This window comes from Ylistrum balloti, unplaced genomic scaffold (assembly GCF_031769215.1).
Source record: "Ylistrum balloti isolate Yb309-2 unplaced genomic scaffold, AGI_CSIRO_Ybal_v1 Utg370580, whole genome shotgun sequence".
Lineage (NCBI taxonomy): Eukaryota > Metazoa > Mollusca > Bivalvia > Pectinida > Pectinidae > Ylistrum > Ylistrum balloti.
Window position 1 is genome coordinate 387355 of NW_026782361.1, and position 72089 is coordinate 459443.

Sequence of the window (72089 nt, forward strand, 5' to 3'; positions counted from 1 at the left end):
CTAAGGACCTAAAATTTGAAGCCTGGAAGGCGACTAAGGAAAATCCAAAGTGATCAAAACAAAAGTCAAAATCTAGACGGGGAGGTGCAGCAGCCCCGTAATTAAACAAATGCTGCGAAAGTATAACAACAGGTTTAACAGTGTATCTTAATTTCAATAATGGGATCCTCAGTGTCTTTGTTTCAATAATGGGATACTGGAATAAAAAAAATGGTTGAGACTGTAACACTTGATATCTATGTTCATTTGAGCATCACAAACATTAAATGAATCCTACAGGGAAATTTGCTAAAAGTTGAGGTCTCTGTCACCACTTTTTATATCCTCCTTGAAAACCTTCCGATATAGGTCTCCTTGAAAACCTTCCGATATAAGTCTCCTTGAAAACCTTCCGATATAAGTCTCCTTGAAAACCTTCCGATATAAGTCTCCTTTAAAACCTTCCGATATCAGTCTCCTTTAAAACCTTCCGATATAAGTCTCCCTGAAAACCTTTCGATATAAGTCTCCCTGAAAACCTTCCGATATACGTCTCCCTAGAACCTTCCGATATAAGTCTCCTTGAAAACCTTCCGATATAAGTCTCCCTAGAACCTTCCGATATAAGTCTCCCTGAAAACCTTCCGATATAAGTCTCCTTGAAAACCTTCCGATATCAGTCTCCTTTAAAACCTTCCGATATAAGTCTCCCTGAAAACCTTCCGATATAAGTCTCCTTGAAAACAGATATACGTGTGCTTTAAAACCAACACAGAAATAGGAAAACTTGAAAACCTGACAACACAAGTCTCTTTTAAAACCTTCAACAATAAATGAAAACCAAATACAGATACTGTAACACAAATAACACTTGAAAACCTTAAGAAATGCCCGAAAACCGTAGAAAAATGATATCGCTCCTCAGTCGGTGAAAACCTAAGCGGAAGTGAGGTTTTGGGTCATGCGCGGTGAAAACCTTTCAAGCATATAAGGGTCCTCTCACGGGATATTTATTTTCTTTGTTATGTAAATAAGTCTCCCTGAAAACCTTTGTCTATATGGTGGTGAAAACCTTGAAATAAACTTGAAAACCACACGATATAAGTCTTCCATTGAGAAACTTGATCATAACTTCATTAATAATCGTAGCTTCCTCACCAATAATTCAAAGAGTCATAATGGTTTCAGTGAAAAGCTTACAGATAGTTTTTTTGAAAACCTTCCGAATGGGTTTCAAATATCCTTACAGACATTTTCATTAATGAAACATTTAGTATAAATAGAAAATGAAATTTTAGATCCACTTGTCATCCTAGGAAAACAGTTGTACCAATCTCAAAAGCTATCAGATCGGATACTTTTGTATAAGGCCTTTTAGAAAGTTTTAAATAGACACGTAAAAGCATGTCAGTGCAAAAATGTATCCTTGTATTAACTGGTGGCTACCTCCCTTGGGAGACACGCACAGTGAAAACCTCCACAGCAATTAACGCCAAGGTATGAAAACCTTCCGATATCTCACCTCCATGAGATAAACAAAACCTTAGAGAGCGTCTAATAACACACCTGAGATTTTCACTTTAGTATACGTAGGTCATGTCAATAACCGACAAAACTATGCAGTCATACTTTCTGAAAACCTTCCTGTATCTGCGCCTTTGAAAACCGGCCATCAATTTGCCAGTGGAGAAAACCTTCAAAGGAGGATATTTTCTTTTAAACCTTCGATATAAAACAAAACAAAAAATGTCCGATATAAGTCTCCGGTTAAAACCTTCTATATAGATGTAGCTTGAAAACCTTCCGAGCATAAGATGTAATGAAAATTTGAAAATCCGATATACGTCTCCATTATTGACACAACAATGGAATTCATTTAAACAGGGGTCCTATGGAAAAACCTCATATAACACCGCCTTTAAAACACCGGTAGGGTCATCGTGATGCACGTGATGTAAGTACTCATTGATATGAAGGATAAACACAATAGCACAATATCCAAATTCCTGTATGTTTGAAACCCGAAAAGTGACGAAACAAAAAATTCTCGAGGTTGATAAATTCACCCATGTTTAAAAACAAAATCAAGACGACCACGTGAGGGACACTGTTTTAATAGGCTTGACAGGAATCATTGTATAGGAGTTCTTATTTGACAGAAATCATTGAACAGGTGTCATAGTCTATTAAACGGTCATAACACCAGACTAGACGAAGATATTGTCAGCAAGGAATTCATCTTTACAATTTCGTTATCCGTATATATCTTCTTAACTTTAGGCATACATTTCAGCATAACCATATATTTGTAACGCTTTTCACCTTTCCGTGATATGAACACTTATAATTAGCCAATGAAGGAGTTCCTTCAGTTTCAGAAATGGCAAAGTCGTCCACACAATGGACAAGTCAAGTTCAACTATAGAAGAGGGTTTGTTGAAGTTTGATCATAAACTCTTTGAAGTTCTTTAAAATGCACGCGTGATTTGTTCCACTTCTCGTGCGGACGATACCACAAGGTTACGTTATTGCTTAGCATATGAACAGCATTGTAAGATTGCCAGTGCTAGAACTAAAGAATAACCCGGATGTCTGGAGGTCAGGGTCTGGTAAAGATTACTTAGATAGTTACAATGAAAATATCGAAACATTGGCAGGACAGTTTACATCTCATTTGAAGATTGTACAAAAGTCACACAAGTGAACCACACCTGTTGATAATTTAGAGTGAGATACAGTCGAGTCAAACAATGAATTAAACTGCACCATTCAGCTGTTTCATCCTTCAAGGACTCGTCAGTGATGCTAAGGACCTAAAATTTGAAGCCTGGAAGGCGACTAAGGAAAATCCAAAGTGATCAAAACAAAAGTCAAAATCTAGACGGGGAGGTGCAGCAGCCCCGTAATTAAACAAATGCTGCGAAAGTATAACAACAGGTTTAACAGTGTATCTTTATTTCAATAATGGGATCCTCAGTGTCTTTGTTTCAATAATGGGATACTGGAATGAAAAAAATGGTTGAGACTGTAACACTTGATATCTATGTTCATTTGAGCATCGCAAACATTAAATGAATCCTACAGGGAAATTTGCTAAAAGTTTAGGTCTCGGAAAAATAAGACAATCATTAGCAATGTACCAGAAATGTTAACCCTTCTTATTCTTCTGTCACCACTTTTTATATTCTCTTTTAAAACCTTCCGATATCAGTCTCCTTAAAAACCTTCTGATATAAGTCTCCTTAAAAACCTTCCGATATAAGTCTCCTTTAAAACCTTCCGATATAAGTCTCCTTGAAAACCTTCCGATATAAGTCTCCCTGAAAACCTTCCGATATAAGTCTCCTTTAAAACCTTCCGATATAAGTCTCCTTGAAAACCTTCCGATATAAGTCTTCCTATATTCACAGTCAGAGTTATAATTTGAATAAATATTATGGTATTATATGGTTAAAAAGCGGATCTGATGAAGTTTTAAAATAGAAAAAAGTCAATAAAACATTATAAACAGTTACACTCTTGTGAGATTCTAGTGAACTGAGAATTTCATTGATATCAAATAAAATAAAACGAAATTGATTTAAATATCATCTGGAACATGGGAACGGATGTTCATTGTTACTTCCTGGAGATATATAAATGACTCAATGAATAACTCACACACTTTAAAAACTTTGTTTCTGTTATTTTATTTCAATATTAACAATAAACTATAAAATAAGAAATCCAATAACTGTTAAACATGTATTAATATTAAATTTAGATCAATTATTAGAAATACATGTTGGATATAAAGAACTAATTAAAAGGTTTAACATATGTTTATTGACAATATACAGTCAAGCCTCGTTATCAAAGTATTCGATTTAAGCGAGGTCGAATTTTTGGTGTGACAGGGACCGACGAAATACTTCAAATTGAAAGAGGTCTTCGAGATATACGAGCTCGAAATAACGAGATTCGACTGTATTAGTAATGACACTTTTTTCATATAGAGCAAGATAAACGTTGCAAATAAAACTGCAAGAAGAATTAAGTTCAAATAAATCATACAAATGGGTTATAATATTTATATATATATACATATATATATATATAGCATAGCGAATAGGTATGTTGCGTTATTATGGCACTTAAGTTTATAGTATAAGCAGCTGAGAGATCGGGTAATATTTTCAGCATATTTTCAATGTACTTTCCAAAATCTATCTCGATATCAAAAATAGCAAGTTCATTTTAGACTTTAGTAGCGACTGGTCACATTTACGTTACCCCCCATACAGCTTAACAAAATTGGTAAAACATATTTATTTATGTTGTTTTAATAAAAAAGAAGTTTACTGACTCCCTGTTACAAGAAGTCATAATGTGAATATCTGAACAAACTTACAAATAGATAGGATATAAGCTACGTGCACCGTAGTAAAGCTGTGTAGTAATCAAAAGTTTGAAAAGTGATCCTATGTTTTGTCTTATTTGCGCAGGTTAATATAGAATATGTGCATTTGAGTGACGATTTTCTAAATGTCATTATTCTCTGATTATTTTTACTTTCAAATTATTAATCGAAGTTAGTCAGCGATGTATTTTTTTTTTTTTTTATAAATTATACCAATTAAAGAAATTATTAAATTCACATTATATACTGTAATATTGTATATTTTCGTTGGATTCAAATTTTCAGGTTTTATGACAGTATTCATTTTCATCTGCAAATCATCAGATTTCACTTACTCAGGATAATCATAAGTACAGAAATCCATGTTAATTTTTATCAGTTTATCATTTCTTGGCGATTTATGTTCACGGGGTAAGAGTAACCACAAATTTGACTCGGACACGAGAATTGATGATTCTGCAGTATATTTTGTACTGCAGTTTTAACATTATTGTTTAATGACAGTAAAATCATTAATTCACAAATTGATATTCTGCAAAATAATTAACAATAAAGGATAAAATGCCGAATTTTTTTTTTATTTCTTATGTTAAACCTTGAAAGTAAAACAATTTTATAAAATATGATTTGATATGAAAATCATCTATTAATTATTCATTACATACCAGCTCACTACACTTCAATGGTTTCTTATTAGTGACAAACACAAAAAATTAAACCTCGACGTAATATGTCTGTCAGGATTTTTTTAAACAAAAGGATTAACATGTATAGAATAGAAGTTCTTATAACACAACCAGTGGAAGATTAGAGAAGTTTCGATGATTACACGGTCACCTTCATCAGACAAATGATCAGTGTGGAGCGTACTAGCACTGACGTACGTAGTGAACGAGTTGGTACGGAATCGACCAACTTTTTCGTCTGCACTATAATCCTAGGTACACTGAGGTCGAAAATATTGTGACGAGATGGCAAACAGATTATAGACCAAAAACATATACAGATGGTAAAAATTTAATTTAGTCATTCGGCTACGCCTTGTTTAGTTGACACCTATATTGCAGCACAAAATTTATTATGTGATGAAGTCTTAAAAATGAATGAACGATTTCATACATTACCTGTATAAGGTATGCGGTGTACATAAAGCTGTTCTGATTACACAAATACCTTTTAAAGCGCATTAGCAGATATGCAATAAACATGGAGTATGTCATACTTATGAAATGAACAATGTTACCTAAATAAATCACTTTTGTAGCATATTGTGATTAAGTACATGAAAATATTTAGGAGTTAATCAGCTGATCATCTATGTTCCTTCTACGTTCAATTTTCTAATGTCTTTAAAACGTTCGTTTTCTACAGAGGATTTTTTTTACCATATGAAATATTTTCCTCCTTTTCTCCAATAAAAGTACTTCCAGATACCGATACAAATACATTTGGGGCTCTGTTTCAGAATCTTTAAACACATTAGTAAAATAAGTATTTTGTTATTTTTGCATATCACCTTAAACCTGTTATAGATAATCAGGATTTTAATTTTGACAAAAACTCTAACAAGGAGAACGTTATTTGTTAAAAATGTTTTCATAAGTCGTTTACAAGGAATACATATTTTTATGATTGTCAATGTTTCGTGCATGACGACGCTTTTCAATAGTATTTACATTTTCTCTTTCACTTCTAGAATTTTCATATCACCATTGTCCATCTGTGATATCCTTTACAAAGCTTTAAAATTCTCTTCTGCACATGTGACAATCTCAATTTTCAGAGTTTCTCCCCGGTGTATCCGGTATTGTCTTGTCCTTTGTTGACAACGAAGACATTTCCACCCTTCGAGTCATACCTCATATCATCGAACACTGCATTGTTGAGAGGCGCGTACCTGGGGGGCAAGCGGTTCTTGTCAAGATCGGGGCCCCAAGTTGCTAGAGGTCGCATGGCTTTTCTTATCTAAAACATTTAAAGAATCCACAGACCAATTATGAGCTTTGCGTTAGGAAAATGGTAAGACATTGTTATTCAAACTGTCAGTACATATTTATCTCTGTCATTGAAAGTCGTTAAAGACAGTATGTTTGAATTTCAACTTATTTCGAAATGAAAATAGATAAAATTTTAAAAAGTACGTATTTCGTTGCTGATTTTGATCGCACGCTGTTCAAATGTTTAGGCTTTTAATACTTTCCTTCTTTTATTTTGTGCTGTTGAATTTTGGTCACTGTTATTTGACTTACCCCTCCAGCCCTAATGGACTGGACAACTGCGCCCACAAGCACAAGCACAAGGGGGGATACTACCATGAGCCAGCCCAGGGCCTCAGCAAAGCCTGGAAATTTGTAAGTTCCAAGATAGGCAGGTGCGTAATTGATAGCCATCATGATGACAATAAACTGGAAACAAAGAAAACAGAAAAAAATAAACAATCGTCAATAATCAATTCAGGCTTACATATTTCCTGTTTTTGATATCTACACTTTTATGTATATGTCGTGAAATAACAGCATAAAATACCAACATGTCAACATAATCATAATCAAAACTGAAGTTAAATATAATTATGTCAACATATAAACAAAAGGAAGATTTAAATGCAAACTCCCGAAAGGGGACAAGAAAAAATAGATTTTGTGTTCCGGAAGAGTAAGCGTCTTTTACTGCATCAACGACATCCACCATGTAAACCTTGGTCGATCCGAGTTAGAAATGCTAAGTCAAATGAGAACAAGGTATATAACATTGGAACCAAAAGTCACTCTAACGAGCACCATGTACACCCATTCTCATCATCCTGCATTATTGTAACCTTAACAGATTGCGGAGCAAGCATTTAAGTTATTCTATTGATCTATTTGTGTATCTATAGTGTCCATTACAACACTGAATGCATCAATTACCAGAATGGCGGCAGGTGTGATGAAACACCAGGTTCCGTAGAAGTAGGCCCAGACTACGATGTTCTGTTTGCCGATCATCATTTCCACATCAGCACGGAATTTGTTGATTCCTGTAATGATGAATGTTTACGTAATAATTTACTTATTTGTTATAATACTCTGTTGTGTTACATTTATTATTCATGAAGAATGAAACAGTCTACTTCAAATGGAGAAGTACATGGCCAAGATACACGGCTTTGATACTTATTAGTTTTTTCAGTGTTTATGCATGGCAAAGAGGCTCACTAAGAAAACAAATGATGCACTCAAAAATCTTTTAAACTCATGTTCGAAATCCTATCTTTCGACATAAGTGTGCGTGTGACATTTCACATCTTGCTATGCAAATTAGCAATGATATTGCAAGTAGCCCACATCATCACCTTGACTTTATATATTTGAATTGACACGACGTCATACTGTAGCATATGATATCGGGATAAAATTTGAAAAAAACCATTGGTGGTTCAATAAAATAATAATAAAAATGATAATGATAAAACACACACACAAACCAAGAAAATCACCTCCGAACAACACAAACATATTTCAAACTCAAAATCGGTGAAACGAATGCGAAATTCAGACGTGAAATATTTAAGAAACGGCCTTTGACAAAGCACAAACATAAGCCCAGATGTTAACTGAAGGACAGCGTCTCCTACTTATCGACGATAACCGCCATGTATACATTTCAGATACATATGTTTATTTAACCTATAAAATAACACATAACGGCGCCTTACCGTACACATAACAGACGGCCACGATCTCGAAGAAACTGATGATCATAAGGTTATAACTGCCAGAATACCAGTCCACCAGCGTGAGGATGTATATGCCACCCTGAAATAGTACATTGATGGTTGTGTAACCTTGCTTAACCTATACAACACATGGCTAACATTAAACAATGATATATTATCTGTAATTGGTTACCCAATGCTAATATTAACGATGAATATCCATATTAGGCAATAACACTTAAATTAACATCGCCACTTCTTTACCTCTGCTGCCAAGCCAAGCCGAGGCGTCACTGTTCAGTCACATTAAGTACAGTACACTCAAGATTTAACTATTTTTCTGGAGATGGTGATCACTACCCTTTACTGATGTTTCACATTTTAACAATGACATTAACCTGGAGGTCAGGTGGCGAAATGGTAACACACTAGTCTTTCACCTAGCCGCCCGGGGTTCGATTCCTGGAACGGACGTGACAAAGTAGGCGGTCACCTCTCTTACCACCTTTGTTTTCCCGCGTACTCCGCTTTCCTCCCACATTAACACCCCTTTTGCGTTCAGATTGATTAGAATTAATTGATATAACTTGATTCGCTATTGCTGTAAGAATAATAATGATGGTAAGAAAAATCCAACTATCCTGTATCCTGTATAACCATGTTATTCTGGACCTAGTTTGATATAAGAAACTAATATAAATTATCACACCCACGAAATGATGTACAGCAACACTGTAATGTCTATTTTTTGTTTTTATGATAAATAGATACAAATTACAGAAACCTCTATATGGAGAAATTTTATACAACAGGTTACACGTATGTGCATTCTGTGCAATTTAAATGTTATGGTATACCAGAAGATTGCAAGGCTAGGCCTTGGTACTATTTTTCGGTTGATCCAGTGATCCACCGTGACACTATAGATAAATCATGTCGACCAATAATAATGACAAATAAACATTATGTGTCCAACAAACAAGTCAGTCAATGGAAACAATGACGTCAACGTTAACGACATTTAAAAATAATTACCAACTCAACGTTATACATAGATATAAAATGTAGAACTACATATAGAACTACATATACATATAACGTAGAACTACATATACATATAACGTAGAACTACATATACATATAACGTAGAAATGCAAAGACATTTAATGTAGAACTACATAGACATATAACGTAGAACTACATATACATATAACGTAGAACTACATATACATATAACGTAGAAATGCAAAGACATTTAATGTAGAACTACATAGACATATAACGTAGAACTACATATACATATAACGTAGAACTACATATACATATAACGTAGAACTACATATACATATAACGTAGAACTGCAAAGACATTTAATGTAGAACTACATATACATATAACGTAGAACTACATATACATATAACGTAGAACTGCATATACATATAACGTAGAACTACATATACATATAACGTAGAACTACAAAGACATTTAATGTAGAACTACATATACATATAACGTAGAACTGCATATACATATAACGTAGAACTACATATACATATAACGTAGAACTACATATACATATAACGTAGAACTGCAAAGACATTTAATGTAGAACTACATAGACATATAATAAATATAAAATGTAAAACTACATAATATGAAACTACCTCAATATAAAATATAGAAATACATAAATATAAATTAGAGAACTACATACATATAAAATGTAGAACTAATTGATATAAGATGTAGTACAACAAGAATATAAAAGGTAGAACTAATTAATATAAGATGTAGTACAACAAGAATATAAAAGGTAGAACTAATTAATATAAGATGTAGTACAACAAGAATATAAAAGGTAGAACTAATTAATATAAGATGTAGTACAACAAGAATATAAAAGGTAGAACTAATTAATATAAGATGTAGTACAACAAGAATATAAAAGGTAGAACTAATTAATATAAAAGGTAGAACTAATTAATATAAGATGTAGTACAACAAGAATATAAAAGGTAGAACTACTGAAAAATAAATCCTTATGTCAGAGAAGGTTGATACTCGTCATTTATTTGATGCTAATTTGACTTTTAAATCGTCTTTATATTTACCTTTGTAGTTTGTGGAATTCCAAGGAGAAACCCAACCATACAGCAGAAGAAGGTGAAAAGGGCCTTCCTCTTCCGCAGTTGGTTTGGAAAAACATCCGAGAACCCACTAATGATGGTCTCCATCATAGCAAACTAGGAAGGAATCATAAACAGCATGGATTTATTGCCAGTTCTATACGAAGATATAGATAAATACAAGAGTATATGTTTCTGTGAAATGTGGATAGATTTAAGTGTTAAAAGTATGTTGCATGAAATTAGTAGGGATGTTGGAGTATGGTTTCTTCCTCAACGATGTCTGGTTTGTTATTATTGTCAAATACACTATAATCATTAAAACATTCAACAAGGCTTAATTTCGTCCTACCATCACATCGAAATGATAAAATTATGTATTTCAGGTTTAACGGAAAACTCAAGTCTTTGTCTTATTTACGCCTTACCGCCAAAAGTACGAAATGGTCGAATTTCTATTGGGAGGAATTTGGCCTGTATGCAGCTTATAAAATTTAAATACTTATAAAAAATTTAAAGAATACCTGATCAAATACAATATTACAAACAATCCGGAGAGAAACATACAAAATGAAATATTTCATGAAGAATGTCTTTCCATATTTTTATGACAATTATTGTATATATCTTTGCATGTATATTCTTTTTAATTCTTAAATTTTATAGTTTTCTTGTATTATAAATCCGAAATATTGCTTTATGAAACAAAACGGTCGAAAATAATGGTTATGATTTATGTACAATTTTTTTCGTCGCTGTAATTTGCAATTGAATTCGATGTATTTCAAAATTAATGCATTTAAGTTCAAATATGGACAAAAGATCAAATGTATAGATATTAAGCATTCAATAATTAATTTTCATAATGACTATGAAGTTACGTACCCGCATTGCTTATAACCAGATGATATCTACGTGACTTTCAGAAGCTTTTGTAGAATAAAATACCCAACAACATATGGACTTTGTATTAAAAACAAAATTATAGATAATGAATATAGTTATATTGTATCAATATATTGTTCTTTCTTGTAGTGTTTACAACACATACTTTTTGATATCTTTGATACTGATAACTCTTATATGTCCTTTTTATCCTACAACTGACACTGCCATTGTCGGAATACACATACCACATATGTTTTTGCTGTATTCGGTAGTGACGGAAAACAGCTGTATTTTAGCTCGTGTCGACAGAATTACTCTCTGAATTTACTTAAATATATTTACGTATAGAAATATAAATAGTTGTTGAAATAAACGATTTTACATGTTGTAATGAACAAGTTGATTTATGAAACTTTATCCAGTCGCTGTTATATCCGATGAAGTTTGGAACTATGTTCTGCGCGGAGTAATTATTTTGGCGTCCGTCATCAGGCAAAATTCAGCTTAGCGTCAATGTCAGGTAAACACAGATTGAATAACAAAAGTGTTTAAGTTTCAATAGTCTGATTTTCAATCAATATTGCAAAATAAATAGAACATATGGTCAGTGTCTTAAATCTGTATTTTGGCGAGGGTCAGAGGTCAGCTTTGTCTTTCTACACCCTCGCCAAAATGCAGCTGACACTGACACTGTCACTGACCATGTAGTCTCTATTTACTTGACCAGGTATCACTATTTATAAACATTATATCATTCATTCATGGATAAACCTTATCACATTGTATTCGTCCAAAAAACATAAATCACAACCGACCTGACTGTCACAGCCGAGTGTAAAGATCATGAAGAAAAAGAGGAAGGCGAATATCGGAGGAGAAGGCAGTTTGGCTATACCCTCGGGATATGCAATGAACGCTAGTCCAGGTCCTGTATGTATGGTAAAAGAATAACATGTTATATACTGAACCGCAAGGTCAGTAGTTATTATAGAGGCAGGTACTGAGTCACCAACAACAGAAATGAATTCTCACATATCTTTTTGTGACTTTTTATGGACTCTTTCCTTTGGAATTTATTGAGTCGATCAGAAAGCCAATCAGAAGCAATATTACAAGCAAACCGTTATTCAAACGCTGTGGAATGGTTATTTGATTAATGACTTTTAGGGGCGATTTTGATTGTAGGTTTTCTTCATTTGTAATGTATTTATCTCGATATCTCGAAGTCGGCAGGGCCGTGGAAAACTTCGAGTTATTAGATTATTCGATTTAAAGAACATAAAATGTTTAGTTTAAAGTTTGGACGGTGCCAACGAAATACGTCGAATTATATAAGGCCTTCATTTATAAGCGTTCGAGATAACATGGTTTTAATGTATCTGACATACCGCTGTCTGCCACCTTCTCCACTGGAACATTGGTCACGTGGGACATATAACCGAGGAGGGCAAAAATGGCAAAGCCACCAAATACACTAGTCGAGCAATTCACGAAGGAAATGATCAAAGCATCCCTGTAAATTCAGCAAAACTTATATATATATATACATATGTGTGTGTGTATTGATGCTCTGTAAAATCGGAATATACTTTATGATCTTGATTAGTTTATTTATTAATGTTTTGGGTTAACAGGTCGACTAATATGGTACATAGTCCATAGAAGGGAAGCTGATGGCAAAACCTAAATATATTCCAAGTAACATCCATATATAGATAATATTTAACCACGATTTATCATTTGATGCAATAAGCGGATAATTTACAAGTTAAAGCACAATTAGCGTTTAAGTCACTAACCTTAAACTGTGATTATGGAATTTGTTGTAACTGGCCATAGTCAGGATACCACCGAAAGCTGCACCTAACGAGTAGAATATCTGGGTAGCAGCATCTCCCCAAACCTAAAAGACAAGAACTATGTCGTCATGTTGACCAAATTGAATTTTGAACACCAGTTAACCAGTACGTCAAAATATTTCCGATAACAATTTGTTTTTGCAAATCTTAACTGGAAAATTAACGATTCATTTCTGATTTCGGGGATATCATTTGTATTGTTAGAACTGACCTTTGGATCTTTGAGTCTCTCCCATTCAGGCACAATGTAGAAGTCGATTCCCTTTTCATATCCCGGTAGAGTAAGACCCCTGATTAGGAGCACTATCAGAACAACGTATGGAAAAAGGGCCGTAAAGTACACCACCTGTTGGAGAAAAAAAAAGAAATATTGTGGAAACATATATAACAGGCATCGTGGCCATTGTATGTAGATATAATAATCTATGTTACTTATCTGAAGACTTCCTATTATCTACCTGACAGAAATCACTCCATCAATACATCAATAGAATATTGTATAAAATCACACAAGGAAATAGCGCCTTTTAATACAACATGAGAGAGAGAGAGAGAGGGACAGAGATACAGACAGAGAGAAACAGGGAGAGACGGACAGACAGAGATACAGACAGAGAGAAACAGAGAGAGACGGACAGACAGAGATACAGACAGAGAGAGACAGACAGAGAGACAGAGAGAGACGGACAGAGATACAGACAGAGAGAGACAGACAGAGAGAGACGGACAGAGATACAGACAGAGAGAGACAGAGAGAGACGGACAGACAGAGATACAGACGGAGAGAAACAGAGAGAGACGGACAGACAGAGATACAGACAGAGAGAGACAGAGAGAGACGGACAGAGATACAGACAGAGAGAGACAGAGAGAAACAGAGAGAAACAGAGAGAGACGGACAGACAGAGATACAGACAGAGAGAAACAGAGAGAGACGGACAGACAGAGATACAGACAGAGAGAGACAGACAGAGAGACAGAGAGAGAGACGGACAGAGATACAGAGAGAGAGGGACAGAGATACAGACAGAGAGAAACAGAGAGAGACGGACAGAGATACAGACAGAAAGAGACAGACAGAGAGACAGAGAGAGACGGACAGAGATACAGAGAGAGAGAGAGAGAGAGAGAGAGAGAGAGAGAGAGAGAGACAGACAGACAGAGAGACAGAGAGAGACGGACAGAGATACAGACAGAGAGAGAGAGACAGACAGACAGAGAAACAGAGAGAGACGGACAGACAGAGATACAGAGAGAGAGAGAGAGAGAGAGAGAGAGAGAGAGAGAGAGAGAGAGAGAGAGAGGGGGGGGGGGGGGGGAGGGGGGGAGGGGGAGCCAAACAATAGATTAAAGAAAGTGCATCATAAAGCTGTTACGCCATTCGAGGGCTCGTCAGTGATGCTTCGGCCTATATTTGGAAGCATCTGAGGCGAGTGAGGAAAATCCGAAGCAAACGAAAGAAAAGTCGAAATCTAGAGTGGGAACTACACGAGCCATATAGCTCAATGAATTCCATAATGATTTTAGAACACCTTGGAGTACATGTAAATATTATGAACGGCGCCACCATTCGAACGAATTATAATATACAAACCTTATGTGAAGACCTGATGTTATTTAATGGGATAAAACAATCTATTATAACGAGATATATTTGACTCCATGCAAACGCATCAAAGGAAATAAAACAAAGATTACATCATCAGAAAAGTTTTCTTGTCCATCCTTTAAGTTATTGGCCTGAAATAAATAAGGTTCCAGTGTCTAAATGTTTACTTGCAAACCTCTGTTCGATGACCAATGTTAGAAGTGACATTAAGAACTGGCACGTGTGTTTACATTATAGTGTTATCAAAGAGAATTAATCTTCACGTTCAAAAATACCATTTACCTTTCCTGAGGACTTGACACCCTTCATCAGACAGAAGAAGATAAATACCCAGCACAGAAGGAGACACAGAACATTCTTTAGACTGACGCCGCCAATGTCTTCCATGCCGTTTGATTCGTGAACTCGAAGTACATATCGACTGAAACAGAGTTGTATTTTTCTTTCAGAATTGTTATACATGGTTATAGGAAGTTTGTATTGCAATATGAACAGATAGGTTTGTAAACAAAGTTTTTATAAACAAATGATTTTTTAACAAAGTATTCGATCCTTGTAAATAGTCATGGAATTTAGTTGTTGTTTTCCTTGTTCTCATTTTAGAATGCGACATTGTTTCCAATGACCAATATTTACATGATGGAGAAAAAAAGTGGTGGATTTACACTCACTCTTAACTATTCAAGGTTACCGTAAAGTTGGTAATTTCCGCGGGTCGATATTTTTTGGGAATTTTCATTTGAAAGGAACGAATACCATTTTACCCGTTTGTTATTTTACACGATCTGGATGTAAAATGACGTTTAATGCATCCTTGCCTTATTATTCCGAAGATTAATTTTTCGCGAACACAATTATGTACCGCGAAATAGTGAAAATATCTTCGCGAAAATTATCGACTATACAGTATTTTCTTCTTCTTTCTTTTGTTCCTAGCCCGCTTTCATTGTTGACATGTTGAAATGATCGTTGTTTAAAATAATGCTACAAATTAATCGGCTTTATTGTTTTTGGCGTGTTCCTAGTAGCAATGTATACATAGTCACATTCAAGTTTAATATTTAGGCCTTTAGCATCACTGACAAGTCATACGAAACATCTGTATCATTCAGTTTTATTATTATTATTATTTTTGCTTTGACGTATATTTTATAAATTTCTATTAAAATGTGATAATCACTTTTGTGTCCTTTGTACAATCTTTTAGATTCAGATAGTGTATACAGAATATAATTGACAAAGATAATTTCATCTTTATCAAATGTTTAAACTACATTTGACTACTTTAATACAGATATATTCCTTATTGCGTTATTTGTTTGATATTTTGACCTATGACACAGCCCACACCGTAATCACCACATCTTGATTCAATTTCTTGTGTTAAACAGGTAGGGCTTTCGACCCTGTGACAGCCTTACTTCCAGTACTCGGCACTCGGTGTCTCGAATTTGATATTACAGTCAGATGTGTGGTCGGACAGTTGTGTTGAGTTGAGGTCGCTTGTGACGTTGTAAGTCTCCCCATACAGATTGCTGATCATCGTAAGTAAGTTGGTCACGCATGACTGATCTTTCAAACCTAGGTAAACAGCATCAAGTCACAGCAATTACGTTCCGCATGAGTGAATTACGTGACATAGATGTACACTTGTTTCACATGAAATCTATTTAAAAAAACACGGTTAAACATTTTACGACTAGAAATAATGAACTTTCTATTAGTGTCAAACTTCAAGTGATATATGGTTATATACTTAATAACATCTAACCACTGACTTTTTTCCGAGCTAATGTTAAAATTTCATAAAACGTCTCAATGAAAATACCAATAGAATCAATATGTCACCTTTTGAAATCCAGGTCAAATTTTTTGAAAGAATAATCACATCAATCTCTCATTGAGGTGATTGAAGCAATGCGCGCCATCTGTAGTTTGTGAAATCAAACTACGATTCTTTTTTAAAAAATTGTGTACATGTCAAGTTATATCTGTACTGTATCAGTCACATTTTTGGGAGTTTGAGGCAAACCTTCATTATATGATCAATATTTTGTGTAAATGATAAACGATTCCATTGAAATTTAAATATTTCGAATATTGGAAGAAAGTTAATAGATTTGTTACATTGCCTTCTACAGTAAATGGTTAGGAATAAATCACAAACTTATTGTTGGCACTTGCCTAACATAGCATTAATTTTGCTGGTCTCGTTCATGCCGTCCATATCAGGATAAGGCTCATCTCGGCATTTCTCGGTATTCCACGCCTTTCCACAGCGTTGCCATGGTAATTCGTCGTCAAGGTTAACAAAGGACACCAGCATATAGTATACGGAGTACATGATGATGACGTTGTAGTAAGTGCAGACCATGGCACTGATCATAATCATGGCCCAACCGATACCTGTAAACATGTATCATACAAGAAAAAAAACAGCAAAACACCAACCGACGGAATCTAAATTCAAACTAATATTGAAAAAGGGCAAAAATGTGACCAAATACAATGTTCATACGGACGCCTTTGAAAAAGTACAAGGAGAATAAGATCAGCTGTTCCGGAAGAGTAAGCGTCTTCTGTTTCATCGACAACACCCACTGGGTGACAAACTATGCTCGCAATTATCATTTCAATAAACAAGAACACATTTATGAATATAAGTGAAGAAAACATCATTTTCACGTTTAAACAGCAGGCTTGATAGGTCGATGAGAAATATCTACATCACATGGTCGATCAATAAGGACTATTTTATCAAGTCAGAGATGAAAATAAGATAAAAGAAGGTCTTACAACATATTAGAAAATCAAGAAAACGTGTCATACAATTTGGCTATAATAGGTTATTTATTTCATCTGAGATGTATATCTACCATAGAAGATTGGACTGAGGCTCCAGACGGTGACTGGACCCTGACTGGCGAACTGTCCCAGACTAAGCTCCAGGAAGTAGAGTGGGATGCCGGCGATCAGCAACATAATGGCGTATGGTATGATGAAAGCGCCTGGAAAAGGCCATTAGATACAATTGCTATAGTCGAACCTCGTTATCTCAAAGTCGACGGACTGTGGGGAAAATTCGACTTATCCGAATATTCGATTTTAGTTAAGTTGAATGTTTAGCGTCAAGTTTGGCAAGGACCAACGAAATAACTTGAATGTTTGAGTAAAGGAGGTTCAACGGAGTTTTGAATGTTATGTGCATGCTGTATAATGATCGAATTTTATTAAAACGTAAAAATAATTTCGGGGTCTGGATGTAAAAAGATATACACATGTCCATTATTTCGCGTGCTTAATTTTCGCGATCACTTTAATGTACCGCGAAATAGCGAAAATTTCATTCCCGCGAAAATGCGCGGCTGCACTGTATCTGATTATAAACTATAAATATTCACTACTTTCCCGACTTCTGTGGCTCAGTAAGACTCCTTTCACCATTCCTAATTTTTTTATTCGTTAAATACATACTTTTCAAAAGGTATGTAAATCTTAAGCCCACATAAACCATTGTAGACCGGCAATTACTTTCAGAGTTGATTAGCGTACAGTAATAAAATGATTTGCACGAGTAAAAATGAAATAAATCAAACTTTATGGAATATGGTATAGAAAAAGTCAAGAGAAATTATCTATTTCACTTTGATTATAGGAGATTGTACAACAAAGTCATTTGAATTCACTATGGTGTTTAAACATGAATGAAGCATTCTTCCCGTTTATGTGTGATTACATAATCTGAAAACTTTTAAAATTACTGGTAATCATTCCTCAGTTAGCTGGTAAGTATTATATCTAATAGCCTTCTGTTGAATGGAAAATGTAATTATGTTATTTACGTTCATTCCTCAGAGTGATTTATGAACAAAAAACCTGTCGGATAGGAGAGTTAGATAGTAAACGTTATGTGTACTCACCTGTAAGTTTCATTGTGAATGTGATTCCATTGTTTGTACTCACCCCCTCCGTTTCTGTAACACAGGTAAGGGAATCGCCATATGTTTCCAAGACCAACGGAAAAACCAATGCAAGACAGGATGAAGTCCAGCTTCCCTGTCCATTGCCCTCGATCGGGGGTCTATGAAAGAAAAAAGGGACGTGGAATTTTGTAAGATGCTACATTAATATTTTGTGGCTTGAATTGGTAGCTGCAGATAAGATGTAGTACAAGTCTGTAACAACAGTTTGATTTTTACAATCACTGATATATTCAAATCTCTTGTGTAACGTCATTAACTAACCCACACTAAGGCATACGGAACTTTTCAATGCATTGAATTTCAAAAATGTTACATACACCCCCTCTACCCCCCCCCTTCCCCCTACCCATGATATCTTCATGTCTTGAACTTTAAAAATGGGAGGGGTACGAATACATTTTTACCTGTAATTGTGCTCAATTTTTGTAAAATGTATTTTGTCAATTTTAATATACAAATGTATTATTTACTACGAATCAATAGCTTAATAATTGTGACAGTTTGCAGTGTAGTTTGTCGTCATGTAATAACAACAGTTTGCATTATAACTTTCACTCCGTTTGATATACAAAACACTTCCGGACAGGATTCATAGACTTGTAAAGAAAACGTCATCATGTGTTAGGATATTTCATTCGGTAAAAATTGACTGTCTACATATTTCATTGAAAGAAATATATATATATATATATATATATGTTAATGATGGTGTTTCTTGAAATGAGGCGGCACGTTAGGAATAAACGAGGTCGACCCTGGACAATTAAATCCACGCTTTTACCAGTGTCAGATTTCACTGTCTCACCCTTTGTTTGAGACAACCTACATCGGTCGTTGCATGGTCTGAAAACTATTTAAATGACGACAATGACATGACCCGGAAGTGATACTACTTTTAAGAAGTCACACACATACACCAGTTTGTCTGCTATCGATACCTTGTGTTATTCTCAAAGCCGAAAATCCAGTGTTATTATCAAGATAGAAGATATGGTGAACGTGTTCACAATTGGCGATTTGATAAATTTTGGGACTGATAGAAAGCAAGGAGTTACGTTTAAGCAGATTGAAACATATGTCATGTTTAAAGTACGCATGCGTACAACCACTAGTCGGTAAAATATTTGGCAGACAAAGAATTTGACTTAAGTCATTTCAATTATAATTAAAATTTGTTAATCGTCTTAAACGCTGGTGTCAACAGTATTCATACGCCATCCAAGTGTTTTTTGTTTACACACAATATACTTCGTTATGCACGTGGACATAGACAGATGGGTAAGATAAAAATAATCATTTACTCCCTGTAGGATGAGATAGGGGGCTCTAAACCCCCTCCAGGGGTTGGGGGTTCTCATCAAGTTGTCCAACGCTCGGCAAGCCTGGTGTTTGATGACTAAATAATCTTTCCGGAGGTTGAGATCCCTAAGTCATAACCCTAAGGGGATGAAAACTTCTATTAATCCGCAACATGTGCTTTTCGTTTATTGTTGTTTCTCGTCCTCTTAACAGTCAAGGCCATTTAAGTACGTGTCGGGTTTGGGTGGCGAAGGAAAGTCAGGAATACTTTGGAAAAAACCATCGACCTGCGGCCAGTATCTGGCGAATGTCCTAGCCTGACTTATGAGAAAATTTTAATCAAATAGCTGAAACATTAATTTATTCTTGGTTGCTACAACCCGTGTGCGAGAATATTAGACAATACCATATCTTATGTATGAAGCCTGAGAAATAGAAACAATTCCATTCACTCTTTTGCTTAATTAATGAAGCAATTCAGTTGGGTACCTTATCATTCTCCGCCAGTAATGGTAAAAATCATAATTTCCACCTTTTTGGCAAAGGATTGTATACTATTAACAAAAAAAGCAGGTAGGTCTCGAAGGTCGCAATGTTTTTATCTCTTAATCTAGATATACTCAAACTAGTAGGCATATACAATTTCAAACATGTTAATTTAAATACTTTTTTTGTGAATGAATAAATTTAGACTTTTTCTCTTTTGATCCCGAACTTCATCAATGCTTTTTTAAAACGACGCAACATCCTTGCTTAAGCACTTGATTGGAACTGAATGGATATTTTCAATTGTAAAACCCAAAAAGCTAGCATAACCACATACGTGATAACATCTTTGATGTTTACAAGTAGGCCACTTCAAATACCACTGTTTTAGAATTAGATACAGAAGCCAAATAATGAATGTAAGAGTACAGTACAGCTGTGTTTGTATGACTTGTCAGTGATGGTAGATGCAAGGACCTACATTTTGAATGTAGTCGGATGGCGCAGTGGTATGCATATAGACAATTAATTCATAGGAAACAAATGATATGTTTATGTGATAACGACTTTACCTAGTTTGGGAAAATTAAACAGGAGCTGTGCACGATCGCGTACTTTATGCGTGACAACAAACGTGGTTGAAAGAGGCCGACAGTAGCCGATATCCTTGACATAGATAAACCGGGGAGAAAGGCAACACCACTGAAAACATATTTACTTGAGCTGTTTTTGTGTTGTTGTGTAACTTAAATTTACTAATCATGTAGCAATTGTTTGATGTTATTTGAAAATGCCTAATCATCGAGGAAATGTTTCATATCTTGAACCTGTTATCGTCTGGAGAAACACCTTTGTATCCTATATACACGCTTTAGAGACATGTCTTATCATAAAACTTTGCAAAAATGCGTTATAAACAATCAGTTTCTTTGCATTAGGTTTTGTAGGTTGTCCTTCGAAATTAAATCATCCTTAAAAAAAACATAAATTGTGAACATCGGGTATCGTCGTAGTGAACATCGGGTATCGTCGTAGTGAACATCGGGTATCGTCGTATTTCGTTGGCGTGATATGTGAATAATGATCGTAATCTGTCAGGTTATTGAGAAAAACAAACATGAACAATTTATGTACTTTAGCGATTCATATGATGTACAGTCAACGTCACAGTGATCTCATTGAGAAATAATGTCTTTGTTTATTTGATATAAAAGCTGGACGTCTTCCACGATTGAAAGTTTGCCTGCTAGTTCCGTTCTTGCATACTTTGTTTTCATTTTAGAACGTAGCATTACTTACTAGGACTGACCAAAATTTAAATGGTGGTTGGATTCGATGAAGCAGAAGACGCTTACTCTTCCGAAACACTTAATCCCTTTCCCCTTGTTTGCAGGAGTCTCCATGTATATCCTTCTTTCGTTCATATTGAATTTAAGTTTGAATTATGATTATGTTGACAAGTCGTGATTTTCTTGTTGTTTCATATAAATATTTCTCCCGTTTTCAACTAAGAAACGATACCCATTTTGACAGAGAATAGAAACCCTATCTACACCAAACATGTTCCCGAACCCTTTTACCTATATATATGTGTGTCACCCTTATATATAATTTAGAAATAGGATTCTAACAAAAATCAATAAAAAAATTCAAAGGATTTTGACCTAAAAATGCATAACACGTACCACTACGTTCAGCAATAAAGGAAAACGGAAAAAAGGCGTATCATGTTTTATTTTAACGTGTCATAAAAATGTCTATTGTGTACATCTAACCAGGTCCCATGTCTCTCATTATACGCTTTTTATGTCACGGTGGGTTGTTTCTGAACGTGAGCTACAGTGAAGGGATAACCTCGATTCAAATGAACAAGAGCCATTGGATTGGAGTAAAAAGCATTAAGATAGCATAGACATTGAATAAAGAAACAGAAACCGAGAGAGAGAGAGAGAGAGAGAGAGAGAGAGAGAGAGAGAGAGAGAGAGAGAGAGAGAGAGAGAGAGAGAGAGAGAGAGAGAGAGAGAGAGAGAGAGAGAGAGAGAGAGACAGACAGACAGACAGAGACAGAAAGACAGACAGAGACATACAAACAGAGACAGACAGACAGACAGACAGACTTTGCTTTAATCCGACCCATTAAAACGTAAAGCACGTGTAGATATACAATTAGATAATTCTGATTTGATTACACGATAAGGCAGGAAAATGTCAGCACACGTGGGTAATTGAGTCAATCTATGGAAAGCAATTGCGGAAGCGTCTGCAGTAGAACAAAGTAGAGCATTGGTTACAAGGAAGACCGCTGTTTCTAGTCATGTAACTATGAAAGCAAGCTTCCTTCTTTACAACCGTGAATGACCTTCTAGTGTACAGACGTTTCGTTTTTCCCACTTAGTTCACTGTCATATTTGTTTCCCAACTGAGGGAACATTATCATATATTGGTTATATGAGCATTCTTATCAACGAAATGTGCTTGACACTTCCGCATGGCCAATTATGAACGATGTTATAGCGTTTCTGATCAAAACAGGTAAGTGAGGTTTCTTAATTTCACCTTCAGATATTTTGTCTTTTGAATAAAAAAGACATTTGTTGAGCTTGTCATCGATATTTTCATAACGGTAATGAAAAACGAAAATACTTCAAAATTGTTAACACCGACCGCTTACACTATCCTGAAACACGACAGGGACAGTTTCTTTACTGGAAAAAAGAGCATAATGATGGCTATCTATTCATCGTAAATATCTCATTTCTAGATATCATGTTTGTAATTTGTCAACATCTTGCACGGAGTTTGAAATATTGGAAACACAAGTCCTGCTACCTGCTAAATCTACTTGTATTTATTGGTTGCAGTTCTCTGATATGTAAGGTTTTCATTCGTAATGGCTTGATTTTCATGTACCGACAAATTAAGGTCAGGCTTACAACATGGGATGCCGAGAGATACAGATAGGAGAGAGAGAGAGAGAGAGAGAGAGAGAGAGAGAGAGAGAGAGAGAGAGAGAGAGAGAGAGAGAGAGAGAGAGAGAGAGAGAGAGAGAGAGAGAGAGACAGAGAGAGAGAGAGAGAGAGAGAGAGAGACAGAGAGAGACAGAGAGAGAGAGAGAGAGAGAGAGAGACGGACAGACAGAGATACAGACACAGAGAGAGAGTGGGCATTATAGGAGATTTAATTGGTCGTAGCCACAATCGCAATGCTAAATATCATATTCGACATTGTGATATGTATTTGGATGTGTTTAATTCTCGTCAGCATTCAGATTGCGTAGTTGTAAACCTGGTTCTCATTTTCGATTGCGACGTTGCCTACTTGAATTGACCAAAGTTAATACTGGGGTGTCGACAATAAAGTAGAAAAGGTTTGTTCTTCCGGAACACCTGGTCTTTGTTACCTTTGTACTTTTTCTGTCGTTTCAGCGATTTTGAGTTTTAATTCAAGACTTTTTAAACAATAATTATACTGTTTCATGTCCCAAGTGTACAGAGAGCGAAAGTGATCGTAGCCCCTAGAGTATCGGGGATGAAGCAGCTTAGGCCAAACCTGGAGGACAAATAGATCCACTAACAACTCGGAAAGGCAGTTTAACTTCTGGTGGGCAGGTTACTTGTCTACCGGATTCCGATACATAGTGTTTACCTTACATCTGTCTTAATACAAGGCCAAATACATAGGCGTCAACATGAATATTATATGGAGGGAAAACTAGACTTCTTGTATGAATGAGCCTCACTGCACCAGTAGCGAGCGTTATTCGTCTCCAGGTGTTGTATAGAGGTAGTAATGACATATTTGTACTCCAACAAAACATGTTGACAAAGGTAAAATGCGTGTTACTTCTGTGCCGCTTCATAAACTTAATGGTACATATGACGATATGAACACTGGTCTATATAGATAGGTGTGTCGTGCAGACTTCAATACTGTATTGACAAGTGATAAAATCTAAACTCGTTAAGTTATCTCATAACGAGCAAGTTGGAATTTCCTGTCTAGGAGGGCCTTTGACTCCCCAGAGTAATTTTCCATTAAAAGTAATCAAACCCTTTCGATCTAGAGAGTGACGTCATCATTCGCTCTTTAAGTAGAGTTCATACAATATAGCCTTTCCTGTTAAACTGTCGAGTCGACTTTTAAACCCACTTGACATCATTCTATTTTTTACCGTTTTTGTGCTTACGTAATGATTTTAGGTCACTTGTTCCTTTATTCTACATATTTTTGACATAGCTACATGTACTATCCTTATGTAAAACATCTATTAGTGATAAAAGTAGGATTGAAGTAAAACATAAACTAGATGTCATTATCAGCTCAAGTCTGGGCAAGATATTTTCTGCAGGCTAGTTAAAATATGTGAGCGAAAAGATAGCCTCGAACGCAACGAATCACGAACTAGTGCTTCAAAGTGTGTGGAATCTACTAAAAACCTCCCATGGTTTGTCTATTTATATAACTTAATTTATCATTCTCCAAAAAACTGACCAATTCATTTTCTAATCTAAGGCATAATTACACAGAAATTTTGTGATTCTTGCGTGTATCCCATAACGCTTTCAAACGAGAAGATGTAAGCTTCAAGGGTGGTTAACTCAATGAAAAATTCCAGAATTCAATTCACATATTTCTCACAAATATAATGATCCTTACAATTTTATGCGATAATTGAAGATGGAGATTGATACAATGGAGTTGTTCTCCTTTTCCATTTGTTAGAACAATTCATGATTTGAGTCCTAAAAGGCAATAGGTATGTCATGATAGTCTGTTCTGATATAGTACCTATATACAGGTAGATTATTGACCTGTACTGTTCTGATATAGTACTTGCATACAGGTAGATTATTTACCTGTACTGTTCTGATATAGTACCTACATACAGGTAGATTATTTACCTGTACTGTTCTGATATAGTACCTACATACAGGTAGATTATTTACCTGTACTGATCTGATATAGTACCTACATACAGGTAGATTATTAACCTGTACTGTTCTGATATAGTACCTACATACAGGTAGATTATTTACCTGTACTGTTCTGATATAGTACCTACATACAGGTAGATTATTTACCTGTACTGTTCTGATATAGTACCTATATACAGGTAGATTATTTACCTGTACTGTTCTGATATAGTACCTACATACAGGTAGATTATTTACCTGTACTGTTCTGATATAGTACCTACATACAGGTAGATTATTAACCTGTACTGTTCTGATATAGTACCTATATACAGGTAGATTATTAACCTGTACTGTTCTGATATAGTACCTATATACAGGTAGATTATTAACCTGTACTGTTCTGATATGGTATCGACACACAATTTAATTATTTGCTTGATATGAAACTGTTTTTAAATTCCAGTCACTATTTTCAACCAACTCATCAAATTAATCAATTTAAATTTTGTCTTTGTTTTACCGGAAACTAAATGATCCGATCAAACGATACAGTCATAATCGCGTACATGTCGTTTAAAGGTGTCTTTTAAGGAAAGTTTTAGGAATTCTGTGTTTCTCTGTGTATGAATTGCGCTGTCAGATGAGTGTCAAACTAACTGAAATCTGCAGGATAAAATGTAATAATGAAAAGAAATATGTATCACAAAGATCCACACACAAAGCTGTTCATGGGAATATTGTATTACAAATGTAACGATTTGTACCAAAAGAGTACCGGGTTTAAAATTAAGCATATTTAAGCATACATACACAAACATATTTAATACTAAATTATTAGTTTTGGTGTAATATTAGAAAGTTCATAACAAGCACAAATAATATTCCCTAATCATAACTATTTAAGAAATCCAAACACGCACAAAATATAAACACAGCACAAAATATAAACACAGCACAAAATATAAACATTACACCAAATATAAACATTACACCAAATATAAACACTACACCAAATATAAACACGACACCAAATATAAACACAGACCAAATATAAACACAGCACAAAATATAAACACAGCACAAAATATAAACACAGCACAAAATATAAACACAGCACAAAATATAAACACAGCACAAAATATAAACACAGCACAAAATATAAACACAGCACAAAATATAAACACAGCACAAAATATAAACACAGCACAAAATATAAACACAGACCAAATATAAACACGACACCAAATATAAACACAGACCAAATATAAACACAGCACAAAATATAAACACAGCACAAAATATAAACACGACACCAAATATAAACATTACACCAAATATAAACACTACACCAAATATAAACACAGACCAAATATAAACACTACACCAAATATAAACACGTACAAAATATAAACACAGCACAAAATATAAACACAGCACAAAATATAAACACGACACCAAATATAAACACAGCACAAAATATAAACACAGCACAAAATATAAACACGACACCAAATATAAACACGACACCAAATATAAACACAGACCAAATATAAACACTACACCAAATATAAACACAGCACAAAATATAAACACTACACCAAATATAAACACAGCACAAAATATAAACACAGCACAAAATATAAACACAAACCAAATATAAACACAGCACAAAATATAAACACAGACCAAATATAAACCCGACACCAAATATAAACACAGACCAAATATAAACACTACACCAAATATAAACACGACACCAAATATAAACCCGACACCAAATATAAACACAGACCAAATATAAACACAGCACAAAATATAAACACAAACCAAATATAAACACAGACCAAATATAAACACGCACAAAATATAAACACAGCACAAAATATAAACACAGCACAAAATATAAACACGACACCAAATATAAACACAGCACAAAATATAAACACAGAACAAAATATAAACACAGACCAAATATAAACACAGCACAAAATATAAACACAAACCAAATATAAACACAGCACAAAATATAAACACAGACCAAATATAAACACTACACCAAATATAAACACGCACAAAATATAAACACAGCACAAAATATAAACACAGCACAAAATATAAACACGACACCAAATATAAACACAGCACAAAATATAAACACTACACCAAATATAAACACTACACCAAATATAAACCCTACACCAGATATAAACGCAGACCAAATATAAACAAAGACCAGATATAAACACTACACCAAATATAAACACAGACCAAATATAAACACTACACCAAATATAAACACAGACCAGACATAAACACTACACCAAATATAAACACAGACCAAATATAAACACAGCACAAAATATAAACACAGCACAAAATATAAACACGACACCAAATATAAACACTACACCAAATATAAACACTACACCAAATATAAACACAGACCAAATATAAACACTACACCAAATATAAACACAGCACAAAATATAAACACAGCACAAAATATAAACACGACACCAAATATAAACACAGCACAAAATATAAACACAGCACAAAATATAAACACGACACCAAATATAAACACGACACCAAATATAAACACAGACCAAATATAAACACTACACCAAATATAAACACAGCACAAAATATAAACACTACACCAAATATAAACACAGCACAAAATATAAACACAGCACAAAATATAAACACAAACCAAATATAAACACAGCACAAAATATAAACACAGACCAAATATAAACCCGACACCAAATATAAACACAGACCAAATATAAACACTACACCAAATATAAACACGACACCAAATATAAACCCGACACCAAATATAAACACAGACCAAATATAAACACAGCACAAAATATAAACACAAACCAAATATAAACACAGACCAAATATAAACACGCACAAAATATAAACACAGCACAAAATATAAACACAGCACAAAATATAAACACGACACCAAATATAAACACAGCACAAAATATAAACACAGAACAAAATATAAACACAGACCAAATATAAACACAGCACAAAATATAAACACAAACCAAATATAAACACAGCACAAAATATAAACACAGACCAAATATAAACACTACACCAAATATAAACACGCACAAAATATAAACACAGCACAAAATATAAACACAGCACAAAATATAAACACGACACCAAATATAAACACAGCACAAAATATAAACACTACACCAAATATAAACACTACACCAAATATAAACCCTACACCAGATATAAACGCAGACCAAATATAAACAAAGACCAGATATAAACACTACACCAAATATAAACACAGACCAAATATAAACACTACACCAAATATAAACACAGACCAGACATAAACACTACACCAAATATAAACACAGCACCAAATATAAACGCAGCATCAAATATAAACGCAGCATCAAATATAAACACAGACCAAATATAAACACAGCACCAAATATAAACACAACACCAAATATAAACCCTACACCAGATATAAACGCAGACCAAATATAAACAAAGACCAGATATAAACACTACACCAAATATAAACACAGACCAAATATAAACACTACACCAAATATAAACACAGACCAGACATAAACACTACACCAAATATAAACACTACACCAAATATAAACACAGACCAAATATAAACACAGACCAAATATAAACACAGCACCAAATATAAACCCGACACCAAATATAAACACAGACCAAATATAAACACAGCACAAAATATAAACACAAACCAAATATAAACACAGACCAAATATAAACACAGCACCAAATATAAACGCAGCATCAAATATAAACACAAACCAAATACAAACACAGCATCAAATATAAACACAGACCAAATATAAACACAGCACAAAATATAAACACAAACCAAATATAAACACAGACCAAATATAAACACAGCACCAAATATAAACACAGCACCAAATATAAACGCAGCATCAAATATAAACACAAACCAAATATAAACACAGCACCAAATATTTACTACCGATGAAGGGAAGGTGTGAACGTTTCAAGTACTGTAGTACTGAACAAAGTATTGATAGTATTGTACTGAAGTACTTCACCAATCGAATTCCTTAAATTTATGCAACAAGCTCTCTGATTGGCAGAGCCAAGTCTAGATCGATTGTGGGTGGAGCCAGGTGAAAAAATACTGTGCAGACATCGGCATTTTACAAACACTCGACTGTCGCGAGAGGTTAATTGGAAGAGTCCAAGTCACAGGTGGCTTCAGATCAGACCTAATTGGGTTGTCCCATTTTTTTCGTTCTACACCCAATGCTACCTTGCTTTTCCATCGATGGTACAACGAGAAAACGAAAGTTACTCAGTACTAAACTAATTTACGTACAAAATATATATCAACAGGTTAGATCACTGGGATCGGAGAATTCATAACATCTTAACAGTGAATATAGTCATATAGTCATTCTGTACTAGTTTTATTTATTTATTTATTTTTTTGAAAGGGGGTGGGGGGGGGGAGGGGGGAGGGTTGGCTCAAAATATTTCGGTTTAAGCCCAAGCTCTATTATATGTAACACAGAATTACGAATTACCTGGGACCTCCTGATATATGCCGATAATTCATATTGCATTAAAAAATAAAGGAATTCTGTGGTCCCATATATTTTTTATTTTATTTTTTATCTTTCCATCGAAAATTATACATATCCGCAACATGTGAAAAAACTTTTGAAGTTGGCTGGGCGGAATATCTAGAGCATTTACTACTGCAAGTTCCAGAAATTCTGACACAAGTCGGGTATTTGCCCGAAGCCTCTGTCTCATGACACTGAATACATATTCAGTTACGTTGTATTCTGGGGAATAAGGCGGCTGAAAAACCAGGGACACGCTATATTCTTTCAGCATATTTCTTAAAATGCGCTCTCCCTGTCTATGGTGATGGAATCCACAATTATCCATCACAACCACATCGCCTTGTACAAAAACAGGATTCCCCATATCGTTCGTATCGGACATAATTTCGTCGAAGAAAATTTTGCGTAGTGTTGCCGTCGTCGGACATTTTTCCAGCGATTACTTAGTAATTGTTATGTAACTGATAGTGTACAATAACTCCGCCTACCGGAACAAATTGGGTGTCAGATCAACTATTCAGGTTGTCTAAACTCCGCCCCCGACCAATCACAGAGGTCGTTGTATACTTGACTCGATTATTTGAATACTTCAATACAATAGTATCAATACTTTGTTCAATACTATAGTAAGTGTGTCGTTCACACCTTCCCTTCATCGGTAGTAACATAGGTTCTCAGCTGTCCTTATGCTTCATGTCGGATGTGCATTAGCTCGTGCTGGCCCGGATATTCTATAAGAGGTTTAGGTAAAGTTCTCTCATCACGGTCTTGAGTAGCGTAAAATATTGATGTTTTAAGAAACTGGTTGGTACATCTGGTTGTCTTTCCGGACATAGACGTTCTAGATTTGACAAATCTGACCCGGCCATGTGTAAAATGTTTCATCAAAACAGAGAAAGTGTTACAAAAGTTTATAAAATTGTCGTGTTGTCTCTATAACTACTTCATATATGGTCTAAACGGCATAACTCTTTTCCGGATATTTGAAATTTATTATATTTTCTCATTATTAGTTTGTCCTCCGGGAAATTCGTTCCGCTTATTAGTTTTTTTAGGAGGGAAGTGGTGTCGAATTATGTCTAGCCTTTTATTATAAGTTATGTCGCTGGTAGGTCGACTGATTCTATATATAACGTGACGTTATCGTACTGACTGTGACCTGTAGAAGGTCTCTAGTCGTGAAACCCTGTAACATTGTTGGTCTCCTGAGCGACGGTCTTATTACAGTCATGTAGGTGGTTGTCGGGATAGTGTCAGTTTCCAGTTACACAGCACAAATACACGATAAACACGGGTAAAACAGGTGGGAGAACAACACCGATAAAACAGGTGGGAGTACAAAACAGGTTAAACAGGCGGGAGTACAAAACAGGTTAAACAACACAGGTAAAACAGGTGGTAGAACAACGCGGGTAAAACAGGTGGGAGAACAACACAGGTAAAACAGTTAGGAGACAAAACAGGTAAAACAGGTGGGAGATTAACACGGGTAAACAGGTGGGAGAACAACACAGGTAAATCAGGTGGGAGAACAACACAGGTAAAACAGTTATGAGAACAACACAGGTAAAACAGGTGGGAGAACAACACAGGTAAAACAGTTAGGAGAACAACACAGGTAAAACAGGTGGGAGAACAACACAGGTAAATCAGGTGGGAGAACAACACAGGTAAAACAGTTATGAGAACAACACAGGTAAAACAGGTGGGAGAACAACACAGGTAAAACAGGTGGGAGAACAACACAGGTAAAACAGTTAGGAGACAAAACAGGTAAAACAGTTAGGAGACAAAACAGGTAAAACAGGTGGGAGATTAACACGGGTAAACAGGTGGGAGAACAACACAGGTAAAACAGGTGGGAGAACAACACAGGTAATACAGTTAGGAGAACAACACAGGTAAAACAGTTAGGAGACAAAACAGGTAAAACAGGTGGGAGAACAACACAGGTTAAATAGGTGGGAGAACAACACAGGTTAAACAACACAGGTAAAACAGGTGGGAAAACAACACAGGTAAAACAGGTGGGAGAACAACACAGGTAAACAGGTGGGAGAACAACACAGGTTAAATAGGTGGGAGAACAACACAGGTAAAACAGGAGGGAGAACAACACAGGTAAAACAGGTGGGAGAACAACACGGGTAAAACAGTTAGGAGAGAAAACAGGTAAAACAGGTGGGAAAACAACACGGATAGAACAGTTGGTAGAACAACACAGGAAAAACACTTGGGAGAACAAAACAGGTCAAACAGGTTGGAGAACAACACAGGTAAACAGGTGGGAGAACAACACAGGTAGAACAACACAGTCGTTAAACAGGTGGGAGAACAACACAGGTAGAACAGTTGGTAGAACAACACAGGTAAAACAGGTGGGAGAACAACACAGGTCAAACAGGTGGGAGAACAACACAGGTAAACAGGTGGGAGAACAACACAGGTAAAACAGGTGGGAGAGCAACACAGGTAAACAGGTGAGAGAACAACACAGGTAAAACAGGTGGGAGAGCAACACAGGTAAACAGGTGGGAGAACAACACAGGTAAAACAGGTGGGAGAACAACACGGGTTGAATAGATGGGAGAACAACAGAGGTAAAACAGGTGGGAGAACAACACGGACAGAACTGTTAGGAGAACAACACAGGTAAATTAGTTAGGAGACAAAACAGGTAAAACAGGTGTGAGAACAACACAGGTAAACAGGTGTGAGAACAACACAGGTTAAACAGTTAGGAGAACAACACAGGTTAAATAGGTGGGAGAGCAACACAGGTAAACAGGTGGGAGAACAACACAGGTTAAATAGGTGGGAGAACAACACAGGTAAAACAGGTGGGAGAACAACACAGGTTAAACAGGTGGAAGAACAACACAGGTTAAATAGGTGGGAGAACAACACAGGTAAAACAGGTGGGAGAGCAACACAGGTAAACAGGTGGGAGAACAACACAGGTAAAACAGGTGGGAGAACAACACAGGTTAGATAGGTGGGAGAACAACACAGGTAAAACAGGTGGGAGAACAACACAGGTAAAATAGGTGGGAGAACAACACGGGTAAAACAGTTAGGAGAGAAAACAGGTAAAACAGGTGGGAAAACAACACGGATAGAACAGTTGGTAGAACAACACAGGTAAAACAGGTGGGAGAACAAAACAGGTCAAACAGGTTGGAGAACAACACAGGTAAACAGGTGGGAGAACAACACAGGTAGAACAGGTGGGAGAGCAACACAGGTAAACAGGTGGGAGAACAACACGGATAGAACAGTTGGTAGAACAACACAGGTAAAACAGGTGGGAGAACAAAACAGGTCAAACAGGTGGGAGAACAACACAGGTAAACAGGTGGGAGAACAACACAGGTAAAACAGGTGGGAGAGCAACACAGGTAAACAGGTGAGAGAACAACACAGGTTAAATAGGTGGGAGAACAACACAGGTAAAACAGGTGGGAGAACAACACAGGTAAAACAGGTGGGAGAACAACACAGGTAAAACAGGTGGGAGAACAATACGGGTTAAATAGATGGGAGAACAACAGAGGTAAAACAGGTAGGAGAACAACACGGATAGAACTGTTAGGAGAACAACACAGGTAAAACAGTTAGGAGACAAAACAGGTAAAACAGGTGTGAGAACAACACAGGTAAACAGGTGTGAGAACAACACAGGTTAAACAGTTAGGAGAACAACACAGGTTACATAGGTGGGAGAGCAACACAGGTAAACAGGTGGGAGAACAACACAGGTTAAATAGGTGGGAGAACAACACAGGTAAAACAGGTGGGAGAACAACACAGGTTAAACAGGTGGGAGAACAACACAGGTTAAATAGGTGTGAGAACAACACAGGTAAAACAGGTGGGAGAGCAACACAGGTAAACAGGTGGGAGAACAACACAGGTAAAACAGGTGGGAGAACAACACAGGTTAGATAGGTGGGAGAACAACACAGGTAAAACAGGTGGGAGAACAACACAGGTAAAACAGGTGGGAGAACTACACAGGTTAAATAGGTGGGAGAACAACACGGATAGAACAGTTAGGAGAACAACACAGGTAAAACAGTTAGGAGACAAAACAGGTAAAACAGGTGGGAGAACAACACAGGTAAACAGGTGGGAGAACAACACAGGTTAAATAGGTGGGAGAACAACACAGGTAAAACAGGTGGGAGAACAACACAGGTTAAACAGGTGGGAGAACAACACAGGTTAAATAGGTGGGAGAACAACACAGGTAAAACAGGTGGGAGAGCAACACAGGTAAACAGGTGGGAGAGCAACACAGGTAAAACAGGTGGGAGAACAACACAGGTTAGATAGGTGGGAGAACAACACAGGTAAAACAGGTGGGAGAACAACACAGGTAAAACAGGTGGGAGAACTACACAGGTTAAATAGGCGGGAGAACAACACGGATAGAACAGTTAGGAGAACAACACAGGTAAAACAGTTATGAGAACAACACAGGTAAAACAGGTGGGAGAACAACACAGGTAAACAGGTGGGAGAACAACACAGGTTAAAGAGGTGGGAGAACAACACAGGTAAAACAGGTGGGAGAACAACACAGGTAAAACAGGTGGGAGAACAACACAGGTAAAACAGGTGGGAGAACAACACGGGTTAAATAGATGGGAGAACAACAGAGGTAAAACAGGTGGGAGAACAACACGGATAGAACAGTTAGGAGAACAACACAGGTAAAACAGTTAGGAGACAAAACAGGTAAAACAGGTGTGAGAACAACACAGGTAAACAGGTGTGAGAACAACACAGGTTAAACAGTTAGGAGAACAACACAGGTTAAATAGGTGGGAGAGCAACACAGGTAAACAGGTGGGAGAACAACACAGGTTAAATAGGTGAGAGAACAACACAGGTAAAACAGGTGGGAGAACAACACAGGTTAAACAGGTGGGAGAACAACACAGGTTAAATAGGTGGGAGAACAACACAGGTAAAACAGGTGGGAGAACTACACAGGTTAAATAGGTGGGAGAACAACACGGATAGAACAGTTAGGAGAACAACACAGGTAAAACAGTTAGGAGACAAAACAGGTAAAACAGGTGGGAGAACAACACAGGTAAAACAGGTGGGAGAACTACACAGGTAAAACAGGTGGGAGAACAACACAGGTTAAACAGGTGGGAGAACAACACAGGTTAAATAGGTGGGAGAACAACACAGGTAAAACAGGTGGGAGAACTACACAGGTTAAATAGGTGGGAGAACAACACGGATAGAACAGTTAGGAGAACAACACAGGTAAAACAGTTAGGAGACAAAACAGGTAAAACAGGTGGGAGAACAACACAGGTAAAACAGGTGGGAGAACTACACAGGTAAAACAGGTGGGAGAACTACACAGGTAAAACAGTTGAGAGAACAAAATAGGTAAAACTGTAACACAGTAACTACTATCAAAACATTACAGCACTCAAGTTAAACTTTATCAGGTGAAAAGTGTGAGACGGGAGGAAGTCACATGTATCGGAGAACAATAGTTTAAAATCAAAGCAATGTTTAGTAGTAAACATGACATTATTGACCGTTCTGTCTCAGTTTAGTAAATTGTTCTCGTCTATTTAATTTCCATGAAGGAAAACAGTTTTTTTTCCCACAAACAATTACATACATATACTTAGTTGTCACATTCTACCACACAGACCTGTTACTATATAAAATCAGCGATTACATGTGATTTCGGAGTAAATGGAACTCTGTGTTTCATTTTACTTAATCTTATCCTTAAAATCGTCCATGAGCTCCGAATAAAAATTATTTGAATGTATTTTCATCAAGTTATTTGTATTAAGTTTAACCAAGTCAAACCACCGTACAATATCCCCCCGTCTGTAACTGTGAACAATTGTAGCCTACAGACATATAATCGTTACACTATTGTAAGCACGTAAGTGGTTCACAATATTAATTCAAAGTCAGACCCTCCGACAAAAGTTTCGGGAATACTATACTTTAAATGAGATTTTCATGTAAATAGTTAAAACAGGTGTTCTATAGCAATGTTTCAAAAAAACGATATTCTTACACAAACATACATCACAGTTAAATATATATATATATTTATAACGAAATGGACAGGATAACAGCTTTTTGTGTTATATTGCCCCGTGTCTTCATTTCCAATCACTTCAAAAATGATAAAGCTAACAAGGCATTAAGAAGCTTGGTTCAGATAAATATTGATAAATTTGAAAGTCAAACACAGAACTGCAGGCCCTAGAAGCTTGGTTCAGATAAATATTGATACATTTAAGAGTCAAACACAGAACCAAAGGCCTAAGATACTTGGTTCAGATATATGTAGGTAAACTTGAGAGTCTAACACAGGCCTGAGATACTTGGTTCAGATATATGTAGGTAAACTTGAGAGTCTAACACAGGCCTGAGATACTTTGTTCAGATATGTGTAGGTAAACTTGAAGCTTCCACAATAATGTGAGACGAGTTTGATGACGTCATCCAATGATGACATAATGACACCACATGGAATGATGACGCGAAACTATGGTAGTAGTGACATATTGCGTGCTTACTGCTTTCCTACACCATGTGAGACTAATCGAATCAGTTAGTCATTTGGAGGTGAAACACTGGATAATTATTTCACCCTACCAGGCTTGCCCTATAAAGTATGTAGTATTGTTGTCCCGACGCTTCGCATCGTCTGCGTGACGTCACAGATACGAAAGCGTAGTTTCATTGTTGACGTGATTGAATGGCTTTTGTAACGTCATACCATTGTTCTGAGAAGGGATTTCTCCAACGTTGAGACAAAGAGGAAAACTGAATAGTGTCTTCACTAATAAGAAATATTATTTCGCACTCGTGAAAGATACAAAAAGATACTGGAAACACGAGTGAATATACTTGTTAGAACTAAAGTCACTCTTAAATATTCTATATGTTTTATTTTCAAAAGCAAAATAACCAAATTACTGTCATATTAAGACCAGTAAAAAAAGGAGGAAGATGACCAGGCTTTCGTGAAAACTATTCACTCATTAAAACTTTGCAGTACGCGACAAAATGTAGTCCGTTTTTTCATCATTGAAATATGTAAACACAAATATAAATTTCAATGTAAATTTATTTCTATATTCACATAGGAAATGTTACTTATCCATGTCAGTTACAGACAAAATTTGCTGTAAAACATTAAGCGAGAGTTTAACCTGTTACAAGTTATTAAGCAGCTAATTATATGGCGTCAACCTGTCGCTGTTCTAACGTAATAGTCGGTTGGGGATTGGGTTTGATGTTTAATGATATAATCTATGTTGCAGTTGTTTGCTGACTTTCATAGAAATGAACGTCATGTTACTAGTAAACAACCTCTTCAGGTTTCGGATTTTGTTTTTTGTCTTGTTTTTTGTCTTGTTTTTTGTTTTGTATCATGCTTTGTAATTTGTCAGTATTACAAGATGATTTGCGTTCTCTCATTTCATTGGCATAAGTCTGCAAAAGTATTTTTTTTTCAAGAAAAAAAAAAAAATATTATAATAATAAAAAACCAAAGAAATATTTCTGTGGCGAAAATAATAAAAGGAAATTTCACATCGGTAAAACCGCAGATATAGTTTAAACATATTTATTGCCTAAAGATAGACAAAAGATTAGGTAAAAGTTATTGCAACTTATCAACGCCTTCTCCCAATATACAATATATATACAGATATACCTTGAATACGAGAAATAGTTATGTCACTCGTAGGAAAAAAATCAGGAAAACCTTGTGAAATTAGAGAGAAAATGATATGTATCCATTTCGAAACTATGTAGATACACACAGATCCTAAATATTTGCGTCGCACACCCTGAAAAACAACTACGTCATAATTTCTGTTTCAGAAAAGTTAAAAATAACTGCCTGTTATATTGTTAACAGTAAGCTTTAAACTGTCGTAATAATATGTTGCCTTCGTAAACGCGTATATATTTACAAACGACAGACTGTCTTTCAATAATTACATTTAAATCTAAGTAACATGATTTCTTAGACTACAGAAAAAGCATTCAAGCATGCAATGTGTGTTTTTTTGTTTTGTTATTGTTATCAGACATTGTGGCTTCAGACAACCGTGATTTGCTAGGATTTTTCCATGAGAAACAACACGGATGAATACTCTCCTTCAGGAAATAAAATAAAAAAAGCTCGCGGAATAGGCAATAAGTATAGAGATTAAGAATGTCAAATGAAGGTCCACACGTTTGGCTTTGTCTTTGTGTCCCTGGGCAGGATTACTAATCCAATTTGATCTGTTTAGCATGTGGTTTGTCTTCCACATGGTATTCTTGGAGGTAGCTACCTGCTACTTAAATAACACTGGGGGTCGGGTGGCGCAGTGGTTACGGACTCGCCTTTCACCTAGCCGTCAGTGGTTCTGATTTTCCCCGGGAGACCCCTCGCGCACTTACATGCGGGCCAACGAGAGTAATTTGTTTAAGTTAAAATAACGTGTTTCGCAATTATTGTAAAATAAACAAATATTATATAAATAAATCCGACAAGGCAGTATTAAGATTGACATGCGAATGGCCCACTTGAAAAAAACTGAGCGGTTCCGAATAGTAACCAAGAGTCCATTTACAAGACTTTCATTTTCAAATTCGTAACACGTCTTAAAACATTTTGCAAAGGTCATATTTGACAAGTGGGCATTCATAAGGAACGAGTTAAAGAGCCTGTTTATCACATCCTTAATTAGACATTTACAACTGTATAAGGGAATATTAAAGAAGGTTCGTTATTACACGTATTCGGTAAATAGTGGATGCTTCTTTCCTCGACCAGGAAAAAGTCTTTTATATGTCAGCATCTAGATCCTTAGCAGGGGCATGATAGTTTCTGAGATGTTTTTGCATGTTAGTATTCATGTCATCATAGCCGCTAATTTTTCAGCACTTTTAATGCATGTTAAGTTATCCAATAGCCCAAATCTGAAAACATAGTAATATAAATATACCATGAAGGAATATATATAGTCCAACCTCAATATGTCAAAGTCGACGGGGTCATAGGAAAAAATTCGAGTTATACTAGTATTCGATTTAAGTGAGTTTGATGTGAGCGTAGTTGGGACCGACGAAATACTTCGAATTAAACGTGGTCTTCGAGAGTTATCCGAGTTCGAGATAACAAGTTTGTATATATAATGATTTACAACATTTTGACTTGTTACTTGTTCCAGTTTTATTATTATGAGTGATCTAACCAGTTTTTAATATGTTTGGTATACATAGCCAGTGCAAACTATTTATTTTTTATAGACACTAGAACGAAGTCGAAAAGCTTGTTTTTAACGATATCCGTACACTGCCCACATAGGCAGAAAAAGGCGTTGAAATGACGCAGATCAAATTTCTTTCATTGTCCTACGAATGCCATTCTCGTGACGATAAATATTCATCATCAACGTCTTTGTGCAGAGTCGTCTTGCAGCTGTGTTTAGATTGTACTTTTTAAAAATAACAATACTGGCCGGATATGTAAGTGAATATCACTTAGCCCATGTCGATGAGAAATATTGAATTTCTTGATTTTTGGAAATTTAGGTATTGATTTATAGACTTAATAATTGACTGTGTTGTTAAACGAAACGTAAAACATCCTTTACAATTGCTCATTAACGTTCATTTAATCATTTGTATACCTTTTGAATGATGAAAGGGGCGTATTTCTTTTCTGATCAATCGGAATGAAGTTCGCGATCTATTTATTAAAAGACGCTTGAATTTGCAAGCGAGATTCGAAAAACGCCATACGTGCATTACATAATATAAAAAGATTTATTGCGTAGAAAGTAAATACATGGATAAAAACATGATTTAAAGTGAAGTACAAATACAAGGGCATTTCAACACACTGTAGGAAAAAGTTTTTACCTCTGTGAACAGAACTGAATAAGAAAGAGTAAAATGTTCTAGTGTTGGTGTAGTCCTTATATTACAGATAAATGTTGTCCTGGTACAGGAAGACATCACAGGACAGAAGGACAAGCATTAATGATTTGGAATCTGTCCAGGACTAAATCTATATTATTCTCAAACAAAATGTAGTGTAGCTTACATAAACACAATAGGAATGTTGTTAAATAACACACAGGTATATACGAATCACGATTTCTTAATAGCTGTACACTGCCTTTTATTACACACACACACACCCTCACACACACAGCCGCACACACACACACACACACACACACACACACACACACACACACACACACAAAATATATATACATTTATCACTGAGTTCTGTGTACGTTTAACTAAGTTTAGGTAATTGTAAGTTCCATTTAATCGAGGTATGTCCAAATATACCAGTTCTTTTTAAAACACGGGATGTCGTTTTTGACAAAAGGGTTGATAAAAATGCATATTTTGTTTGACACAAGTTATATGGGTCTTGATTATGACATAAATTGTCAAATCTTTTCCTTTTCGGTTTGAGCAGAGCGATTCAATGCTAGAACATATTGTTGTAGGAATGACGCGGGCTTGCATTCCACAATTGGTCTTACAACCCGTACAGCGAATTTTAAATTTCCCAACGCTCATCGAAACATTCACAAAGAAGTTTAACAATAATAAACCATTTTCAAGTTAGATTTACACGTAATCGTAAGTACTCATACAAATAAAGAAGTATATTTCAGAAAGTAAAAATATAAGATACCTACCTGCTGTGTCATAGTGCTGGTGGTGGGTGTCTCTTATAAAGCGTTGTCTTTCGTAGTTGTTGTTTGTCCAGTAATACTATCTACTGTGTTGTGTTTTTCTAATTATGAATACTTTACAAGTCATGCCTCACTGCTAAGGTAGCTACCCTTTCTTATCAGCCCGTGAATAATATCTTGAGGTGGTTTCATATATCACAATAGAATATTCTAGGACACTTGACATATATATTCGTTAAAAAATATCAGGTATGGTTTAACAGACTGTGAAGTCGAACCTTTCAAAGACTTGTATAGCTATATATAGATATACCTATGCTATATGTAAATTAACAAGACAAATACACATTTCTGACGAGTGACCGACCTTGTAAAAATCATATTTTTCAAATAAGTTGTAAAATCTTTCGGAATAAAATTGAAATTGAAAAAAAAAGACCGGTTGAGGCCTAAAGCCTATACAAACCACGCCCACCCGCTCTTTTAACAAATATCTAACTATGTGTGCGTATTTTTCGAAAAAAAAAAATAGAAGATGAGTATCATTTTATAATGGAGTGGACACAAGGTCAAAGTGTTACACAACTTTTATTATGTATGTCAAAACAGTATTAAATATATCATGTTAAGCACATCTACAGATCAGAACAAGGCTAGGTAGCGGGATCATTTAACATTTAGACAAATGAAAGAAGAAGCGATAGTTTACAGGACTAATTGATAATAAAGTATCCCTGGACTCTTCTTTAAATATCAAATTAATACTTCAAAAGTAAAGAAAACAGTAAGATAGTTTAAACAATATTTTATTTAATATTTAACAATTTAACACATATATATGATATTGATGGGATAGGAAAATAAACTTAGAGCTGATATCAATCCCTTCTCCATAGCACGAGCTTTCGAAATTTATCTGTACTTTGTACCTGTTTGTCCACTGTGCTCTAGAAACTACAGCATATCCGTATTTCAGTTCTAGTCATAGATAACGTACAGTACTCGTAATAGCAATTGCAAACACAGAAATTTGTTGTACCGTAACTAATGTGTCATTGTTAATGATTACCAGCTCTACATACATTGTACTCTAAGCGATTGCATTACAAAGCCTGACCTTGTCTTTAATGACTAAGTGGGTAAACACGTATTCCGGTTTGTGTAAACACGTTAAATGTCTACCTATGAAATTAGAACAACGACATATCAACAGAAGCGTGATCTAAGTTCCAATTCAATACAATATGGAAAAGAAAATATGTACACGGAGACTCCTTAAAACATGCAAGGAGAATAAGACCAGGTGTTCCGGAAAAGTAAACATATTCTGCTTAAGTGACAAAACTCGCAATGTAAAACTTAGTCTCGTTCCAAAATGAGAGAACAGATCGCCCTTTTAGCCTCTGGATTTCTGTTTAGTCGAGTGGTAGAGTGTCTGGCTAGAGACCGAAGAGTCACTAGTTCGAACCCCGGCGATGGAATAGTGTTTTCATTACGCCTTCCGATTACACTGCATACCGACTTATGTGGTGTGGTGGTGAACGGTGCTCTGATTCTGAAGGACATGGAACTGTCCTATACCAGTACACAAAATCCAGGACTCGGACAGGTCGACATTATCATATTTACCTTATATTTCTACACTCGGGTAGGTAGACAATATCATATTTACCTTATATTTCTGCACTCGGACAGGTAGACATTATCATATTTACCTTATATTTCTACACTCGGACAGGTAGACAATATCATATTTACCTTATATTTTTACACTCGGACAGGTAGACATTATCATATTTAACTTAAATCTCTACACTCGGACAGGTAGACATTATCATATTTACCTTATATTTCTGCACTCGGACAGGTAGACATCATATTTACCTTATATTTCTACACACGGACAGGTAGACATCATATTTACCTTATATTCCTACACTCGGACAGGCAGACATTATCATATTTACCTTATATTTCTACACACGGACAGGTAGACATTATCATATTTATCTTATATTTCCACACACGGACGGGTAGACAATATCATATTTACCTTATATTTCTACACTCGGACAGGTAGACAATATCATATTTACCTTATATTTCTGCACTCGGACAGGTAGACATTATCATATTTACCGTATATTTCTACACACGGACAGGTAGACATCATCATATTTACCTTATATTTCTACACTCGGACAGGTAGACAATATCATATTTACCTTATATTTCTACACACGGACAGGTAGACATTATCATATTTACCTTATATTTCTGCACTCGGACAGGTAGACAATATCATATTTACCTTATATTTCTGCACTCGGACAGGTAGACATTATCATATTTACCTTATATTTCTGCACTCGGACAGGTAGACAATATCATATTTACCTTATATTTCTGCACTCGGACAGGTAGACATTATCATATTTACCTTATATTTCTACACACGGACAGGTAGACAATATCATATTTACCTTATATTTCTACACACGGACAGGTAGACATTATCATATTTACCTTATATTTCTACACACGGACAGGTAGACATTATCATATTTACCTTATATTTCTGCACTCGGACAGGTAGACATTATCATGTTTACCTTATATTTCTACACACGGACAGGTAGACAATATCATATTTACCTTATATTTCTACACACGGACAGGTAGACATTATCATATTTACCGTATATTTCTACACACGGACAGGTAGACATCATCATATTTACCTTATATTTCTACACACGGACAGGTAGACATTATCATATTTACCTTATATTTCTGCACTCGGACAGGTAGACAATATCATATTTACCTTATATTTCTGCACTCGGACAGGTAGACATTATCATATTTACCTTATATTTCTACACACGGACAGGTAGACAATATCATATTTACCTTATATTTCTACACACGGACAGGTAGACATTATCATATTTACCTTATATTTCTGCACTCGGACAGGTCGACAATATCATATTTACCTTATATTTCTGCACTCGGACAGGTAGACATTATCATATTTACCTTATATTTCTACACTCGGAGAGGTCGACATTATCATATTTACCTAATATTTCTACGAACTCTTAAACAGCAAGTTTGTTTCTCATCAGATTTACATATCATTTCTACAAATCGGGAATCAGCAGGTCTGTATCTTTGTCCTTCACCTACAGAATAAAAAACCCACTTTACTTTTTGTCCTATCTCTTTTCTTGACCGTATCACGTCTATCATCATAACTAGGCAACGACAGTGCATACATCTTTCATGAGGTGACAAGGTTGAAATATTTCACTAAAGCTATTTAAAAAAAAACAACATATCACAGAAGTTGTAAGCATAACGGATTGTATATCTGTTTGAAGTATAATGCAGATGAACAATCTATATATTTTTTCGTTTTAGCTCATTTCAGCAAGAAAATTGCGCCCCCTTTATATATATAGAAGTCTTCGGGCGTTAACATGTTCTCAGCTCGAGCCGCTTAAATGTTACAAATGTGGGTACGGGGTCTAGTTTTGTAGCTAATAATGAACTCAACAATGAAATGTGTGATATGCTGTACAATAGGAAGGACTCCGTTATTCCTGGTCATAGTTATATGGATAAATATTTTATCTACACTGTTTGTGTACTTCTACGACTGAGCATATTGGATATCATACTGTTGACAGAGTTGGAAGTGTAACCTTTTGTAGCAATAATGGTGTTATTGACTACAAATTAGTTTGTCGTGATTATATGTCAGTTGTTATCAGCATTGTTTTCTAGTCGTCATAGTGATCTTGTTGAGAAATATTATGTTTAAGAGAAAATTTGGAAAAATACAAACAAAAGAAATATTTACAGGGAGACTCCTAAAAGCGCAAGGAAATAAGACTAGATGTTCAGAAAGAGTAAGCGTCTTCCGCTTCATCCACGACACCCGCCATGTAAGCATTGGTCAATCCTAGTAGTTAGTAATATCACGTTCTAAAATTAGAACTAGGTATATAACAACGGAACCTCCAGGCAAGGTTACGGACATCAGACATATCCAGCTTCATATCGACAAAGAAACAGAATATTTCTCGGTGAGATCACTATGACGACCGTGAAAAATCCTCCAAATTTTGCAGCATTCTACATCTCTTGAAACCATGTATGATGAGTTTGTCTGCCATTGATGTCACCTTTCACGAAAATCATGTTACTGGGAACAGGTCTATGGATATCGAATCAAATGCGATATGTAATCTCCATAGGTGAGAAGTGCGGGGGTGCTGCTATCCAGAAATGGAAAATGAAAGCAGCAAAGAGCTTGGTGGAAGTTGACCATGTTGGTTTCGTTGTAGGAAAAAGATCGAGATAAGCGGCTGATGTGACGTGTCATTTATTTCCAATTCAGGAAGGTATATACGATGGACATGGGCAATAAATACAATCAATATTTTGTTTTTTTTCAAAGACAAGACGTCATAAGTATTTCTGAAAAAGAAAATGAAGGACATTGCAAGTCTTTGTGAACAGTTTTGATAAAGTCTTTGATAAATTCAGCCTCGTATGATAACAAAAACAAGTCAGCCACCGGAGAGGCACAGTTTATTCCCTTAATAGCCTCACGAAAGATCTTACTAAAATAGTATTGATGACTTTGACTGATGTTGTGTCGGTAGTAACAGTAATGATGTAGATAACACTCATTAGGTCTCGATTCATGATAACATAGAAACGTAAATATAATTCAAATGCACTTTGGAAGTTTGAAATCTGAAACATTCTGAACTATTCTTACGTTCTGAAGAATGTTTACTTCTTTGTATAAATAAAATTTTAACACCAATAAACAAGTTTAACAGGATTCACGGAGATTGGCTAACCTGGCTGCATTGTTCCGGCGCGTAAAATAGGGCGCTATTATGATGCAAGTACCTCAGTTTTAACAAAGGGCTTATACAGTAGAACGCAGAAATTTCTATTATCGTCTATGCACAGTTTGGTTTTAAAGCTGGCCACTCAACGCTAGACGTAGTTTCGTACCTAATTCATTAATTTATAGAGCTCGAAATAACACGGAAATGTTTTATTGTCGTTTTATTGATTATAAAGACATTCTACATTACCGGTATTTTGGGTATACCTGTTTTCACCCACCATAAAAATCCCTTGTGCGCTTCCATCTGGGCCAACAGGAGTAATTACAACTTGTCTCGCAATGGTTGTGGAATAAAGTTAAATAAATAAATAATATCGAGTGAAACAAGTTCTAGATAACGAGGTATGAACAATATGAAAATTTGGTCATTGTAAAAAAATTGACAAATATAACCACATATGGCAACTCTTGTTTGTAAATTTATTTCTGAATTCATGAAACTGTTGTATAAAAGTAGTCTTTCATGTATTCGCGAAAGCATTTTTATAAACTTAATGTTGAAAGTTAAAATTACCAGAATACTTCTAGACTAAATTATCATTTCACCTGAAAATATCTATTGTGTACTAATTTACGGGTCAGATATGTGTAGCCATATTTTATGGTATATCATAAACATATAATGTAGATTGTAAAACATTTGTATTATCGTGGCAAATACATTAAATTTGTTCTAAACGAACCAATCATTTTAGTGTCAAAGTACGGTACATGCATTAACACGTAGGGTTTTGTGTAGGAAAGTGTAAAGATGTATAAATACACATACAATCTCCTGTACAACACTATGACCCTGTTAAACTATGTATTATATTTCATTCTGAGTCTTGTAAGGCGTAAGATTTAAAGAATAAACAAATTGAATTGAACACAATGACTAAGTCAGTAACGCGCTGGCTAACATAACTCCGGGTGAGGTTCCGAGGTACATATATGTGTGGTTCAATGCTCCCTATGTGGTAGTCTGTTTTTCTAAGGAAGCTGGGTCACAAGTCAGCACGTGGTTGCAGGCATGGTACGGGCGTCGCGATATGTTCTCAGGGAGATGGACACAGATTGCTACAAGAGGACACCGCCTCAAAGCAACATTTACTGTTGCCGAATAATACTCTCAAAAATAAACAAACAGACAAAGGAACGTAGGAGAGAGCAATAAAGCAAACAAACAAACATTCTAGATACTGACCGTCAGCAGAAATAGACCATACCTAAGAATATGAAGATTACACTGATTGCCTGAAGTTAATACGTGTCAGACAGGTGTTGAGTGACCGATGCTATATTGGGCCCGGTCGTTCACTTTATACAAATGTAGAAATTTGAAGCTTAGAGTTAAAACATCATGTGCCCGTTAAGATGATTGTAGTGTTTGAGTATCTATTTACCATATATATCAAACTAAACGGATGAACCTCATGTACGTAATGAACTCACGGTTTTATTTATATCATTCTTTGTACATATTAATTGTTTTTGTATGAATGAGATGGTAACTCGAAATTTCGAGTCATTAATCCGAAATTTTGAGTTAGTAATCCGAAATTTTGAGATATTAACCCAAAATTTCGAGATGGCAACTCGAAAGTTTGAGATAGTAACTTCGAGTTTGTAATCCGAAATTTTGAGTCAGTAAGCAGAAATTTCGAGTTGATAGGCTAACTCAAAATTTCGGATTACTAACTCGAAATTTCGAGTTGCTATCTCGAAATTTCGATATAAAATAAAACACAACGTTGCCGGAAAACGCTTCCGTAATATAGAGAATATAAATAGACAATTAATAGACACCAAGTTACCTGGTCTGGTGGCGGAGTGCCAAGCGTCCAGGAAATGTTACAATTGATATTTATTTGCTTTCTCATTCAGGTGTGACGAGTGCATGAATTTGATACATTTCATCACAAAACAACAAATACACAACAAAAAACGCCATCCTCTTAAAATTATTTATCTGCTTAATTCCAAGTAAAAGATATGTAATCCAAAATTTTCACTCAAAAGTTCATGGCCAGAGACGTAAATTTGTTAAATAGGACAAAGATGTTCGCGATTGTTTTCTGTGAATAATGCTGTACGAGTTATCCCCCTTGTGGCAATTCTTCAGACTTTGTTGGACGCATATGTTTGATCATTTACGGTCCAAGTGGAAGTAACCCTATTCTGGAAATTTGTTTTACTTTCCTTGTTTTATCAAAACATATAAATCCGGATATTCTGACAGAGTATTTGTTTTAAAATTAGAAATACAACTTAAGCAGTCATTGCCGACAACAGAAAGTTTACTTTTTATTCGGTCAGTGTAGAGAATCACGCTTTCTACATCAGAAGTATACTGCAATTTGGATGGGTGGAAATGTCGAATGATTTGAGCATCGTTTTCATTCGTACAAATATCAGTACCTCACCTCCTTCTACCCCGGCGGGGCATTAAACTGACCTCATTTTTGGCACTTACTCCCAAAATAGAATAAAAACATTTTTTTTGTTGTTGCAATTTTGGCTTCAATTAATTTGTAGAATATGGGTCGGCCTACTTTGATATTTACATATGGTTGATTCGCTTGCAACGAAAAACAAATTACCTTTTCCAGCAAGTGTACTGAAATGAACTCTAAATTCAAACCGGTTTATTGTTTGGGTTTTAGAAGATTGGTAATTTTAAACAGTGTCACATAAGAAGTTCTAGATATGTACCGAGGAGATGAAGAGTTTTTCTGATGACTGCATATACTTTATTTATTTTACAACAATTGCGAAACAAGTTATGTCAACTTATACTAATCACTCTTGTTGGCTCGGATGTAAGCACGCAAGGGGTCTTATTGTGGGAGGAAACCGGAGTAGTCGGGGAAAACGCACGTGGCAGGCGACCACTTGTCTTTTCACGTCCGTTCCGGGAATCGAACCCCGGTCGGCTAGGTGAACGGCGAGAGCGATACGCGCCACCCGGCCACCCGGCCACCCATGACTGTATTACATCAGAACTTGTAGCCACCACTGCCAATATGTTATACTGTATCATTAAGGGATTTTGTCAATATGTGTTACCTATTGAGGTGTTCAAATGAAAATCGGATGAAGTTGTATTCACTGAAACTGATGAACTTTTTTATTGTTCACACTAATATTTGTTTGTATGAATCAATTAAAAGTAATCAGAAAAACTGTACAAACAGACAGTCAAAATAACCGGCCAGTTTTTTTATTTTATTTTTTTTTAATTTTTTATTTTTTTCCTATTTTCATCTTTTCCCCCTAGATTTTGTTTGTTTGTTTTTTTTGTAATATTTCCATTAGACAGTATAGGAAAGTGCCCTGTGAAACTGTCTTAAACTAATCCATGTTGATTTATGGGTCGGGGAAGGGAGAAAATATTATAAATCTTTGTCTTTTTACAAGTTGACAGAATTCAATATTCTAAATTATCCTAATTAATCATATTCTAAAATGAAAATGAGTACACATGTACTTAAAGACTACACAGAAATCTTAATCCAAACCAAACATGAACATTGTGATGATCCTTGAAATATAGAACGGAAATTTCCCGTTGCCTCGATGTAGTCTCTGTCTAATGATATCACGCTCTCAAAAGAAATACAGGGTCAGCAAATATGGAACCACTTCCGGCTACTGACGAGGTCACGCTTCCTAGACTACAAATAGAACTAGAAAAGGACGGTGATAAAGCTAGAGCACATCGACAGTGCATGTGTAGCAGGGTGGAATTATCTTTTAAATTAGAATTTCTGTTTACTCGCCGAAAAAACCGTGCCCGCGCGTCATGTTCCATATTGTGGTGTTACGTTCTTGTTATGTTTTGTACTTGTGCTCATCATGTATGTTTTGTGACGTTAGTAACCTAAGGTGTGTTGTTGTTTGGTCACTTACGTCAAGTTGAGCAAGTATTCTGATTGGCTGGTTTTTAGTGGTCAGTTTGGCGGGATTTTCTTTGTGTTTCTTGTAGATTTTGTCAGTACCCTTTGTGGACTCACCTACGTACCTGACTAATGTAAGTGTTTTGAATCATTTTCTTTTATATTTATATTTTATTGTATATATATAATATACATTATACATCTATTTGGAAATTCTAAATAGTTTGAGATTTCGAATTTTCGGAATTTTCTTGATTTTGAATAATTAGTAAAATTGTATTTTGGAAACTTACAGATTACAGATTATTGCCAGAAGTTGTCTGATACAAGCTCGCTGACAAGTTGTTTAGGGCCCTGTGCCAATACATAGGTATGATATTGTATGTTGTATATCAATTAGTAGCTATTTTAATTGATTTGATTATTTTAATTTGACTCTATGTACAACGTATTTGATGAAGGATAATTTAACAAATAAGATATTTTGTATTGCTAAGGCTACCAGTGTGTGTAGAGTTAAATGTAAGGATTTAATGGTAATTGATTGATTGTATAAATTAGGATCGTCAGTGAGTTTAGTATTATGTCTATAATAGTTGTCTCCCTTGAGTCAGCGACAATTGTGTTTTTATGTGTAAATGTTATAATAGTCATGTATTAGGTCCTGTAGCGTGATTTTATTTCGTTACAGGGTTTCGACTTTTAACATTGATAAATAAAACGATTGACAGAGAACTCTAGAGGTTAGGGTTGTGTTTCCATAAATTACCCCCCTCTGCCACACATGAAATAAGTAAAAGATTTTCACTGTATGAGTCTTCTGCCTTTAAGGTAGAACGCTTGCGTGATCTTCTGAGATATAGTTCATTTGTCTAATTGTTTTCTTTCTTCTGCAGATTTTTTTTTCTTCCATCTGATTGCTTTGTGGATATGTTTCTATTGATTGTTTATTAATCCTTTGAAACAAGGGAGATAATATTGTTTATTTTATTTTACTGAATTATGGAACATAATTGATAAAAATCTAACGTTTCTTTACAAAAGATCGCAACACAGTGTTGCTCATGAACGTCCATTCCTCGTTAAAAATAAGTTTTCAGCCAAATAATTATATTGTAAAAATGTGTCCTTTGTTATGTTCTAACACAAATTTGAAGCTTTGACCAAAATTCAAGAAGGTCTATTTTGAAATTTTGAAATATCTTTAATAATCGTGAAAGACACTATTTTTTAATAATTTAATATAATAAATATTGTAACGAATATTTCCCTTTCAACGAAAACATTACAACATCATTTGATTATCAGCACAGTAAAGTGGAAATACATGTTAAACAGTCCTGTACGAACGTCAGTTTAATAATAATTAGTAATAACCTTATCATATTTAGTTCCTAGTGGATCTTAACCAATTCAGCGCTTAAAATGAATACAGATTCTTAACCTCAGAAACTTTACAAAGAAGACAACCATACTAGCAATTCACGTGACCATTTACACCCAGAGGAACAACTAAAACTACAGCCAAAATTACGACAAACAATATCTTAGGTGAGCGTTCCGTCCCAAAGAGAATGATTACCTTCAGTCCAATAAATTTATCATTACACAAACATTGCAGTGCATGCGTTAGTTTTCACATGCATTAATAGCGTATTTTGATATCCTCATAATAATAACTATAAAGAAAATGTCGACATGTTATTTCAATCATAATTTAAACTTAGATTCGACGACACTGAGACAAAATGTGAAAACATTTACACATAGAATGCTTGAAAGTTACACAATCACAGCTGTACTATTGGTGAACAGTTAACCTTATGTGCACGTGTTAGTGACCTGACGAAAGCTTTCAAGACACTATGTAAATAGGTCAAAGACCGATAACATTATCTTGTCATGTTTTGATCACGTTAAGCTAACACATATATCTTAATCAACGATTTGTTCTTGAAACGTTTAGCTCATAAACTTTTCAGAAATTGACTAATTTGGTATGGATAAAATAAGTCTTTTGAATGACTAATACATGTCCCATGAAGTAAGTACATACTGTAAACAATGCAGTTTAAGGACAATGTGTTATTTAAAATTTTTAGATATTTTATATATATCAACCAAAAGAAAGATTTTAAAGAAAACTCCAGGAAGGGTTCTAGGAGAATAAGACCAAAGGTGTTCCGGAAGGTTTACCGCCTCCATCCGGCAGAATCTAAGTCTTAATGCTGGTTTTAACAAGTGGTCTATAACGGACCTGGAAAAATAACGTTATTGACAAGGGCTTATAACTGATTCAATGATGCTCATCCTGAATGGAAATATCTATCTCCTGAAGGCTGATATAATCCCTGCCAGGCCTCCTTTAAAGACTTCATCGTTGCTGACAATGCTTAAAGTTTTATTCATTAACAGTGTGTTCATTTTAATGGAGAAACATGACCTGTATATTGCTTGTAGGCACCTGGAAGCCTTTGAATTAAATAATCACTATGTCTAGTACATCCGCACCCATTTTGTCTCAAAGAATAAAATAGTTTGATAATCCTTTGTACAATCTTCGATATTCTGCAGGCGATAGACACTGCTGGTGAAGATTCAGTTCCCAATATTTAGCGTCACTTGAATGACATGTTTTAACTCAATCGAATAGTGGTACGGTTCAGAATATACTTGTGATTCTTCTGAAATTTTTAGATATATGAAATTACCAAAATGGACTTCATTATTGGGATAGTACACTTCATGTAGAATTTGACTTGTCTTTTAATCATTTTGGTTTTTCATAAGCAGTATCACTGACAATTCTTAGAGGAATGAAACAGCTGTGTTAGGCATTAATTAATTGTGTGTTAAAGTGTTATATATCATTATTATATTATCAGAACCTATTATCATTGATATCTGTATGCTTCAGATAATATACTATAGCTGAAGTGAATGCAATTACTAGTGATAAGGTAAATAATAGATAAACAATTGCAAAACACAAATATTTTCATATTCTTAGCACTGTTGCACTTCGTGAATTTATTCACAAAAATAGTTGTCAACGAAAAATATTGAAAACATCAACACCACATTCTAGTGTCACAAAATACAATTTTGTTTTTCAGAAAGCTATAATTTTTCGACCATATTTCTTATGATACATTTTCAGTGGATAAAAACTTAGTTCAGTAAATAACCAGAGAAAGTTGTACCTAGATATTCTATAAGTGTACCAGGGATATCAGGTGTATATGCTGTGATATAAACTCTATCACCTACATTCAATTCTGTTATAAAAGTAGAAGAGCCGGTGTTCGCACCACTTTCTAATCTATTGACATCCACATATCCGTGTAGCTGTCCATTTATGCATAAAGCCGTGACCAATGAATGGCCGGCATTTATTTGTATTGACCAAGTAAACACATAAACACCTGCCTCACTGCACAGAAAGATACCCGTCGATGGATCATAGTCATTTCCTAAATTAAGCACAGCCCGGAGAAAGACGATAGGCATTCCTTCCACAACATTTGTAATTCTATCTTCTAATCCAGCTTCAAACGCAATCTTCCTATTTGTCCCTGTATGCAACCACAGAAAAAAATTCTTTTAGAAAACATTTTGCTAAACACGTGAAATCTGTATAAAAACATCTTGTTAAAGGCCACCTTTATACAAAGTCCGCCTGTCTGTTAAGGACACTTTTTTGTTCTCTATGTAATGCAGATTAAAAGTAATTGAACCTCTATTTAAAGGTCTCCTGTGTAACAAGGCCACTTTTTCTGCTCCCTTGAGTGATCTTATTACACAGATTTGATTGAAAATATGCATTTGGTATACAAGGGTACTTTCAAACATTTTCCCTTGTGTTTATTTTACACAGAATCTGTTGCATTTGAGGTTACTTAAGTCATAAAAGTGGAAGATCGTACAAGTTTTCATTTCAAAATCTTTTTGTGCATCATATCAAACATATCAAAGGAAATGAATAAATAAAGGGAAGCAAGCAAGTTGTCTCCCTTCTCTAAAATCAGATTATTTACTATTTACATGTTTGTTAAATATGCTACTTCATGCTTCTATGACTTTTTGCCACTGCTTAAGAGAGCTAACAATATGTCTGTCGTGTTTTTTTTACTTTCCTGTCGCAGTGTTTTCTCTCTTACTTCGGTTATATCTTTTGTTACCTCAGAGACGAAATATATGCATTATAGGATACCCTCCTACCAACCAACATTGTTTTGTCTTTAGTGGTCACCTTTAGGTCCTGTTGATCCAGTTAGTCCGGTATCACCTTTAGGTCCAGCCGGTCCGACATCACCTTTAGGTCCTGTAATTCCTGAATCCCCTCTATCCCCTTTCTGCCCTGCAAGCCCCTGTATTCCAATGTCTCCTTTAGGCCCTGGCGGCCCGCTATCCCCTTTCTGCCCTGCAAGCCCCTGTATTCCAATGTCTCCTTTAGGCCCTGGCAGCCCGCTATCCCCTTTCGGCCCTGTGACCCCAAGTATTCCAGTGTCTCCTTTAAATCCTCTAGGTCCTGGCGTCCCAATATTCCCTTTTGGTCCGGGAAGCCCCTGCGACCCGCTATCCCCTTTAGGCCCCTGGTTTCCTGAATCTCCTTTTTCACCTTTTACTGCTGTTGGCACTATACAGTCATATATACATTGTAAACACAAGGTAAATGATGTTTCATGTGTGCAGTTTTTCCATTTATATTTTATTACAAAATATACTACCATATATTTGATATTCGATTGTCTTCCACTAAATCATATTTTGTTGCAAACAAATGTTTACAATCATTTACAGAACCTTTGCTGTTGTAGTAAAAAATGCTCACAGAGAAGTATTTATTTCAGTGCGTTGCCAATATATATACGATATTTATATTATATTTACCCGATGAAAAAGACAGATGTATTAGTGTAATAAATGGATTTCTGTGGAGATGTTCCAAGAGGAGGAATGCGTCATTGCATTAAATGATTGGCTCCAAATGCGTTCCGAGAAAAACAAGATATCTATCAATACATTAAAGTGTTACCTCTAGAGATGTTCCGTGGCAAGTAAAAGGAAGGCGTATATACGGACACTGCAATGGGCAAAAATTGTTATTTAGATATGGCCCTTCCTTTCAAAATACATAACAATTTAACCAGGCAATGTTTCTACTCAGCATACTTCATGAATAAGGCGATATGAAAACAAGACGATGATTGTTGATAACGGAAACACAAGGCAATGCCGACATCTAAATTAATTAGCATTTTCAAGTCAAAATTATGAATAACATGAAAATTATAAGACCATGTTCTCCGAAAGGATGTCCGGCGTATGCTTAATCTTACCGTTATTAATGTAGGTAAATCAAAGAAGATCTTTTTAATGTAATTAAACAGCATAGCTTAGGATAGCTGTTTGTAGAAATTATACATGTTGAATGTTTTGATGGGAAAAATTGAGGAAAACATGGCAAAATGGATTATTTGATTTAAAGATGAGCCAATGATAGAATAATAATTTACGATTTATATAATTGTACTACTTAGTATTATATACATTTGATGATATATTTATGATGTTTGTGATTGTGTTCATATTTTTTGCATAATGTTAATTGTTACAAAGTTGACAGCCTTGCATATCTATTAACAAAGATTTCCGCCAGATGTTCAAATTTCCATATTTCCGATTGAAAGAATTACTTTACGACCAGTTCTCGTGTAAGATGTGAATTGTTTGTATTTATGAGCGCGTTTTATTCATCTATAACATCAACGAATAAAATTTCTTGTTTGAAGCAATTGGTAAGGTAACATAATGTAAATCAAAATATAATGTTTTTGTCGTCACAATCGGATAATGATGAACCTCCAACGATTCTTAGCCATACTTATTACATTAAAATATGGAATTATTCTATTCTATAGTTCGTATGATGAAATGCCTAATGTGTCATAGCGTACAAGCTAATGACTACTACCAGTATGAATAACATACGGAAGGCCCGTCACATTTATATCAAGATCCTTTGGAGTAAAATGTCAAACAAACAGCTAGACCGGTTAGATGGAAAATGCAAATGACAGAAAATGTTTACAATCATAGCAATTACAGAGGTACAGCTTTATTGTATACACATAGTCCGCGAAGAAAGAAAACAATAGACAACTTACCTGATCTTTTGTTATACAGTTTCACTTTTTCATGATGTACCTTTTCATGCGGTTGCATATCGTTTTTGTCCGATTTGACGAAAGGAAAGGTGCAACCTGATAGTTGATTATTCCTGGAATACCAGGCAAGAGAAGAAATAAGTAAGAATTACGAGTATTCAATCAAATGGAAAGTAAGCCAGCAAATATGAATGTTGTTATGGAAACGTATTGCGATGCATATTAAGAATAAAATCTGCTGTATATATCAAAGAAAATTCATGGGTTTTTCCTATTTCATATAGGTTTTGAAAAATGCGTGAATATTTTTGCTCTCCTGAAATAAGATAAGAATGTTAATAATATTTAGTTCTTTCCCATCGATAAATTTGAGATATATTGCAGGAGATTTTTTCATATCTTTAATGAATGTGATACATACACCGGCATATGATTGAATGACATGAAATACTTTATTATATGAGTAAAATAAAAGTTCGTAACCAATGTTGTTAATGTAGCAGATATTTACTTGACCGACCCTTACTTTACTCGTACTTTATTTGATAGTTACAGATATATACCTTACTATCCTCAGCTCCTCACGCATCTCAGTATGCTGTTTACGGATTTCATTTAATTCAACGTTCAAGTTGAGAACGGAGTTCTTCAAAGACGAAACTTCAGAACGAAGAGTGTCATATTCAAAATTTTGATGTCCGTTTATCGCTAGCGACACAGCTAACAACATAACTAAAAGAACACCATACACCATCTTGAATAACTGCCCACATCTGAAAGGTAATGATAAGGTTGTACCAAAGTATAATCAAAACAGAAGCTTGATGACATTTTACCTTCGAGTTAATATCGACATTCAGGAGACTGATTATAACGTTTTATTTTATCTCTGTAATTTTTTTTTATAAGAATCCTTGCTGTATGGTAAAACGTTGTTCACATACAAACAATAGCGATATGATAGTTACGTTCTGCAAGCTAACTATACATTTACACCATTGGTGGTGTCAGTTCAGAGATTACGTTGTCTCCTTGGCCTAACGCAGTACAAAAATCATAAAGCGTCAATTGTGGTCGGTACATGTGATCTTAATAAGTGTGTATGTGTGTGTGATCTATACATGTAGACACATAGTCAATTCTACTGTGTTGTCGTGATCAACGTTTAGCTACTCGACACGGATAATTTAAGCTCATTCATGCATAATAATGTGAACAAACCAATGAATACTTAATCGTATAACCGTATCGTCCATTAGTCATTATTATGTTTTTTCTGTGAAACGGTCAAGGCCATAACGTGATCTCTAAACTTATGCTATCTGTTGTCAAACGGTTTAGTCAGCTTACAGAATTGTTACTATCACAGCATTATCATTTGTACGCATAAATAAACGTTCTCTTACAGTGAACAAGATTCTTATTCAAAGTGACAAATAGAAAATGAAAAAGGTTAATAGAATTCTACTCGAAAACGATACGAAAACTAAAAAAGTCATCAAACCTCTTCTTTGATTAATGTGCTACAGGTGAGCCTTATCACTACGTTGCAGACTTGGGCAGACATTCAAGATGGTGTATGGTGTACTTTTGGTTATGTTGTTAGCCGTGTTGCTTGCAAGAAACGGACATCAAACTTTTGAATATGACACTCTTCGCTCTGAGGTTACAGCTCTAAGGAAATCCGTCTCTAGCTTGAACGCCGAATTAGATCAAATTCGTAAACAGCAAGATGGAATAAATGACGAGCTTATGGCAATAAGGTATATATCTGTCAGGCGTGCAAAATCAAGTCATGATCTGTTATACTGTTATATATCTATATATTGACATTGATTACAATTACATATTTATAGATTGTTTCGCTCAGATGCCAGAAGGAGTTTAACCTACTACCAATGTCATGATTTCCTACTATGAAAAATAACACTATCCATGTGAAGAAATCTAAATACACTAACGAATTTCATATTCCATATCCCGACATGTAGCATATTACACAATCCCCAAAATAGAGCGCACTACAAAATATGAAAAGTATGATAATTACTGAATTGTTTTCATCATAACAGTTTTCACATACATTGTATAACTTATCATCTTTGTTTGATGTTATGATTGTAAAACATTTATTTTCCTCCTTGGTATCCCAGGAAAGAAAGACAATCAGGTCACACCTTTCCAGTTATTAAATCCGATAAAATAGATGAAGAAAGTCAAGAAACCCATGGGAAGATGAACTTGCTTCACAGACGTAAGATATTAATGTTCTCTTTTCTTCTACTATATGTACTATTAACGAAAACACATATAAGTCGTATGTAGTTGCTATCCATTTTTTCATTTTATTTGTTTGATGTAAATTGCATAAGCCACTCCCTCATACAAACAATAAACGCCTAGCGAAGGTTTTTTTCTTTGAAGTGTGATGACCTTCATTCAACACTCCTTTATTCCACAAATACGTGTTAATAACAATATTTGTCAACCATACCATCCCAATGAACCATGGTATAGCGGGGTTTTTCCGACAATGTCTTATGTTTGCTGTTTTCAACGTAAGATTACATGTAGAATATCAATTTGAGAGGGTGTAACGTTGGTTATTGTAAGTGACTGATCTTCCACGATAATATGCTATCGTCAAAATGAGATTTCTGGTTTTGACTCCAAATGATGAGATTTCTGTGAGGCGAAACAAATCCCTAACACAGTGTATTAAAGTATGACTCAGAGACATACAAACGAGAAAAACTATAACTGAAGCATACATCGCTGCGGTTGTAAATTTAGTTAGGTTTGTAAAAACTCACCACTTTATAATTAGCAGCACCACTACCATTGTGCCTATAAAGTTGCATAGAGAAAATTAAAGTAGGACTGTTGTTGTTTCACAGGTGTTTATCATTATCAAAGCAATCATGCCACTTGACTCATTCTGTTTTCCAAATATCTATGAAATATTCAACAATTGTCTTTTTTTAAACAAATTATCAAAACATTGTGTTTTGAACTACTCTTACATAAACTGCAGAATTGCAGGCAGAGTAGTCCTTAATCGATTCGACAATGTTTTTCATAACGGATTACACTGAGGAATACTTCTGGAACAACTGTTCTTATTATCCCTGTACAATTTCAATCAGTTCTCTGTTTTACTAACGTTAAATCTAATATGGCTCTGAATAATGTGTCTTTTTAATATCGATCTCTTCTTTATGCTTTTTATTCAGCACATATCTTTGAACGAGATATCGTATTTTAAAACATTATAGTGATTGTCTTTTGTTGAATTGCAGGGTCTGTGTATACACCTTCATTTCACTTGCCTCGGAATATCTCTAGAGGTAATAATTTCACGTACTGATACAGCTCTTGTTTTCATCGGAACTCCTCCTTTTGATATATTAATATAAACTTATTTCATTAATATATACAATACATGCAATACGTACTAAGCATAACAAAAAGTTAATTAAATAAGAAAACAATTAAGTGTTGCCCACTTAGTTAACTCTGCATGTAAACAAAATATATAGAAAAATAGGAGGTTAAAGAGGGGGGTTGCCTAGCAAACTACTGCTACATTTACATTAGTAACAACAAGATACATAAGTTACATCAAAATAAGTTATGCATTTGACTGAGAGTAAACTATTATGCATTACAATAGTACAAAAGAATATATACATCTTACCAAGTTAAAGCGTGGGCATCAATCAAATCTTTAGGAGCAGATTATGAAACTGTGAACACAGGATAAAATCACAGCATTTTCGTTATTGGTCAGTTCATCAGAACTGAAATTGGGCAAGTTATTGCATTATAAGCACGTTCATGGATTTGAGAAAAACGTCAACAATGTAACTAGTAGTATTAATTGGTTTTAACGTCGATTTTACATTTACATAAAGGACTAAAGACGGTATGGCAGTACACACTGAAGTTTTTATTGTTTTATTAGAGTCTATTCTAGTCACATTTTGTGTTAATAAATTGTTTAAAAAATCAAGTCCTTTTTCTATATTTGTGTTTCATAAGAACAAATTTATAAGAGTCTTATTATTCTGTATGGATATGGAAGCATACTTAATGCACTTCTAATTGTTTATAAAATGTATTTCTCTATGAATGTTTATAAAGAACAGGAGCAAAAGGTGAAAAGGGAGAAACTGGAATCCAAGGACTTAAAGGGCTTACAGGATCAAAGGGGGAAAGTGGAATCCAAGGACCCATAGGACCGAAAGGAGATACTGGACCAGCTGGATCAATCGGACCTAAAGGAGATACTGGACCAGCTGGATCAATCGGACTTAAAGGGGATACTGGACCAGCTGGATCAATCGGACTTAAAGGGGATACTGGACCAGCTGGATCAATTGGACTTAAAGGAGATACTGGACCAGCTGGATCAATCGGACTTAAGGGAGATACTGGACCAGCTGGATCAATTGGACCTAAAGGAGATACTGGACCAGCTGGGCCAATCGGACTTAAAGGGGATACTGGACCAGCTGGATCAATTGGACTTAAAGGAGACTCTGGACCTAAAGGTAACATGACCACCTCGTTGTTTTTCTTTTCGATGACTACATGGTCACCTTCACCAGACAAATGCCCAGTGTGGAGAGTACTAGCACAGACGTACGTAGTGTACGAGATCGTGAGGAATCCTCTGTTTCGGCTGTACTATAATCCTTAGTACACTTAACTTGAAATTGTGTAACGTGATGATCATCAAATACTTCAGAGATAGTGAGAAATCACTGCTAGCTAAGGGTTTGAATTATGTCATCGACCTAGACAAAATTCCGGCTGATGATATTTCAGTATCCACAGAGCAGGCATGTGATGACTTGAGTTACACTGAGTCTGGTCAACTGAGGTCACAAGTGAACGCATTGCACTTAAACAATTGAACAAGGGCAGATCTATCACGACTTCACCAGCAGACAATGGGAAACCCACAGTCGTCATAAACACCGACGAAATGAGAACAAAGTCGTGGCTATGCCCGAAAACAACAAAACTTGTGAAAAATTCACGAACAGCTCTACCCAAAAGTTAATAAAGAACACGTGGTAACTATCTTCTCAAAACTAAAAAAAAAAAAAACAAAAAACAAAAAAAACAAAAACAAAAAAAAAAAAAAAAAAAAAAAAAAAAAAAAAAACCGAATCACAATATAGACACCTGCATCCCACTTCAGAAAACACGTCTCGAATGCACTGCACAGCCAAGATCCACAAGGAAGGGAATTCATTACAGCCTACAGTGGACTATACTCATTCCATTGGTTACAATGCCTCAAGGTCACTAGCAGATATTCCTCCTGGGCCCCTGGTGGGAAAATCTAGACACGGTAATTATCCAAAACTAGCTGGAATTCATCTCTCTTTTCACCAAAATATCCACTGACATAGCACTTGGTATTATTTGGGTCGCCTATAACAAGATCGGTCATGGTGAAAAAACACCAATATCCATTTATCCAAGACACCATGAATTTACTAGAATTTGTGCTTATAACATCATACTTTGCCTCCCAAAGATACCATCTATCAGCAACGACATGGTTGCCATCTGGCGTATTCTTGGTCCATGAGCTATTTACCACCTCGTAACACTATTTTCGACCTTAGTGTACATAAGACTATAGTACAGCCGAAAAGGTTAGTTGATTCCTTACCATCTCGTGACCGTGTAGTCATCAAAGCGTCACACTCTAATCTTCTCCTGGTTGTGTTATACTAACTTCTATTCAAGTGATCTCTCAAACAATACAAATTATTTGTTTAGGACACTGAAACGGGAATTGATGAGCTCTGATAGATAGGATGTATCTTTAGTTTGTTTTGAAAAGTAAAAACTTTGAGCGCATCAAGAAATGCAAAAAGATGAAAAATGATTAAATTTGTGTGACAAAAAAACTTCTAAAGTGACAATTGATGTTGCTATTTTTGTACAGATGAAAAATGAAGAGCGTTCTCGTGATTCAATACGCATAATACTATCAGTTTGAATGTTTCATTTTCAATTCGAATTTTTTTTCTTTACAGGAACATATAGAAAAATTGCGTTTGGAGCTCATCCAAATGATAGAATTACACGCATCGTGCATTGTAAGCCTATTGTCTTTCAGGTCACGGTCTTAAATTTGGGGAGCGATTATAATCCAGATACAGGTGTTTTCCGATGCAGTGAGGCTGGTGTTTATATGTTCACCTGGTCAATACAGATTAATGCCGGCCATGCGCTGGTCACGATGCTAATCATAAATGGTCAGGAACGCGGATTTCAGTTTGTTGGTAGCTCAGTAAATGATACGAGCAGTGCCTCTTCCACAGTCATAACAATGCTTGATGTTGGGGATATAGTATATATCACAGCATATACTCCTACACCTGGTACTGTTATAGGGATTTTATCCAGCTCATTTTCTGGTGTTTTACTGGACTAAGTTACTTACTATGTCTTACTGTGTCTTTAGCCATATGATTACTTACTGACAGATTAAAATATTCCTGTATTATGATATATTTTCATGGGACTCAATTCTTATTGTATTCGTAAAATTTACATTATAGTAAGCAGTTTGTAAATAATCTATGCTCAGACAATCAACGAGCACTATCATCCATTTTAATTTTTATCTGTTCCATGGATATATAAATTCGTGTATTGAGTGTTTCTGCAAAATCAAAGAAAATATATCCCCCAGGAAAATGAAAGATTTTACACTACTTACCGCTTTCGTGATTGTTCAAAGAAAAAATAACTCTCTTTGTTGATATTGTGCCTGATTAAAAGTACTCCTATGTATATTTGTTTATCCGTTTGTGGACATATGCTATTGTGGATGTAGAGTTTCCAAGAAATCGAGAAGGATTAAAATCTTGGGGAAATTAGTGATTTAACAGTACATTTTAAAAGAATATTTTATTTTGTTATTTTCCTTTTGAATCTGCGCTCGGCCAAGCTAGGGAATTTCTTTTTTTAATTCTTCATCATTTTCCTTCTTCGTTTTACTTTTAAATGGCAACGATTAAAGCTATTAAGCAAATGGCACTATTGACCTTTAGGAGGTACTACACCTTCGCATTTTTGTTTTGAAATCGGTGATTATGAATTTCGTGGTCGCTTCCAAGGTTGAATTGAATATCAGTTACTTATCTATATTTCGTACACGCAATAGAGTTTGCACTTAGCTTGATATCGCTGCTAAAAGAACAAGAAAATATTATCTAGTCAACATAATCCTAATCCAAACTCAAATTCAATAAAACAAGGACAAATTATGAACTTAAACAAAATTTATACGGAGACTTCAGAAAAAGAGCAAAGATAATAAAATTAGCTGTTCCGGAAGAGTACGCGTCTTCTGGTTCATCGACGACATCGTGTATATTCCAATCAAAGCAGGTAAAGTCATATTCTCAAATGAGAACAAAGTATACAGCGGAACGTACAGCAAACTGATGAGCATCAAACACATCATAGCATAAGTATTTCTCAGCGAGATCGCTAAAACGACTGTAAAACTTCCCAATTAAGGCTGTCATTGTTTCTTTCGTGGTAAGGCATCAGTATAGATAAATAATAAGTGTTCTCGAGATAAAATATTACGAATGACAACATAGAACTCAGTGTACGTTGTTAGAATCTGAAACTTTACCAGAAATGCGTAACTCTTTATGACAAAAGGTGCCAACTATGAGAAACTCTTTTTTGCTTATAAATTACATGCATCATTTCGTGGTATGTAATTTTAGTTAGATGTTACCGTGCTTCCGTTTTATGATCGCCATTTTTGAAGGAAAACCGAAAGAAACTGATTCTAGAATATAAATAAAAAGATACCTAAAACACAGTGATGTTTGACACACCAACGATATATCGGCGTGTAGTTCCACATAAATGTCTCTGTTATCTGAAGGCAAAAAAATAAAGATTTTTAATGTAGTAATTGCAGCTATCGAACAGAATTCGGGGCCTGTCATTCCTATACATCTGTAAATGTACATTTGCAATATCGTTGCTTTTGTTAGGAGACTGTTAAACGTTTTCATTTCGTAAAAGTATCATAAGCAAAACCTATTGCCAGTGCTAGTCGGACGGGCAATCTAATACTTGTTATGGCTGTACACAAGTAATTTATTACCTCGTTTCTTCAAGTCCTCTTCAATCAAATCTATATATGTTTTCCTCATTTGGCAGGACTATTTTTTTTATATATATTCAAACACTTTCAATCAATTCTACATGCTTTATCCAGTGAAAGATGTTTCACATGCTTTGGAAATTTAAAATGTCCAAATTTCTATACTGTTTGCACGTACCGCTAAATCACAACACTCGGCCTGTTATAGAAAGCTTAGAATTAATCTCCTGGAATAGAGGATTTATAAATCATATTTTCTTTCTACAACCTCATCTTGTGGATAAGTATGGTCACATCTATTCAAGGAACATGTCGACGTAACTGAGAGATTCCGAATAGTATACCAGGAGTTTGAAGTAGTAAATTATCTAAATGAAACATCTTCATGCATTCGAAAAGTTGCGCAGCTCATCATTTATAAAATTTCTTGACTTTTTTTGGATCACTGCACCCATCCTCCATCCCCATTCTGCATTCTAGTATTAATTTCAAGCATTTTGATTTTCCTTAGTCGTAAAGAATTATGTAACTATTCGAATACATATAATAATGCTTCTATAAGGGAATATAATAAACCAATATACAAATTTAATTGGAAACGTACAGCTGAGGTATGTTCATTGAAAACAATTCTACATCTGTAATGCGACGATCAGACAGAGAACTTGGCCGGTCATGGCAGCATGTTGGCTTACTATCTTCATCGTAAATTATTTGTTATATTATGTCACTGATGTATTTTTATGAGCTTCCAACAAAAGAAATATAATTTTTCAAACATATTTGTTGATCGTTTAGAGAAGGGCATGAATACAGTCGCATTGACACAATACACAATGAGAAAACTGCAATATTGGTGATTATATCACATGAAGAAATGTCATATTATTTCATCATTTAGTTATACTATCCAGTTACTCTTGAATGCCAAATTTGTATTGTTCTCCCTAATTACATTGTTCTTTATCAAATCACACAATATCAGATACCATTGTTTAGCGGATCCCCCATAGTGTTTTTCTTTTGATACGCCTGAATGTCCTTATTAGCTAGAAATGTTGAAATAATCGCCGAGGATGTCAAGACAGTCACACGTCTGAATAGTTCTCGAGGAATTATAGATGGGTCGTGGAAATGGGATTATTTTTCGGACGTGTACTAATCAAAATTCCAAAAAAACATGATCATTCTTAATTTATGTTCGTATAGACATCTATTATGCATTGAGAACTACTCAAACGTTTTACCTCCCTTTTGATAATTTCGATGTCTTCAGCTTCTTAGAACAATTCGACACAAAAATCGATAGCGTCTCTACTTAAGGGCCTCATTAAGTATTGATCCGACGTAGCTATGGAGAACAATACAAAATATTTCTAAAGTAAATCAGGTCAGTACATTTGTGGCATTGACAATGATGGTAAAATATATTGATAGAAATTCCAACAAATATTGATGAAATTATTTCACATTTCATCACGTGATAGAAAGATTAATGTTGTAGCCATTTTTGTCTGTGTAAAGTGTGACAATGCGAGCGTGTTCTCACCATACTAGTAGCAACATCGTCCAAACGTCTATGGAATTAATATAAAACGTGTTTAAGACACGTCATTATCAATACACAATTTTTTTTATTACATATATGTTGATAGAAATACATTCTTTTTAACACTAAGAAAGTCGATCACTCCTTCAATATTTTGTCTTTTAACATTCTTTTTTCACGTCGATACGCTGATACAAATGAAAATACATACAGAACATAATTCATCAAAGAATCTAATCGGAGACCATCAATAAGTCATACAGAATAATCGAATCCAGGTCTAGGAATGATCGTAACATTAAAGTCATAAGTATAGTTTTTCAAACTTAAGTAACTATTACAAAGACGTCGAATCTAACATATAATGAGCCTTGTTTTTTCCATTACAAATTTGCATATTTAAACATTAAAATTCTTAAGAGAAAGTAATTTCAATGTATATGATTAGCTTCATAAATGAAGAATTGTCTACTGCAATAACGTCTACATAGGGTTCAGGTGGTGAACATTATATATATATATTGACATGGCATCCTTTGACCGGTTTCATTTGTACACGATTGGTCAATGTCCGCTTTCATTGGGAAAGATGTGACGAAGACTTATTAGTGAACTTAAAATAATTTTTTTACTCAAATTACTATCATTAGCAATCCGGGATATCCTGTAGTTTGTCCTGAAGGAAAGTTATAACGTTCCGTCGTTTACATGGTCAATAAAATCATCACTTACTGATGATAAAGCAATCACAAGCCTAACGTCCTGTTCTATTAATTATGAGCCAAACAAACATAAGTAAAATACACTCTCCTCACGGCTGTGCTTCTTAAGAGTCCTCAGGCATATTAAGTTCTTCTCTTGGGTATAACACTTGAGTGGTTTTGCCTCAAATCATAGGTCTCTAATCGTGAATTCCAACTTGATGGACCAATTTTCTGGGATTCTAACGATCCGGAAACAAAAATTTAAGCTTGTTTCTTCATCATAGAAAATCTGGCTTTACGGGTGAAATTTACAAAGGCACGGATACCCCTCTTTTTTATCATAAATTGTATCCTCGAAAATTTCTTAACGCAAAGTATTACTTTTTTTTTATACTAGAAGACGGACAAATAAAAGGATTTAAGTGATTTTGGAACATATTTTATCTTTTGGTCGCTATGCAGTTTAACGTAGATCGACCTTCCGTAACGCCACTCTTTCCAGAGCCTGGTAATCAGTTTTATATAACGGACTATATATATCCAGTTTTAGAGTTAGCATTTCACCTTGGCGTTTTGAAGTTTGTTTGCTTATTACAGGAAGATGCCGATTTGCAGTGTGTTTGCTAATTATAGTAGGTAACGTATTTTGAGTGTGTTTGCTTATTACAGGAGGAAGCCGAGAGACAAGGGTGGGAAATGTTGTAAATGAAGTAAATTTGATAAGATTGATATAGTAAATAAGGGTAGAAAAGTACGATGGTCGCTCAGCAGAGGTAACGACGGTCACTCACCTGAGGTCATGATGGTCGCTCAGCAGAGGTAACGATGATCGCTCAGCTGAGGTCACGATGGTCGCTCAGCTGAGGTAAAACACAGATATTGTAGTTTTGACTTCTTGTAATTTATAGTAAAACCATTATTATCAGTGAATGTGTATCTATGTCAGATTCTAAATAGAAGATGTTAAACGAATTGAAGTGCTTGTAACGAAACGTTGACAAAATCCGGCCTGGTGTTAAGCCAGAACAGTACTTTTGAAGCTAAAACTAGTTGTGCTGTTGTAAAATCGAGTGGTGAAATGAACGATAAGTTATTGTTACGTTACAATACTGTCAGATAGAGATATAGACTGGTAGAAACGTCTGTATTGCTTCTATCCGAGAACTTAACACAGGCAATGGAAAGGTACGCGGTCTTCAGGGTGTAGTACTATCTACCATTAAAATAAAAGTAACTTAATCGAATTTTATCCATAAAATCTGAAGATATAAACTACCTTAAAACTCGTTAAATGAAATGAAAATATAGTATTTCCACATTATTTTTGTTTTGTTATCCAGCTATTATACCCTTACTTTTGAATGAAGGACGAGAAGTTATTCTAAAGAATGTTGCCGCGAAAATAACAGAGGATGCCTCTTAATCAGGAAAGAATATAAATAATATATGAAAATTACTTCTTTACTGTTACACATAATCTGACGCTAGTACCGGGAAAATCTGTACGCAAAATACAGACTTCTCGATTTTATTCTACTTTCTTAAACCAAGCCGTCCACAAAATCATCAGAAAAAAAATTAATACATTATTTCTTTCCTTCTCTTTGGAGTACATCCTTAAACTGAAAAATACTGTTGTTTCACCCTTCAAAGACTCGCTAGTCGTATTTAGGGCCTAAATCGTAGCAACTCTGATTGAGAAATATCAAATTTGGTTGAAATCAATTCCAAAATCCAAATGGGGAAGTGTAGTGACCTCAAAACACAATAATTTCCAAAGAATGTCAAGAACATGTTTATATTTATATAATTATTCCTTGGATTTCAATCAATAAATCCAAAGATGATGTTCTTTTTATTTATTTTAGGTTGTTTCGGCTTTCAAAATAAACATTATGAGATAAATGTGAAAGTTTCTTGAACTTGGCTCATCATAAATACACCATTTGGCTAAATTAAACATTTCAGTTTTTTAATTAATACATCCGCATTACTCATTATACACTCAACAATTTTTATTACGACACGCAAAATGAAAAAGCATGTATCATTTATTCATGGAAGAACCACACTAAATTAAAAGAACAAGTTATTCTAATTGAAGGAATTTTCAAAAGTTGGAATTCGTTCTGATTGTTTCGGGGACGATCGGATGTTGACCCAGTTTGGTTTAAACGACTTACCAACTGGCAAATTGTCTTAACACTACAACCAAAATGCCGTGCAACTCGACGGCGAGACTCCCCAGCCTGGATCATGCCTACAGCGCTTTCTCTGTACTTGTGACAGCCGGGGCATAATGATAAAGTTGATAGATAGCAAAATTAGGTGATTTCTAAGTCCTAAGGATCTCAGGAACAGTTGTCAGTTTGAATGTTTATGAAATTCAAGCGAAGATATAAGTTAGTCGCAGAAAACCTCTTGTAGCTCTTTCGTTAATACAGACTTTCACGCTTGAATGATTTTGGTAACCCCCTTGGATTTTCTAATATTGCACAAACGTCATTTTGTTTTCACTCATTTACAGGTATTCACCAAGGAAACATTTTAACCTTTCTTTTTTGTTGAGTATATACATTGAGTTGTACTGCATCCCAGCTGATTGTCCCGTTTCTAAATCACTGAATCACATTGATACGTTTTGCTCTTTTTGTGTATTGATTGCTTTTGGTTGCTGTCGAAAAATTTGATGTATCCATATCTCGTACCGGTACTATGTCATGTAAAGATGTATAGGAAAATGTGATTTGAAACTTCTCTTTTTCAAGTAATTCATTCAATATATTTTAAAAGATATGTTGTAGTGCTGTTAGTTTAGCGGCACGTGCAAATAGCATAGAAATTGAAGACATTTCATATTAAAAACATGTGAAACATCGTTTACCAGGCATGCGAAATTGCATGAAGCTGTTGAACTGTCAACTTTAAATTTACGCGTTTCATTATATAATGAACAGGAGCTGTCAAATGAAGTATGTATATTTTCCTCCTTCGCCGGTCTCATTTTTTCAGATTATGAGACAGTGGAATGCGTTTTCTCAACTGCAAAGGAAGTACCATGGGGAGACGTTTTTTCCGAATGCGAAAACCTTGGCGGGGTGCCTGCTGTAGTGGACACAAATGATGTATTTTTGCAAGCAGTAGATTATCTTAAAAGATTTCCTAAAGTGTATGTTCTGCTTATAAAGTTGTGACCAAATGTTTTCGTTTGATCATATTTTCACACATTTGTATGTGCTAATGTGTCCGAATAAAGACAACAGATTTACAGATGTATTTGTTCACAACGAATTCGAATGCTGCATATTTCTACATTGAAAATATCTCTTAAATGTCCTATTTGAGTGTATGAATACAGCTAGCATGAATACATGACTTTATAGCTATGAATTTGTTATTATGTCTTTGATAAACTGATGTTATTTACATTACAAAGTTTAAAAAAATTTTAAGTGTCTGCATAAACATTATGAATAAATTTACCTACACAGATCTTTTTTTATCGTTGGTGTGTCAAACGGCATTGTTTTTATGTGTCTTGTCATTTATCTAAAATCAGGATATTTCTAAATATAAAAAAAACAATGTTTTCTTTTAAATTTCACAAACGACAGACATTTAAACAAAATAACATATCACAAAAAGATTGCCTGATAAATAATATTAACATTGTATGAAAATTACGAAATTTATCTAATTATGGGTTTGCTGCGTCTCCCGTTTCACTTTTCTTTCGATCACTTTGGATTTTCCTTAGTCGCCTCCCTAGGCTTCTGAATTTAGGCCTTTGACATCACTGACGATTCCTAGAAGGACGAAACAGCTGTATGCTAAAGTTTAATTCATTGTTTGGCTCTACTGTTTCTCACTATGAACTGTTTAAAGGTGTTTTTTACTTGTATGTCTTTTGTACACTCTTGTACCGTACATGAAGTCCTAAATTGTGGTTCTTGCCATTTAACCTTGATATGATTTATTGGTTACCTGTTTAACGTCTTTGTTGTAGTGGTGTCTGGATCGGCCTGAGAACGTACTCGTACGATTGTACAGGATACGTATGGGTGAATGGCAATCCATTGAACTGGGTAAAATGGAAAAGAGGGAATGCGAATTGTGATTCCAACCTATGCGTGCGATTAAAGGACAATGGATTCGCAACATCCCCTTGCACTACACAAAAGCCTGTATTATGTGAAAATGGTTTGTAATAATTTAATACTGTAAAATAACTGTTTTATTTGTTGTTTCATTATTAACAAACTAATCAGTAATTGATTGATCATAAGGATAAGCATTAAAACATTTCAGTCTGCCGTGTTTTTGTGCCGAAAGTACCGGTTCCTTGTGGGCAATTGTTTTCATGCGATAGCATTTCATACGATCTGCCAAAATCGTAGAAAACAAAAGAATATATGGCAAAGGATCAATAAATCAAACTCAAACTAAAAAATGATATATATGAAGCAAATTACATTAACAATATAGTGATTAGGTAAAATTTGGATAACACTTGTCTATTTTAGCGAGGGAAAGCTGTATATATTAATATCTCGATCGGTTATTGTATTAGATATATCGAAAATATTTCTTGTAACGTTATGAAAATGTTAACGCTTTTCTTAAATCTGAAAAACGCCATTTTGTTTGGTGCTCATATCGATATTATTTTAGGCACTTCTTAATGTGACAATAAGAAAAAAATATTATATTCAAGTTTGCTGATTGTTTATACCATCTAAGAAGAAATTAAAACGAATTGTTTTCGTCTGTGCGATAATTCAACATACACAAACCGTGTGCTGAGCAGAACCATATGGAAATACTTTTCATCTTAACCATATTAGGTTGTCAACAGCAATATAGCACAATTACATTTGATTTAATTATCTCTTTTAATAATCTGTCAAACCTCCGACAGACAGCAGGAGATAATCAGCATATGTATGCTACATTCCAGCACTTTTTGATCAGTTGATAAAATAATAGTTGAGACTATCTTTGCGATCTTCGGATTCCAACTGCCGTCAGGAAAATCAAGCACTTGCACAATTGGTCTAGTTATCAGCAAATTATGACATCTAGGAGGTTAAAATCTTTTATGTTTGTTATTATCACTTATGTACTGTTTGTGTTAATTTTGTAGAGGAAAGAGTCGATAAAGAATGTCAAAAAAAAAAAAAAATAAATAAAATAAAATAAAAAACTGATTTATAGATATTGCCGAACTATATAAATTCAGAATTACAGCTCTTTCGTCACTTCTCAGTGATGTTAAGGGTATTTATTGTTGCAACTTTGGAAGGAAATGAGAAAAATGATTATTGGCTGCAATCAACTTCAAAGTCCATATGGGGAGATGAAGAAGCCATACATTTCATTTATTTATTAACTTGAAGTTCAATAATGTCAAGAGAACATGCATATGTATATTATAAACTATGCAACTTGGAATGAAAATGACGGCAATCTTCGGAAACTGAAGCCGACCTGCAAAGTTTACCATGTTCAGTATAGTAGATTTAACAGATAAAACAGAGCCCTCCCATTACTCCATTACAAAAGTCCGTAAATTGACATTAATTAAATTAAACACACGCTTGAATAAATATACGATTAAGGGTAGATATCAATAACATTATTGATAAGTTTTAAAATACAAGTGTGAACAGAGAAGACACACTTTTTAATACATATTCGGAATTAGACACCGTTGAGACAACTATTGAACTACACAGCATCAGACGTTATGCCTATAGCATTGCAGGTTATTGATGTGATTTCAGATCGTTTGACTGTATCTGCAAACAGCATATTTAGCTGGTCATTTCTGGCATTGTTTGGGGGCTTAACCTAATCATTAATCATATGGAAATATTAAGACTTTTTTATTTCACATTTTCACACTTTTTTTTTATATTTTTCTAAATTTGTTGCAATATATATCATCTACAAGATGATAAACGATCACATTTCATTTGCATTCTGAGAAATGTGAAAATAAAAGCGGGAAGCAAATTCATTCATAATTTCTTTTGACACTTTTTCTACAAGGTATTACGCTTTTTGCATCATTACTTAAT

At 35.1% G+C, this 72089-nt stretch overlaps 1 pseudogene; it reads right to left on the reverse strand.

Moving 5' to 3' along the window:
• Positions 1 to 5989: 5989 nt before the first annotated feature.
• On the reverse strand, positions 5990 to 56349 carry LOC132556641 (sodium-dependent proline transporter-like; annotated as a pseudogene).
• Between the last annotated feature and the right edge of the window lie 15740 nt (positions 56350 to 72089).